We start from the raw sequence: 68,476 nt of genomic DNA, 5'->3' as shown, positions 1-68,476 counted from the left end.
ATAAGTCTGTTGTTTGTGTACAGAGGCAACAAGAAACCCCAGGGGCAGAGCTGTTTAAAATATAATCCCTTCAGAGTACTCGTGAATAAATATCCTGACGATGTAGGGGGAAATCAGATGCAAACACAGAGCCAAGCAAAGTGGCACCAACTATAATTCCGGTGCCAATCAAGATGCTGAGGCAGGGGATTGCCACAAGTTTGAGGCCAGTCTGGGCTATAAAAATAAGTTCTAGACCAGTATGAATTTTGTCTCAAAACAAAACCAAACCAGTAAGCAGCTGGAGAATTTCTGTATAGTCCCACACGCACCTTCAAAATACAAGCTGGCTATAGTGGCCCATGCCTTAATCCCAGCCCTAGGGAGACGGAGGAGGCAGATCTCCATAGTGAAAGGCCAGCCTGGTGTACACAAAGGCTACATAGTGAGTCCCTGTTACAGTTAATCAATCAATCATAGAAAATTCACTGAAGCATTTACGTTTGTATGTGTATGGGTATGTTTCCTGTGTGCATGTTTGTGTATGTGCCAGTGCACATGTATACACAGGCATGTATGGAGGTCAGAGGTCAGCCTAAGCTGTTGGCTATCAGGTGTTCTTGACCTTAGTTTTCAAGACAAGTCTCTCATTGTCCTGGAACTTGAGAAATGTGAGAGGCACAGAAGTCCTTGTGTTCACAGATGAGTACTGAGGGACCCAGGAATGTTAAACACACAAGGTTGTTCCTTCAGGTTGTCCCTGTCCCAACACAGGGTTGGGATATATAACCTGTGTTCTGCCTAGGATGCTGGGAGTAGATGTGGTAAATAGCCTGCTGACCTTTGCACTATCCATGTGGCTGAGACCACACTGGGTCTTCCCCCGAGACCCTCACTGTGGGCTTGTCAATCTATAGAACATGGGAGATATCACGTGTATTTTACAAAGAGTTTTGATGTAATTATATCTTAAGCTTTATTGTGCACGCAGGATTGAGTTAATTATCACTAGAAGAATTTTTCACCAAATTGTGCTGTGCTGAAATACATCTAAAATAAACTACTCATGGTCAGACTCTTGAAGTTTGAACCAACACCAGCTACTGAGCCTTGTTGTGTAGCAGGAATGGCAGGGCTGCCTCTATGTAAACGCTGGGGTCCCTGCACAGCCAGAAAGGCATCTCCTGCAGGAGGACCTAATTGAGGACTGCCTAAGAGAGCAAAGATTGCTAGTGCAAACAATGCCAGCCAATCAGAGACTGCTGTTTAGAAGAGATGCTTTCTTGGGACCAATGGGGATGCGGGTGGAGGGTATTAAGAAGTTTTCTCTAGCAGTGCTCAGATGAGCTTGCTACAGCATTTCTCACCAGGTCCTGGAGACTGTGTTATTGACTCTGCGCCAACTCACCCCTAACCCCCAAGGGCAGGTAGCTGTCCAAGGCACAGGCAACAGTGTTGAACCAAACTTCTTTCTTTCTTTTTTTTTTTTAAGATTTATTTACTTTATTTTATTATATATGAGTACACTGTAGCTGTCTTCAGATGCACCAGAAGAGGGCGTCAGATCTCATTACGGGTGGTTGTGAGCCACCATGTGGTTGCTGGGATTTGAACTCAGGACCTTCGGAAGAGCAGTCGGTGCTCTTAACCACTGAGCCATCTCTCCAGCCCCCAAACTCCTTTCTTGCTTCCCTCTGGATCATTACTCTGCAGGCCATCATGGTCACAGAGACCGCTATAAAGAAGTAGGCAAGGCTGGCTAATCAATAAGGTTCAGGGACCTCCCCAGAGTTAGGATTACAAGTGCCAGGCACCATGTGTTAGATGCATCTTTATTTATATGTGTGTATGTTTGTGTGACTGCACACCACGTGTGCTCAGGTGCTCTCAGAAGCCAGAAGAGGGCACTGGACCACCATGGAACTGGAGTGACAGGTGGTTGTGAGTCCCCTGACAAGGGTGCTGGGACTAATCTCAGGTCTCCTGGAAGAGCGTCAAGTGCTCTTAAGTTGCTAAGGTGTCTCCCCAGTCCTCACAGTTTGTTTGTTTTGTTGTTTTAATGTGGGTTCTTGGGGTTCAAACTCAGGCCTTGATGCTTTTGCAACCCGCACTGTACTAAGGGAGCTGATGCCTCACAGCTATGTACGGATACTGTGTAACACAGTGTGTGAGGAATACAGTGAGGAGCACAGGCTTTCGTCTAAGTGAGGAGGCAGAGGAGAAAGGGGGAGACTTGGCGCGACAGTAGTGATGCAGGGCTTTGAGCCCAGCACACAGGAGGTAGAGGCAGGAGGATCTCTGAGTTCAAGGCCAGTCTGGTCAACAGAGCTCATTCCAGGACAGCTAAGGCATTACAGAGATACCCTGTCTTGGAAAAAAAAAAAAAGGAAACAAACAAACTAACTAACTAACTAACTAACTTGACTACAGTGTATTATTTGGTTACTTTATTGGGTTCTTATATGTACCACCCTTCCAACCCCCAAGTACTAGGTAGGGAAGAGAGAAGGTTAGAGGGGGAAGCAGGTGTAACCTACTTCTTAGTGATTAGGGGCATTGAGTTCTGTATTGGCTGGTTTTGTGTCAACTTGACACAAGCTGGAGTTATCAGAGAGAAAGGAGCTTCGGTTGAGAAAACAGCTATAAGGCATTTTCTCAATTAGTAATCAAGTGGGGGTGGGGGTGGGGGTGCTAGCCCATTGTGTGTGTTGCCATCTCTGGTCTGGTAGTCTTGGGTTCTATAAGAAAGCAAGCTGAGCAAGCCAGAGGAAGCAAGCCAGTAAGAAACATCCCTCCACAGCCTCTGCATCAGCTCCTGCTTCCTGACCTGCTAAGTTCCACTCCTGACTTCCTTTGGTGATGAACAGCAATTTGGGAAGTGTGAGCTGAGTAAACCCTTTCTTCCCTGATTTGCATCTTGGTCATGATGTTTTGTGCAGGAATAGAAACCCTGACTAAGACAAGTTCCTTGGGGGCAAATCCAATCTTTGTCATTTGAATATCTTCAACCAGCAATGCAGCCATGCAGTTATCCAGTAAGCCAGTAGTCCAGCAACAGCCAAAGCAGCAGCAGAAGGAGCAGCAGCCACCACTCGCTCTCACATTTACACCCCCTCAAGAGGCCCCAGAATTCCAAAAGTAAACTATCTACAGCTGACAAAATTACATCCGTCCTAGAGCACAAGACAAATCATGGGTGCTGAGGACAATATGAAGCAGCCCCATATCTCACACCTGGGGTTAAAAGAAAAACAGATTCACGTGACTGTCTCTTTTTTTAATATTTTTATTAGGTATTTTCCTCATTTACATTTCCAATGCTATCCCAAAAGTCCCCCATACCCTCTCCCCCACTCCCCTACCCACCCACTCCCACTTTTTGGCCCTGGCGTTCCCCTGTACTGGGGCATATAAAGTTTGCAAGTCCAATGGGCCTCTCTTTCCAGTGATGGCCGACTATGCCATCTTTTGATACATATGCAGCTAGAGTCAAGAGCTCCGGGGTACTGGTTAGTTCATAATGTTGTTCCACCTACAGGGTTGCAGATCCCTTTAGCTCCTTGGGTACTTTCTCTAGCTCTTCCATTGGGGGCCCTGTGATCCATCCACTCACACATGGCTGAGTTTTTAAGAAACCAAAGTTCTCACTACTCTTGACTGTCCACCTTACTTTCTAGGGGGAAAGTGTTATTATTACTTTCTGAAACAGGCTCTCCATCTCTAGCTAGCTGTGGCTGGCTTAGTTCTTTGCTATGTAGACCAGGCTGACCTTGAACTCAAAGAGATCCACCTGCCTCTGCCTTCGGAGGGCTTCGAGTAAAGGTGAGAGTCCCCATGCCCTGCTTGGAAATGTCTTCTTCTTCTTCTTTTTGAGGTGAGGTATCATGTAGCCCAGCCTCAAATTCTCTATGTTACCAAGGATGACCCTGAACCCGTGATCCTTCCGCCTCTACCCCCACAATCCAACGCCACACTCAGTTTATTAATTGAACCCAGGAACTCCTGCACGTGAGCACTCTACTAGCCGGCTTTTAAAAGAAATTAGCTAGAGTGTGTGTGTGTGCGCGCGCGCGTTTATAGTCCCAGGTGAAATCTTTTTTGTTTGTTTTGTTTTTGTTTTTGTTTTTGTTTTTGAGACAGGGTTTTTCTGTGTAGCCCTGGCTGTACTGGAACTCACTCTGTAGACCAGGCTGGCCTCGAACTCAGAAATCCACCTGCCTCTGCCTCCCAAGTGCTGGGATTAAAGGTGTGCGCCACCACTGTCCGGCCCAGGTGAAATCTTATAAAAGTAGAAGTGAGTGCTGGGGAGTAGCTCAGTGGTACAATGCCTGACACACAAAGTAGAGGGTTCCACTCTCAGCAATGCAAAATCACCTCCTCCACCTCCTCCACCTCCTCCACCACCCCCATTTCCCCCACCTCCACCACCATCATCATCTCGCTTAAGAAAACAAACAGGCTTCTAAGAGATTAAAAAACAAACAAACAAACAGCACATTGAAAAGGACAAAACAAGCAAACAGAAGAAGAGAACCCAAGAAAAGGCACCAAAAACTGATATAGATGCAGAGACCCACTTGTTACACACTCTGGCATCCATTAAAACACTTAATCTTTTTTGGAGTACATGGTCAATTTTGAAGAAAGTCCCACAAGGTACTAAGGAGAAGGTATATTCTCTTGTGTTTGGGTGAAATGTTTTGAAAACATCTGTTAGGTCTGTTTCATTTATAAAGTCAGTTAGCACCAGCGTTTCTCTGTGAGTACTGGAGTCTCCCACTATCAGTATATGAGAGTGATTTAAGATGTTCTAGTGTTTCTTTTATGAAGTTGGGTGATGTTAAGAACTGCGGTGTTCTCTTGGTAGACTTCTCTTTTGGTGAGTATATAGTCTCCTTCCTTATCTCTTTCCTTAGTTAGGGTCTCACTGCTGTGAACAGACCCCATGACCAAAGCAACTCTTATAAGGACAACATTTGACTGGGGCTGGCTTACATGTTCCGAGGTTCGGTGGATTATCACCAAGGCAGGAACATGGCAGCATCCATGGTGCAGGAGGACCTGAGAGTTCTACATCTTCATCTGAAGGCTGCTAGCAGAATATGGGCAGCTAGGACTAGGGTATTAAAGCCCACACTCACAGCATCACACCTACTCCAACAGGGCCACACCTTCTGATAGTGCCACTCCCTGGACCAAGCATATACAAACCATCACAGCTCTTCTGATTGCTTTGGATCTGAAGTCTATTTTGTCAGATATTAAAATGGCTACACCAGCTTGCTTCTTAGATTCATTTGCTTGGAATGTTTTTTTTCCATCTTTTTACCCTGAGGTGATGTCTAACTTTGATGTTAACATTTGTTTCTTGGATGGAGAAGGATGGAGCCTGATTTCACATTCCTGTCTATGATTTTTAATTGGGGAATTGAGACCGCTGATGTTGAGAGTTGTTGATGAATATGTTGGTTATTTTGTTAGTTTTGTTTTGTGTGGTATGTATGTGTTTCCTTTCTTTTGATTTGCTGGTTTAGGATTATTTTTTGCTTGTTTTCTTGGGTGTGGTTAACCTCTTTAGGTTGGAATTTTCCTTCTAACGTCTTCTGTACGGTTGGATTTATAGATAGGTATTGCATAAACTTGGGTTTTTTTTAATGGAATACATTATTTCCCCCATCTATTGTGACTGAAAGTTTTGCTGGGTGTGGCAGTCTAGGCCATCATCTGTGGTCTCAAAGAGTCTGCAGTAAATGTGTCCAATCCAGGCCCTTCTAGCTTTTAGAATCTCCCTTGAAAAGTCAGGTGTTATTCTAATAGGTCTGTATATGTTGCTTGGTTTTGTTTGTTTTCCTTTTAGCTTTTAATATCTCTTCCTTTGTTCTGTATGTTTAGTGTTCTGATTATTTTGTGCCAAGGGAATTTCTTTTTCTGGCCCAGCCTATTCTGTATGCTCCTTGTACTTTGATAGGCATCTCTTCCTTTAAATTAGGAAACTTTTCTTCTGTGATTTTTGTTGATAATGTTTTCTGTGCCTTTGATTTGAGTTTCTTCTCCTTCCTCTGTTCCCATTATTCTTGATTTAGTCTTTTTATGGTGTCCCAGATTTCTTGGGCATTTTATGCCAGAATTTTTTTAGATTTAACATTTTATTTGACCAAGGTAATTATTTCTTCTTTCGTGTCTTCAGTGTCTGAGATATTCTCTTCACTCTCATATTCTGTTGGTGAGACTTACCTCTCAGGGTCCTACTTAAGTTCCTAAATTTACCATTTCTAGAATTCCCCCCGTTTGAGTCTTTCTTTATTGATTTTATCTCTGCTTTTAGGTCTTGAACAGGTTAATTAATTTCCTTCCACTGCTTGTGTTTTTGTAGGTTTCTTTAAGGGATTTACTCACTTCCTCTTTAAAGACCTCTATCATATTCATGAAGGATATTTTAAGGTCTTTTTCTTGTGATTCAGCTCTATTGCAATTCTCTGTGGTAGGGTTGCTGGCCTCTAATGGAGACATATTATCCTGGCTGTTATTCATTGTGTTTTTTACACTGGAGACTTGATATCTGGGTTTGGGATGGTTGTAAGTCCAAGTGCTGATATCTGCTCTTGTCTTTGTTGAGTGAGTGTTTTGTTCCTTGGTTTCTGTTGCCGTCTCTGATTCTTAGGAGGGTGTCTTAGTTGGGGTTTTATTGTTGTGAAGAGACACCATGACTACAGAAACTCTCTCATAGAGGACAATATTTCATTGAGGAAGGCTTACACTTTCAGTGGTTTATCATCATGGCAAGACTCATGGTGGCATGCAGGCAGACATGGTGCTGGAGAAGGAACTAAGAGTTCTACATCTTGGTCAGAAAGGCAGCAGAAGGAGACCGTGTGTGTGTGTGTGTGTGTGTGTGTGTGTGTGTATCACACTGGGGATAGCTTCAGCATATATAATCTTAAAGCCTGCCTCCACTGTGATGCACAACCTCCAACAAGGCCACACCTCCTCATAGTGCCACTCCCTATGGCCAAGCATTCCCATGGGTCTATAGGGAGCATAACCATTCCATTTGCATGTGGCCTGCTGGATCTGTTCACTGGGGGTCCTGGGTAAAATATGTTTCTATATATATTAGGAACTGATTCTTAGGAATGAGAATGGTCTAGGAGAGGAGGGGCTGAGGGGATGGGTCCACAGGAGGGAGGAAAGCAGGGTGTTTAGCCAGGATCTGCTTAGCCCCCTGGGATTGAGAGCCAAGAGTGAGGAGAGGCCACAACAGGTAGCCCACTACAGAGCTGCGGATGAGACTGTGGTAATGGATTTGAAGGAGAGGAGGGAGAGGCAAAGATCTACAATTAACCTTTCTATTTCCCTGGCAGTGGTCTGTGGGTTCCCAGGGAATCCTATGTTACATCCTATGTGGACTCTTCAGAACTATCTTCCAACTTAAAATTTTTTCTTTAACTAGATCTATAATACATTTATCAAATCTTTTAAGTATACTTAAACATTTTTATCAGCTAGTCATATATTTTCTTATTCAATATATGTATATGTGTGCAGCAGTGGGTTTTCTACTATGTGGACTGGGGCATCAAATTCAAGTTGTCAGGCTTGGTAGCATCTTTACTCACTGAGCTATCTTGCTGATATCTATGTCTATGTCTATGTCTATGTCTATGTCTATGTCTATGTCTATGTCTATCTAGCACATTTTCATGCAACTTATAGCTGTTTATATTTTACTTCTCTAAATCCATGCCATTTTCATATGTGTGTGTGTGTGTGTGTGTGTGTGTGTGTGTGTGTATGTTATAATTTCTTTGGGGCTGGGGATGTAGCTCAGTACACAGCATTTGTTTTGTTTGAACAAACACCTACAGTGTATCCCCAGGACCATAAAATGAGACAAAAATCAAGTAAAACAAAATCCACCATAGGTGTTTCTTGTTTGACAAATACTTTCTTCATTTATTTCTTCAAACATCCTTATTTTCAAGTCTTTGGGAGATGAGTCTACACACTGTTAGTCGGTTGGCTGTGTTTCTGTTTGTTTTTCCATTTTCTACTATTCGGTTCTTTCATGTCCTGGAATCTGGGTTCTGGGCTGGGCATTTTGGGTTTTGCGTTGTGCTTTTTTCTGTTTCCTTCCTTTTTTGTCTGGTGGTTTTAGTTTTCTGCTTGTCACAGATATATCCTAGCACAGAGCTTCCCTCGTGCCCTTTACTGACGCTGGAGGATTGCAGACCTAGTGACACAGCTGGAGAAAGGCTTGGGCCACTCTTGGTTAATGTCTTAGTTCCTTTTCTATTGTCGTGAAGAGACATTATGACCAAGGCAGCTTAGAGAAAAAACATTTTTATAAGATTAGAGTTCATGGGCTGGCGAGATGGCACAGTGGATAAGAGCACTGACTGCTCTTCCAAAGATTCCAGCAACCACATGGTGGCTCACAACCACCCGTAATGAGATCTGACGCCCTCTTCTGGTGTGTCTGAAGCCAGCTACAATGTACTTAATGTATAATAATAAATAAATCTTTGGGCCGGAGCAAGCAGGGACTGAGTGAGAAGAGTTGACCAGAGCCAGTGGGGCTAACTGGAACGAGCAGGGCTGACCGAAGCAAGCAGAAGTCCTAAAAATTCAATTCCCAACAATCACATGAAGGCTCACAACCATCTGTACAGCTACAGTGTACCTATATACATAAAATAAATAAATAAATAAATAAATAAATAAATCTCTAGAAGTAAAACTATTTACTAAAATATATAAAATGTAATGAAAATTGTTACCAAAAAAAAAAAAAAAAGATTAGAGTTCATGACCACATGTGGTGGTTTGAATAGGCTTGGCTCATAGGGAGTGGCACTGTTAGGTAGTATGGTGTAGAGGAAGTGTGTCATTGTAAGGTGGGCTTTGGATGCCTCATATGCTCAGGCTTTGTATGTACAGAAGAGACAGTATTCTCCTGGCTGTTTTTGAATCAAGATGTAGAACCCTCAAGTCATCCAGCACCATGTCTGCCTGCCTGCCGCCCTGATTCCCACTATCACAATAATGGACTGAACCTCTGAAACTGTAAGCCAGCCCCAATTACACGTTGTCCTTTGTGAAAGCTGCCTTGGTAATGGTGTCTCTTCACAGCAATAAAATGCTTAGTAGGATACCATTGTAGGGAGCATGGCAGGCAGGCAGGCATGTTGCTGGAACAGTAGCTGAGAGCTCACATCCTTAGCCACAAGCACCAGACCGGGGCTGGGGGGTGGAGAGAGAGAGAGAGAGAGAGAGAAAGAACTGGTAATGGGTCTGTTTTTGAAACCTCAAAGTCTACCCCCAGTGACACATCTCTAATGAAGCCATACCTCCTTATCCTTCCCAAACAGTTCACAAACTGTCTTCAGATATATGAACCCCTGAGAGCCATGCTCATTCAAAGCACCACAGTTAAGAAGATGTCTCTAGGGGACTGGAGAGATGGCTCAGTGGTTAAGAACACTGACTGTTCTTCCAGAGGTCCTGAGTTCAATTTCCAGCAACCACACGGTGGCTCACAATCATCTGTAATGGGGTCTGATGGCCCCTTATAGTGTGTCTGAAGACAGCTACAGTGTACTTATATACATTAAAAATAATTATATATATATATATATATATATATATATATATATATATATATATATATGATGTCTCTGTCCTCCAACATCCCTCTGCCCACAGTTTCTGCTGGATAGTTTTCCTTGTGTTCTGTGGTTAGCCTTCCTCCACAATAAATGGCCATATTACCAATCCCTTCACTCCGTTCCCTGGGTGACATTTTAGTTCCCATCAGCCCACAGGGTTTGGCTCTGCTCACCACTTTTCTCTCTAGTTCTTTATGTCTGTCCACCAGGTGTTTATCTAGTGATCTGCTTCACATTGTTTTTGTTTTCTGCTGGCATTCATACCTTGGAAACTTTATCTTCCAATGTTACTTGTTTAGTAGCATTAAGAGTGTTAGTCTTGCCGGGCAGTGGTGGTGCAGGACTTTAATCCCAGCATTTGGGAGGCAGAGGCAGGCAGATTTCTGAGTTTGAGGCCAGTCTGGACAGCCAGGGCTACACAGAGAAACCCTATCTCAAAAACAAAACAAAACAAAACAAAAACAAACAAACAAACAAACAAAAACAACAACAAAAAAGAAAGTGTTGATCTTCCTTGTCACTGTGAAGTTATTTAGAGTCATAAGGTAAACACAGCTCTGCATGTGTCGATGGAAGCATTTCCAGAAAGGTTTGACAAAGCAGGAGAGATCTACCCTGAATGTGGGTGGCACCATGCCAGAGGCTGGGATTCTAAACTGAATGAAATGGAGCCGACCACCAGTATTACCCGCTTTCTGCTTCCTGACTGGATGTAATGACAGCAGCTGTCTCAGCTCCTGCCACCACTCCTTCCTGCCAAGACAGTGTCCCTACAAACTGTAAGCAGCCCTTCCTCACTGAAGTTGCTTCTTGTCAGGTGGTTTATCACAGCAACAGGAAAAATAGCTGATACTGAGGGCATGTCAGAGTTATGAATCCCCAACTTTCCCCTCTTTAACAGTTAAGCCATTTTGAGACAAAGTTTCATTTTTTAACAATGGAAACATACTAGCGGGAAGAAGCTGGGGTTTGAAACATTTAAGGCCTGAGACTTCAACTCTGCTAGTCCCAGTAATGGACATGTATGGGCTTAGCAGGCTGCTCACTGAAGGAAATTCCCATGGGGGAACTTGTTATTACAGATCAGCTTCTTAGACTGACTTAATGGCAACAAAATGGCTTATAGGCACAGACTGTTCCACTCCAGTGTCCTGGTTACAGCTCTTGTCAACTGCATTTACCCACCAAAGGCAGCCTATTTGTTTGTTTGTTTATTTACTTATTTATAGATATGGTCTCACTCTGTAGTGCAAGCTGGTTTGGAACTCACTATACAGCCAAAGCTAGCCTTAAACTCACAGAAATTCCCCTGCTTCAGCTTCTGAGTGCTGCCATTACAGGCATGAGCCACTATATCTGGCCAGACAATTCAGAGAAGGACAATTCAGAGAAGGAGTGGAGGAGAGACAGAGGCAGGGAAAGATACATAGACACACAGGCACACAAACACAAAGACACACACACAGAGCAAGGGAGAGAGAGAGAGGAAGAGGGAGAGGGAGGGAGAGGGGGAGGGGGAGGGGGAGGGAGAGGGAGAGGAAGAGGGAGCGAGGATCAAACTGAAGACTAAAATGCCCTCATAGGCTCTCTGCTGACTAAAATGCCCTCATAGGCTCTCCACTGACTAAATGACAGACTAGAAGGAATGCCATCCTTTCACTTTTCAGAAGAGTGCAAACGAACTAACTGTGGAATAAAAACCTGAGGTGCAGTGGAGTGTTTGTATCTTCAACAGAAAAATACTCATCGGTTAAAGTGTTACCCCAGAAGAGAAGCACAAAATCCTGAACAGACAATAACCGGGACAGGATGATGGAAAGATTAGATCCCTACAGGGTGCCCAGACTAGGCGTTTTTGCTGGCAAGGGTTTACATCTACTTTAGGAATAGCAGTATCCATTGTTAAATGAGTTATTTCAAAAAGAATAGAAAGGAATGGGGTGAGAGTTGGGGGAGGGGGCGGGGGGGGGGCAGATAGCCCAGGGACAGAAACCGGAGAGTTAGAATGTGTGGTGCCCTGGGCTTAGCATCAGAACAAAGGGCCTGGGGTTGTAGCTTAGTTTATTTGATTGCTTGCCTACCATGCATGAAGAAGCTCCAGGCTCAGTTCCTAGCATCCCATGATCTGGGGGCAGTGGCACCTATTTGTGATCCCAGCATTCAGGAAGTAGAGGCAGGAGGATCAGCTCAAGGTCATTTTTGGCTACCTGGTGAGTTGTAGGCCAGCCTGGTCTGTTATCAGACACTTTCTTAAAAACCAATAAGCAGGACTGGTGAGGTAGCTCAGTGGGTAAAGCAGTGGTTCTCTACCTGTGGGATACAACCCCTTAGGGGTCGAATATCAGACATCCTGCATATCAGATATTTACATTATGATTTATAACAGCAGCAAAGTTACGGTTATGAAGTAGTAACAAAAATAATTTTATGGTGGTAGTGATGGGCGTGTCACCACACTATAAGGAGCTGTATTAAAGGGCCACAGCATTCGGAAGCTTGAGAATCACCAGATTAAAGGAACCTGCCACCAAGCCTGACGACCTGAGTTCTATCCCTGAGACCCATGGGGTGGAGGGAAAGAACCAACAGACACAACACACACAACAGACCGCCACTCGTACGGTGGGATGTGCATATACACCTACAAAATAAAACAGACAATGTAATGCAAAATTAATTTTAAGAAAGTAACAACAGAATATTCCTGCATTTGTATTGTAAATGGGTATAAGCCCATTTTTACAGCTACCGAGGATTAAAAACAGGAGGCCTGGGGTATAGCTAAGTGGTAGAGTACTTACATAGCATGCATAACTCCCTAGCATTTTTTTTAAAAACATTTATTTTTTCAAAAAGTGAGGTAGTCAGGCATGGCAGTTGATACTTGGAATCCAAGGCAAGAGGATGGAGGCAGGAGGATGGCAGCAAGTTCAGGGGTAAGCTGGATTACATAGTGAGCTCCAGGCTGACCTGCCTTATAGTGTAAAATTATCTCAAGTCCTGCTGAAGAAAGAAAGGAAGGAAGAAAACCATAGACCAGAGGAATAAAGTCAAGTGTCATTAAAAGCCAGCAAGTGACATGATGGGTGTCTCTGAGATGACTGGGAATGTGAAGGGACCGGAGAGTACCTCTTCTTTAGGAATTGAATCCCAGTGCCCTAAACCTTGTCGTGCAAACAAGACTCACAGGTCGCCAATCTGCAGCTTCTAGAACAGCTCCAGTATGATAAAGCCCTAGTTAGAATAAGCAGAGGCCAGGGCCAGTAGGGTGACTTGGCAGGGAAAGGACTTGCCACCAAGCTGAAGCCAGGGCCAGTGGGGTGACTTGGCAGGGAAAGGACTGGCCACCAAGCTGATGGCCTAAGTGCAAGCTCCAGACCACTCCCGAAGGGCGGCCTCTGACCTTCACGTGCATGCTCTGAATTAACAACTATAAAAAAAATAATCAAAATGCTTTAAAAACGCTCAAACCCAACTCAGCTTATACTACAATCAAAAGGAGCAGGAGCACGGTGCCTGTAATCCCAACAGCCAGAAGGGAAGCTGAGGCAGCACTCACCGGAGTGACAGGCAAGATATTCAGGCCCTGTTAGCAAAAGACATCGGGGCTGGGGAACCAGCTTTGGGGCAGACAATGTGCTTAGCCCGCTTGAGGCTTGAGTGAAATCCCCAGCACCAAAAATAATGAGTCATTTCATTATTATTATTTAGAATACAAAAGTAATACACAGCACCTTCATGCATGCTATCATACACTGCTCCCCTCCCCCATTACCACAAGAGGCAGAGAGCAGGGCAGCCAGAATACTGTCTACAGCCTTTAGACTGGACTTGAAAATCAAAATGCAATGGTTAATTTAAGGGAAAATAAAACTTAAATGGTCAAACTCTTAAAAGTGGCAAGAAAAAGGGCTGGGAATGTAGCTCAGTGGGCAGAACACGTGCCTAGCATGCGCAAAGCCCTGGGCTCCATCCCCGTACTGAATCTAGCTGGGCATGGTGAGGCACACCTTTGACTCCGTAAATTGAGAGACAGAGGCAGGAAGATCAAAAGTTCAAGGTCATCCTCCATATATGGTGAGTTTGAAGTCATCCTGGGACACATGACATCCTGTCTCCAAAAAAAAAAAAAAAAAAAAAAAAAAAAGCTAACTCAAGAAGACAATACAACAGGAATGAAGTAATTCCTAAAATAACCAGTTCCAAGAGGGGCAGAACCAATTAACCACAGTGTCCAGAAGAGAACTGTAAATTAAAAAAAACAATGAGCTCACTTCTCACCTACCAGCTGAAATTAAAAACAGAATAACCCCTGCTGCTGGAGGAGAGACGGGAAAAATATTACTCTCAGACACTGTTAAAATGTGAATGTCACTTCATTTTAGGTAAGCAATCTGGCAACATGTATCAAAACTTCAAATCTCTCTTTCCCTAGTGAAGTCACAATGAGTACAACAGAGAATCCTCACGCACTTCCATCCGCTCTCTCTCTTCCCCAAAGTGAGAACTATCACAGCTTGATTTTGTCATTAGCCAGGCCTGTCTGGTTTTGTGCTTTCTATAAGTGGAACCATAGTTTATGCATTTTCTCCAGGCTTCTTTGGCTTTGGATGAGACTAGCAGGGGCCTCTAGAGTGCTGGCAATGTTCTGTTTTATAACCTAAAGACTGGGCTGGCACGATGGCTCAGTGGGTAAGAGCACTGACTGCTCTTCCGAAGGTCCTGAGTTCAAATCCCAGTAACCACATGGTGGCTCACAACCACCGGTAATGAGATTTGCCGTGTCTGAGGACAGCTTCAGTGTACTTATGTATAATAATAAATAAATCTTAATAAATAAAATAAATAAATAGATAAATACCTAAAAACTGTTAGATGGATGCAGATGTGTTCACTTTATAATATTTATGAAGCTGTATGCTCATGATTTGTATAAAGTTCTACATGTATAACTATAGTTCAACAGAAGTGTTTTTACTGTCCTTTGTTTTTTGTTTTTTAATTCTATTTTTATTTTTTGTGTATGAGTGTTTTGCCTGTATGTGTGTACACCACATGTGTGCAGTGCTCAAGGAGGCCAGAAGAGGGCACCAGACCTCCTGGAGCTGGAGTGGCAGATGGTCTTAAACCATCCTGTGAGTTCTGGAAATGGAATACTGGCCCTCTGCAAGAGTAGCAAGTAGCCTTAACTACCAAACCATCTATCCAGTCCCTCAAAATATAAAGGCCAGTTTTTTTTTTTTTTCAGTCCTGGGAGATGAATCCCAGAGCCTTACATGTTCTAGATAAGTACTGTACCGCTCAGCTACATCCCAAGTCCACTAACAGAAATACTTAGGATTTTTTTTTTCCTGGTTTCTCAAGTAATCTCATTTCCAGGAAACTACAATAAAAGTAAAAGCATCCATCATAGGGACAGACCTGGAAACATGCTTATTACAGCCTTGTGGCACTGACAAGACCTGGGAACCTAAATAATGCCCTCCTCCTTCTCCTCCTCCTTCTTCTATCTAAAGATTATTTATTTATTTCATGTATGTGGGTACACTGTCGCTGTCTTCAGACACACCTGAAGAGGGCGTTGGATCCCCATTACAGATGGTTGTGAGCCACCATGTGGGTGCTGGGAATTGAACTGAGGGCTGAGGGCTGGAGAAATGGCTCAGCGGTTAAGAGCACTGCTGCTCTTCTAGAGGTTCTGAGTTCAATTCCCAGCAACCACATGGTGGCTCACAACCAACTGTAATGGGGATCCAATGCCCTCTTTGGGTGTGTCTGAAGACAGTGACAGTGTATTCACATACATTAAATAAATAAATAGTTATTTTTTAAAAGAGATGAATTAGTTAACCTATTCTACACAACTAGGGGGAATCTCTATGTATTTATGTTAAATAAAGAAGCAAAATGCAAAAAAAATGTTTATAATATGATAGCTTAAAAACACCCCCAACCCCCAATAAAATTATGATCCCTTCAAAGAGTAAAAATGAAACCTGTTTGTAAAATGGCACATTTGTAGTTCTGGCACTTGGGAGGTGGAGGCTGAAGAATCAAAAGTTCAACATATCCTGGGCTACATAGTTACAGGTCAGCCTGGGCTTCGTGAAACTTTGTTTCAGAGAAGATACAACAAAAACAAAGCCATGCGTGCAGGCTCACAGAGAGTCAGCATAGCATAATTTGAATGGTAATTACTCTCTGGGTTGCAAGTGATTCTTAGACAGTGAAAGCTCCTGTGACTACTGTTGCTATGATCAAGGGAAAGAAAGCTGTTTTCCTCGCTGGGGAAAAGTATCGGCAGGTAGCAGTCTCTAGGATCTGATTTAATGTACACACAGGTCGATATTTAATTAACATATCAATTGTTGGCATGTCAACTGATGTTTTTCCAAATCCTTGAAGGCTTAAATTCTCCTAAGTACCCAAAGTGTCATCTGAAACATTGTTTACAATTTCCCTTTTTAACAAGGCACAAACTGGGAGAGGCTTAGAGAAAGTTTACAGAGGTCCATCAAATGACTACACTGCTACATCATTTTCTTTGGTCTGCCCTTTAACCACTCTCCCTTTTGTCTTTAACTTCCTTGTTTATTTTTGTCTGTTTGTTTGTTTTGTTTTTGAGACAGGATTTCTCTGTTGTAGCCCCAGCTGTCCTGGAACTCACTTTGTAAGCCAGCCTTGGCTCAAACTCAGAGTTCCTCCTGCCTCTGCCTCCTAAGTGCTGGGTTATATTAAAGGCACTCACCATCATGCCGTGCTTGTTTCTAAAATTTTTGGACTTTCCTTTTCTTTGGATATAATCTCTTTTCCTAGACCTATTGATTGTGTTTTTTAAATTTTTTTCAATTTAATTTATATGATTTTTTTTCATGTATGTGTGTGTGGAGGTGGGGTCTTATGTGCAGCTGTGCATGCATATCAGAGGTCTGTTTCTCAGAGGCCACCTACTTTGTGATTTTAAGATGAACTCCAGGCTGGCTGGCCAGCCAGCCTCAAAGATACACCTATCTATCTCCCCAGTGCTGGATTTACAATAAAATACTACCACTCCAGGCTTTTTATGTAGGTGCTGGGGACTGAACTTGGGTCCTCACTGAGCCATCTCTTACAGTGGTTCCAAAATCTTCTTTATAACCTTATCACCCTTCCATTCCACGGATGTATAAATTCTTTATGATGCCTTGGGCCTGTTATCCTAGCACTCTGGAAGTGGAGGCGGGTAGATCAGAAGTTCAAGGTCAACCTCAGCTGTATTTTGCTGGCCTGGGATACACGAGACACTATCTCAGACAAACGAAGACAAACTTCTGTTTTGCACTTGGGAGGTAATGATGGGAGAGTCAAGAATTAAAAGCTACTGTAGACAATAAATACTTTACCAAGTTGGTGAGAGTCCTAGTGTAAGGCAGATCAGGCCAGGTAGCACAGCAAGGCAACTGGATCAAATAGCTCGCTTGTTTGTTTACTTAAAATGTGAAGCGTTTCTGCTGTGGGTTTTGTTGCCTCTAGTCACCTTGCTCTGGCAGGCACCTTCTTACCTCCTTCCACTGCCCACCGTGGTCTGCTGGGATCAGGTGAGGCCCCGGGTGTGTTTAGTCCTTACTGGACACGGCTCTTGAACACGCCAGAAAGCAGTATGGTCAACCAGGTGGGTTCTCTCAGCTCCCTACTCTCCTAACATTTACTGAGCTTTAAAGCTGAGGGCCAAGGCTTCAATGGCGAACGAGGCACGTTCGCAGAGAAATTACCACCAGATGCTTAAATTGTGCTAGCGAGGCACAAGCCAAGATGTCACTGATGGGGTGGAGCGAAAACAGCATATGCTAAGGTCTGGTGGGTCTCCAAGCGTGATCCCAGAGCAGCAGCAGCAGCGGAACTTGTTGAAAAATTTAATTCTCGGAGGTTCTAAACTCCAGGAGTGAGAACTGGCGCTGTTTTTTAAATCATCTTCCAGGAGATTCTGACGTAAGCTAGAAGTTGAGAGCCACAACACCAGCAGAGGCCTGAGGATGCTTGGGATGAGAGGTTGCAGAGTGGCAAGTCAATTTCGTGAAGAGCCTCAGAAGTCAGTCAAGGGCCTATGCTTTGTCTTCAGGGATGCGGCCTTCAGATTTTAGGCAGGGCAGGTGGTACTCACACGTCTTGAGAGTGCCAGCATTTCCCAGGGGTGGGGGCCAGCTGACTCCCCCTCCCCCCATGCCCTGCGACACCAGAGCGGTCAGGCCGCAGATCCTCCGCACTCCGGGACAATGCTTTTGCGGTCAGGAAATGATTCTTCCACAGGCAGACACTCATAGAGATGTGGAAAAGACCCCAAGCACAAGACTCAAACCTTGGAGACAGAAACGAGCGGACCGCCTACTGCCCCACGCCCAGCCCACGAGAGGGTGGGGCCTCGGGCCCCGCCCTTTGCCCGCCCATCTGGGCGGAGTGAGGAGGGACTCCGGGGCCCCGCGCCTGTGCGCACGCCCGCGGCCGGTTTGCAGGGCCGGACGCGCGCCCCGCGTCCCGGGCAGGAAGATGGTGGCGAGCGCGCGGGTGCAGAAGCTGGTGCGGCGCTACAAGCTGGCGATCGCCACCGCACTGGCCATCCTGCTGCTGCAGGGCCTGGTGGTGTGGAGCTTCAGCGGCCTGGAGGAGGACGAGCCGGGCGAGGTGCTCCGACGGCCGTGCGGGCGGGCAGGCCGGGCGCGGGGGCGCGCGGGGTCCTGGCGGGGCTGCGGGCGGCCCCGGCCAGGCAAGTGGGGCACGGGCCGCGTGCGAGCAAGGCGCAGGCAGCCTGCTGGAGCCCAGCCTCCGGTCCCCAACGCTCCCTTTACTGGAGGGCCTGGCTGGCTGCGTGAGGGAGCGGTGCGTGACTCGGAGGTCGAGGCGGCCGGCGAACTGGGGGGCGCGAAGGGATGAGCGGGACATGGTGGGATGGTCTCCGTCCCGGGGAACGATGAAGGTCAGGCTCGGGGATCTGGGCTGGGAGGAGCGACTGGGCCCCAGCCTGCTCGGAGGTGGGGAGCCTCAGGCCAAACTTTCTGAAGTTGGGAGGGGGCGGTGGTGTACGTGCTGTGGGCGGAAGAGTGGGGGCCAAGGGACCCTGGGCATTCGTGTTGAGCTGCGCCTGAGAAGCAGCGACTGGTGGTGAAGTGGAGCTCAGGGGGTGGAATTATGGCCTGTGACAAAGTGTATACACGGGAATAGAGTGAACAGGAGTCACCCCAAGGGAAAAAAAATACTGAAGTGTTCTCAAGGCGTGGCTTTCTCAGCCAGGGAAGAACCCTGGTGGATCTTCAGGAGGGGATGGGAATGGAAGGTGAACTGTTGAGTTGGCCTCAGGACATCAAAGGAGGAAAGAGGCATCTCTGGCTCTGGGGTAATGGAGGAGCAGCTGTGAGCTCCAGACCCTGACCCCAGGGATCTGCTTTCTCTTCACTGGTGCTTTTAGTTGCAGACTCAGACACACCCTCCTGGTTGTGTGGTTAGGAGGGGTCCAGTGGGGTCTAGGTCCGTTCTGGAAAGGTGGGGAGGGTCAGTCAAATCAAAGCCCTAAACTGTGGACAGAGATTAGGGGTTCTTGCTTCTGCCCCCCGCCCCCTTGTCCCTGTGTCTCCAAGGCTTCGGGACAGAGGCTCTCTTGTCACATCCTTTTGGGCTTTACCTGGTAGGGTGAAGAAGGCATGGAGCCTAGAAGCCTTCCCTTCCTGCACCTGGTCAGTCCCAAAGACCTGGTGTGGAGACTGGGAGAAGAGCTGCTCTTCCAGTTTTGGGGAGAATCAAGATGCTGAGGGGGTGAGGAGAGGAGGAACTTGGGACCGTCAGCGACTCCAGAAGGCGCCGAAGCCCGTCCTGGGGAAGCTGGCTGTGACTTGTGTAGGAAGAGCTTGTTCTTTGGGCAACTGGGACATCTCTGATGGTGTGGGCCGCAGAAGAGCCCTCTGACCCTCATCTATGTGAGGGGTCAGGCTGATGAGGACTCTGGGGAAGGGCATGTCAGAGAGTCTTCTCCTAAGTACATGGCCCATTGTGGCTGGTGGTTTGAGTCAATGAATGGGCTGAGCCCCTGCTGCTCTGCCCACAGCCAGGGGTGGAGAACCAGAGAGAGGTGAGGGAATTTAGAGTCTTTCCCACCCATCTGGCTGAAGAGAGGGAAGAGAATTTGGAATCTTCCTTCACTCAACACACATACAGACACACACACACATACACCACACCTGGCTGAAGCTGAGAAAGGAATCCTAGACCGGAATGGAGATAGGTCCCTAGCGGCCAAAATGTGGCGTTCTGGCAGCCACCCCAACAGATTGGAGTTGTGAAGCAGGATAGTGTAGTGCTTGTGGAGGTTAGCATGCAAATGAGACCGCTCTCTATGAGGCCTTGTCCTGGCTCTGCTATCAAGCTGACCACCTCCTGTCACTCTCCCTTTTGGGGTAGTAGTAGCACTGATTTTGTCAGATGAAACAGTACCTGTGAACACGTGCAGGACTTCTCCATACCCGCTGAGCTGTCAGGACATAACACATTGTCTTGGCCGTGTACCCTGGGACATACATTCATTCAGTCCATCGGGCAGCACACGGCTAAGTTCTCGACTATCAGGCATGGAACTCAGACTGGGAATACAGAAATCAAGAATGGATGAGGTCCTGGCCTGCAGGGCAGACTGTCTACAGGGAGAGACAGACAGAGAAGGGAAGCCTGAATAACAAGGGGGCTGGCTCAGAGCAGGAGGCTGGGAAAGGCTTCCTTCAGGAAGAGGTGGGCAGGAGAGTTTGAGCAGAAGGTTCTCAGGAGAGTGGGCTGAGCTGCGGATCCTCGGGGGAATGGATAGAGGGTGAGGCACTTTCCCCAGCCATGGCTCCATCCTGTATGGCCAAGAGACCACAGTGAGGGACTTGAGTGGGTTTTATTGTAAGTGCAGTGGGAAAGCCCCCCAGTAGGAGCCAATGAGCATTTAAGGAAAGCACTCTGTGGCCTGTGGAGGGGTGAGAGTGGATACCTGGGATGATCACTAACCCCCAAAGAGACACTTGATGGTATTCAAAGCTTTCCCGCATAGCCTTTCACCGCTTGTTTTAAATGCAATCTAAAAAGTCAGAGGTGGGGGTGGTGAGGGGAGGTGTGTTTATGTGTGTGTGTGTGTGTGTGTGTGTGTGTGTGTGGGCGCGCATTTCTTGTGTTCCCTGTCTTCATGGCTCAGTGAGGACTCAAGGATTCTCAGAGTCAGAAAGTGGCAGAGGACTTTATATGCCTCCTTGCCAGGGAGGAGGGGGCCTCTGAGGCTAGAATTTATCCAGCCAGAGGACCACCCTGATCTCAGAGGTGTTGAAGGCAGCCTGTCAAGAGGCACAGCCCGAGGCTCTGGGATCTTCCTGAAAGGGGTTTGTGGGGAGGGGGCTGGCTGCCCATCAGGGCCTTTCTGTTTCCTCATTGCTGCCCTTTGGTCCCTGCCTCCTCTGGGATTGTCCTTCTCAGGGTCAGCCAGCTCCCTGCTGCAGTGCAGGGCACCAACGTGGCTATTTCCTCCTACATCCTGGGCCCCACCACAGAGCCTGGCTCTGTGCCCTCTTGCCCTATACTCCTGACCAGCTTCCAGATGCATGGGTATGGGCTTTGAGTCCTAGAACTTACACCTCTTTGCCATCACTGCCCTCCTCGTCTTGGGAATGTCTTCCTGTGCTTGCTGTGTGACTGGGTCAGATGCCACTGCTCTGTAGGTTGGCCAGCCCAGGGCACCCTCCCCAACATGGGCATGGGCATGAGTCTCCTGACTACTCTCCAGTGTCTTGGATAAGGAAGGATACCCCTACTCTTATTGGGTACCCTCTAAAGACATCAGAGAGCCATCTGGGTGCTGAACAAGGAGCCTGGGTACAATGGAGTAGGATAAGACAGTTGACTGAAGGTGACTCCCAGATTCCTCCCAGGTTCCTACAGAAGAAGGCAAGGGGAGCCTAATGCTGGACCTCACTGGGAGTCTACCATGTTTGACAGCCAGAGTCTTGGCCTAACGTTGACTGTTTCTGTCTCAGTTCCTTGGAATAATGAAAAGGATGGCAGCCTTTGTGAACACCATGGCTACACCAAGACCTTCAAAGTCATTCCTTTGAACATTAGTTAACGGAGTGTTTATTTGTGACACACATTCTTCTGGACTCCAGTAATATTCCTATGAACAAACAAGCCAAACTCCACCCCATTAGTGTTTACACACATGTCAGGAACAGACTGTACATGTACGTGTGTGGGTGTACTTGTGCCTTGGCATGCAGATGGAGGTCAGAGGGTAGTTTGTGGGAGTTATTTCTCTCCTTCCATGGGAACCGCAGAGATCAAACGCTGGCTGTCAGACTTGGCCATAGGTGGATTTACCTGTTGAGCCTTCTTGTTGGCCCAAGAGCATCATATTTCTGTGGGGAAAGTAAGGCAGAGGATGGGGGAGGGCCAGAGTTTTCAGGGCAGGCCTTGTTGAGAAATACCACCTGAGAAAGACTTGAAAAGACCAGGGATGAGCTGTGAGGTATCCTGGTAGGGTACCCGGACTGAAAGCATAGCCAATACAGAACTTGAGCCAGGCACGCTGGATGGAGTGGAAAGACACTGTGTAGGTCATGGGGACACAGTGAGGATGAGGCAGAGGGATCCGTGGGGGGGGTGGAGAAGTGGGGCTAAGAGGAGAGCCCACTGGCCAGGTCTGGTCATGGGGATGTAAGTTCTAAAAGGAGGGGTTAGAGAGATGGCTCAGCAATTAAGAACACCTGGTTGCTCTTCCAGAGGTCCCGAGTTCAATTCCCAGCACCCACAATGGCAGCTCACATCTGTGTGTGTGTGTCTCCAGTCCCAGGCGAATCTGATGTCCGGCCTCGGCTATACATTGTACATATGTGGTGCACAGTCATACATGCAGGCAAACCACCCATGCACATAAAAATAACAATAAACAAGATGTTTAAAAGTTCTGAAAGGAACTCTGGTGGCTGTGCTAAGAGACAGGAAGGGACAAGAGCATAAGCCAGGACGTTGGGGATCCAGGATGAGGGCAGTGGGGAGATAGTGGAACTCTGTATTTCCACACATTTATGATGGCTTAGATGTGGAGTATAAGGGAAAGTTAGGGCTGGGGCTCAGTGGTGGAGCTCTTCACCTCATTTTCAGTGCTGCCTGTCTCCTCTGAAGGAAAAATCAGAATCCCAGTGTATTTGGTTTGAGTCCCAAAATGTTGTCATTTACTGAGACGTGAAGACTGACGGAGTGGTAGGGGAGGGTAGTGGTAGGCGCTTGCAGTTGGGGTTCTGAGGTCTTTAAGGTCCCAAGGGAGATGGCAAGCAGGCTGCTTGTTCCATGCCTGAAGCCTCAAGGGAGCTTTCCAGACCAGCCATGTAAATCTGGGATGTGGATCGCAGAAGGATGGTGTGCGTTAATCGAGAGACTGGATGAGCTTGCCGGGAGGCAAAGGCTGGAGTCTGAGGCAGGGGGCTGATGAGTGGCAGCAGATGGGGGGTGGGGGGACCCAGGTACCTTCTGCAAACCACGCAAGAAGGGTGGCTATAGAGGGGTAGTGCTCGCTCGAGCAAGGTGTGCATCTGTTGGTGTCGGCAGGAAGAACAAGAGCACAGAGCACTAGCACAGAGGCAGGGGACTGACCGAGGATGGTGAAAGGAAGGGGGCAGCCAGGGCGATGGCCTCTCCAGTCTCCCAGTCGATGTCCCATTTGAGGCTCGCTCTCACAGCTGAGGGGCTGTGCGCGGTGAGGGGCTGCTGGTGAGATAGCAGAGCTGGCATGAGCACTCACAGAACACCCCTTGCTGCTGTCCCTTCGCACTCACGGGCATCAACCACATGTCCCTCATGTGCCAGCTGCTGTGCCATCAGATCCTGAGGAGGTGGTCTGACGTGGCTTCTCAGTTCACTGCCTTCTACAGGAACATCCAGAGTCTCAGAGCTCGGGGTACCCTGCTCTGGGGCAAACGAAATGGCTGTCTACCTGGGAACGCGAGCTGATCTTGAAGGATGGGTGGGCTGAGTGAGGAAGAGAAGTAGGGAACACGGAAGAGCATAAGGAGCTGGACAGGCCATTTGGGACAGCAGGCAGCATGGAGGGTTTCTGAGTTCCCTTGAGAGATGCTGTCACACATGCAGAGGGTGGCAGCCTCCAGCTGTGGACCTACAGCTAGACTCCAGGTTTCTAGCCAGGGATCAATTGCTATGGTGATTGCTGCCACAGGCAGTCCTCATGTAGGAGAGCCCATTGAGCTGACCACATCTCAGAGCTGCTTTGGGGGGGCAGGGGTTGGCTATGGAGTGTCTTGCCCCCTCTTTGAGCTTGCCTGTCAGATTTTCTTTCTGCCAGCTCCTGCCTAGGTCCCCTTATTATTCACAAGGTACCTTCAGCAAAGCACCTTGCCTCAGCTTCCTGGGAGACCGATCCAGTATTAGGGTCTCAGGCTTCATTTCTTTTTTTTTCTTTTTTCTTTTCTTTTCTTTTCTTTTCTTTTCTTTTTTTTTTTTTTTCGAGACAGGGTTTCTTTGTGTAGCCCTGGCTGTCCTGGAACTCACTCTGCAGCCCATGCTGGCCTCGAACTTAGAAATTGCCTGCCTCTGCCTCCCAAGTGCTGGGATTAAAGGTGTGCACCACCACTGCCCGGCTCAGGCTTTCTATCCCTCCCTCCTGAGCCACTCCTCTGTTGTAGGCTGAGTTTTCTTACATGAAAGGCAAACAATGCTTTGGATGCAGGTGGAGGTTAATGCTATGCCTTCCCAGCCAGCCCCTTCTAGGAGGCCTGGGTCTCATCGGGTGCTCTCCCCCGGGTCCGCTGCAGGCTCCATCCTCTCTTCTCTTCACGAAAGCACAGCCCTGTATTTAAAATATGCTGAAAGAGAAAGTGGTCTGAGCCCAGAGCAGGGAAAGGAAGTACATACAGGGCCATGTATCTGAAGTCTGGAGGGGCACGTGAGGTGCCATGGGGTGAGATGGATAAGTGTAGGAGCTGGCATGTCACTGTGCAGTTACGGAGTGAGCCGGACGTTGTTAGGTAAAAGTAGAGAGGAGCTTCGAGAGTTCAAGGCAACCTCAGCCAAGATGGAACTTGAGGGAGCGAAAGAGGTAAGTGACTAACCCTGATCTGCTTGTCTTTTACAGAAAGGGAGGCAGAGGAAGCCACGGCCACTAGACCCTGGGGAGGGCTCTAAGGACACAGACAGCTCTGCGGGGCGTAGGGGCAGCGCTGGGAGAAGGCACGGACGCTGGCGGGGCCGCGCTGAGAGCCCAGGTGTGCCCGTGGCCAAGGTGGTGCGGGCAGTAACCAGTCGGCAGAGGGCCAGCCGACGGGTGCCCCCGGCCCCACCTCCGGAGGCACCAGGCCGCCAGAACCTGAGCGGAGCGGCGGCCGGGGAAGCACTGATAGGGGCCCCAGGCTTCCCACAGCATGGAGACACAGGGAGTGTGGAGGGTGCCCCCCAGCCCACGGACAACACCTTCACTCCGAAGTGTGAGATTGTGGGCAAGGACGCACTGTCAGCACTGGCCCGGGCCAGCACCAAGCAGTGTCAACAGGAGATCGCTAATGTAGTGTGCCTGCACCAAGCTGGGAACCTAATGCCCAAGTCTGTGCCCCGGCACTGCCAGCTGGCTGGTAAGGGACTAGGGTACCCTGGCCCTTTCCAGAAATGGACGGGAGGTGATGTGGCCCAGATCTTCATGCTTCTTTCCCAGAAGGCCCTCCTTGTCCGCAGTCGTGCTATATGTACCGATTGGCAGAGGGGGAGCTGGGACTAGGGCTCTGAGTCTAGGCTTCTGTTAGGAGGCAAGCAGGCAGCCTTTTCTTCATCTCACTAATGTCCCTGTCCTTTCCACGCAGGCAAGATGAGCCCTGGCGTCCAATGGGAAGAGATCCGGGCCCAGCAGCCTGTTGGTGGCCCTCCAGTACGCATCGCCTACATGCTGGTGGTTCACGGCCGTGCTATCCGCCAGCTGAAGCGTCTTCTGAAGGCCGTCTACCATGAGCAACACTTCTTTTATATACATGTGGACAAGGTACTGTGAACTGGGAAGACCCAGAGGCTCTGGCTGAACAGAGCAGAGACTCTAAAGGTTGTAGACAGGTAGCCTAGATTGTTGTTGGCTAGATACCAAGAGCAAGGCAGGTTGAGGTCCAGCATGGTCAAGCATAAGGTGGCATGGCTTGTCAGGAGCTGGAGTCCTGCCACTCGCTCTCTCCCTTCTGTCCTCACATGGGGAAGGGGAAGGCAATAACTGTGGTGCCCAGCTCCATCTACAGAGTATCCTTTCTCCCTTAGCGTTCCAACTACCTGTACCGGGAGGTAGTGGAACTGGCCCAGCACTACGAGAATGTGCGGGTGACACCTTGGCGCATGGTCACCATCTGGGGCGGGGCCAGCCTTCTGAGGATGTATCTGAGGAGCATGAAGGACCTTCTGGAAATTCCTGGCTGGACCTGGGACTTCTTCATCAACCTGAGTGCCACTGACTATCCAACGAGGTGTGAGGATGGGCGGGAATGGAGTCCCATCTGCGGTGTCAGGGTTGGTGGGTCCATTCTGCCTGCTAAGTGCCATTCTAAGGTCTCCATAGCCCAGATAGGGTCCCTTGGCCTCAGGCCTGAGTTGGGCTGTGAGGCTGGTAAAAGGTGGTCTGATGACTGGGTATAAGAAATGGGGCGGGAAACGGGGTAATGGGGGTGGGGACGGGGGCGCTGGAGAGATGGTTCAGTGGTTAAGAGCACTGACTGCTCTTCCAGAGGACCTGGGTTCAATTCCTAGCACCCACATATTTCACAACTATCTGTAACTCTACTTCCAGGGAGTCTGACACCCTCACACAGACAGACATGCAGGCCAAATACCAATGCACATACAATAAAAATAAATAAAAACAATAACAACAAAAAAGAAAGATGAGGAAGAGCCAGAGGAGTACTAGGTCAGATAGCAAAGGTGGAGGAAGGATGCCTCTTTGGGCCCCTCAGGTACCGTCCCCCAAGAGCATCAGACCAGGGCCAGGCACGTGGTCAGAGCATTTCTGTAAGAAAGGAAGGTCTAAGAAGTGGAGGTCATTCATGCTAGAGGGCCTCTGCTCTGGGACACCTGCTGGACACATTACCTTCCCTCACCAGGACGAATGAGGAGCTGGTAGCATTCTTATCCAAGAACCGGGACAAGAATTTCCTCAAGTCACATGGGCGAGACAATTCCAGGTGAGAGGTGGGGAACCAGGCCCTGGTATCTCACACAGTGCCTCCCACAGAAGGGTACCCGGTGGCCCCAGCCCTGGGTTGTAAAGCCCTTAAACCAATCATAGGTGAGGGCATGCTGGTTGCCAGGTGGAAAGAAGGCTGGGCTCCATTTTGTGGGACCTTTGGTCACGGCCTTTCTCTATCAGGTTCATTAAGAAGCAAGGCCTGGACCGGCTTTTCCATGAGTGTGATTCCCACATGTGGCGCCTGGGTGAACGGCAGATCCCGGCAGGCATTGTGGTGGATGGTGGCTCTGACTGGTTTGTGCTGACACGCAGCTTTGTGGAATATGTGGTGTATACAGATGACCCCCTCGTGGCCCAGCTTCGCCAGTTCTATACATACACATTGCTTCCGGCTGAGGTAGGCGAGCAGGTAGGCGCAGAGGCCGGGGAGGGCACTGGTTGACGAGCCCATGGTTCACCCTTCGCCCTCTCCTGCCACCTGCAGTCATTCTTCCACACAGTGCTGGAGAACAGCCCGGCCTGTGCGAGCCTGGTGGACAACAACCTGCGGGTCACCAACTGGAACCGCAAGCTGGGCTGCAAATGCCAGTACAAGCACATCGTGGACTGGTGCGGCTGCTCCCCCAACGACTTCAAGCCACAGGACTTCCTGAGGCTTCAGGTGCTCTCTCTTGGCCCCCAAGAAACCCTCACCCAGCTGTTCCCCCGTAAACTTTCAGGGTCAGAGAGGCAGGGTGGGTTTCTGCCTGGAGCAGCCCCTTGGATCTGGGCAGCGGTGGGTGGAAAGGACAAGACCAACCAGTCTGAGAGGAGCAGCCCTTGCTGTGTTCTGGGCTCTGCAGTGCCCTTTAGCTTCTTCACCTCTTCCGCCCCAGCAAGTCTCCAGACCCACCTTCTTTGCCCGGAAGTTCGAGTCGACTGTGAACCAGGAAGTCCTGGAAATTTTGGACTTCCATCTATATGGCAGCTACCCACCCAGCACACCAGCCCTCAAAGCCTACTGGGAGAACATCTACGACGTGGCCGATGGCCCTGGCGGACTCAGCGACGTCCTACTCACAGCCTACACAGCCTTTGCCCGTCTCAGCCTGCGTCATGCTGCCACTGCTGTATCCCCACTGGCCACTGCAGTCTGCAGGTAAGACTACCCGCCTCTCCTGACATATAGTAGGCTCTTAGAGTATGGCGCTCTCATGAGGGGGAGCAAGTCAGAGACAGTCTCTGCCCAGAGTGAGTACCCAGTCTAAGCCAGGAAGAAAAAATTAAGGGGTGGGGGGTGGTAAAGAAGGCTAGAGCCAGCACCATGTGGGGTATGAGGTTTGGGCCCACAGAAATGCCTGGGGCTCCCCAGTGCCCCTTCCTGGGACTCCAAGTGGTAGTGGGTGCGCTGACGGCATCTCCCTTTCTCCCTGCCAAAACCTTCCTAGGTTTGAGCCCAGGGGGTTGCCGTCCAGCGTGCACCTGTATTTCTATGACGACCATTTCCAGGGCTACCTGGTGACGCAGGCGGTGCAGCCCTCAGCCCAGGGGCCAGCAGAGACACTTGAGATGTGGCTGATGCCCCAGAGGTCGCTGAAGCTGTTGGGGCACAGTGACCAGGCCAGCCGGCTCCAGAGTCTGGAGGTGGGACAGGTCCTCCCCCCTTGCTTTCTCCTGACCCCCAGCAAGACGCAGGGAGTGGGAAGAGAGGGACAGACACCAAGGGAGGGGTAAGGACTCCATCAGACCTTTATGGGCTGGGCTCTCTGGGCTCTGCTTTGCCAATAACAGCAACTTTGGCGATGTCGCACACATAGGCCTTTGCTACCCTTGAGGGCACACACTGAGGGGCCCTTTCAGATGATACAGGGAGTAGGGATGGAGCTGTCAGTTCTAATGTAAAGTACAAAGCTTCCTGGGGCTTGGATAGTCCAGCTGAGCTTTGGGTATCCTTCCTAAGGCTCTGGCATTGTGGGGGGTGGTCTGCCTTTATGGGCCCCACCGTTACAGAACAGTTCAGGTGGCAGCCTGGAATAAACCTCAGAGCTGAGAGAGATGTTTCAGTTCTAGACCTACCCCTTCAATTTGAAGATAGGGAAACTGAGGCCCTGAAAGAAGCAGTGACTGACCTGAGGTTACACCATGAGGCGGCATCAGAGCAGATAGAAGGACTTCTCCCAGGCATCTGCCCAGCTGCCTCCCTCCCTACAGGTTGGTACTGAGTGGGACCCCAAAGAACGTCTCTTCCGGAACTTTGGGGGCCTGCTGGGACCACTGGATGAGCCCGTAGCCATGCAGCGCTGGGCCCGGGGCCCCAACCTCACAGCCACTGTGGTCTGGATTGACCCCACCTATGTTGTGGCCACATCGTATGACATCACGGTAGATGCGGATACCGAAGTCACGCAGTACAAGCCTCCACTGAGCCTGCCACTGCGGCCGGGAGCCTGGACTGTCCGCTTGCTTCAGTTCTGGGAACCCCTGGGTGAGACCCGCTTCCTCGTGCTGCCGTTGACGTTCAACCGCAAACTACCTCTCAGGAAAGGTAAGGAAGTGGTGCCCAAATGATGCCCAGGACCTGGCTAGGGCAGGGCTGTCAGGGTGCTGACCCCAGGGGGGAAGGGAAGCCTGGGAGTGAGGCAGACTAGTTTGAAATGTGGCTCTGCCATTATAACTCAGCCTTTGCACTCGTCAGGTCAGGACAGCATAACCGGGACAAAAGTCACTCAAGCTCAAATCAGCAAAACCGGAAAAGGCCTCAGGTCTCACTGGGGACCAGGGACGCTGTACCCTTATAAGGCATCTTGTCTCATATCCTGTTCTGTCTCCACACATACGCTCTCAGTGCAACAGAGCAAACTGGAGCCTCGAGACCCTCAGGTCCCATGTAGCTTGAGATGGCTAGATTCACATGGCCCTCTGGTGATCTGGCTGAGGTTAAGGGGACCAGCTGGCCATGGGCAGACTCCTACAGGGGTTACCTCGCTGGGATAAGCGCTGGCTAAGAGTGGCGATGAGGTGTCCCTTGGATGGCTGTCCCCTTTCCTCATGCATGGTAGGGGAAGAAGATAGGGAAGACCAAGAGGTAAGGATGAGGAGCTGCGCAGATGCAGGGCGGGCGAGCCACTTCCCCATCCGGTGACAGGTGACAGAAACAGCAGGCTAAGCAGTCAGCCCTGCAGGCAGGCCTGGGCTAGACCACAGAGGGCAAAGGTAGAGCATACTCGAAGCCAAGGGACAAAGTTGGCACATTTCTGCAAGGATAGAGTGGAACTGGCCAGCCCAATCTAGAGAAAAGGCTGCCAAGAGATCTGGGAGCTGCCAAGAGGTCAAGGGATGTGGGTGGCACAGCCAGAGGGTACCTTACTTTCTAAAGTACCTTGTTTGTCACGATTCTAAGGTTGGGGGGCTGGGGATTTAGCCTAGGTTCTGACCTCAGCTTTTAAAAAAAACAAAACAAAAAACCCATAAAGTTGGGAATTTCGGAATTACACTTTCTAATTTTGCTTACTTATTTACTGAGTCTCTGTCTTACCATGGAGCCCAGGCTAGCCACCTGGAACTCACTGTATAGCCCATTCTGGCTTTGAACTCTCAGCACTCCTCTTGCCGTTGTCTCCCGTTTGTTAGAGCTACAGCTGTGAGTCACTATGCCAGCCACCACTTGGGCTTTATAACAGCTGGTGATTCTACAGGCACAGAAAATCCCTCGGATTGTAATGTAAGGTTAGGGTGGGAACAACTGTGTTCAGCCCTGACTCCCATGGGACTGCGGGACTACTGGTCCCCATGGGACCGCGGGACCTGCTTAACTGCTTGTTCTGTACCCCCAGATGATGCCAGCTGGCTGCATGCGGGACCACCCCACAACGAATACATGGAGCAGAGTTTCCAGGGCCTAAGTGGCATCCTGAATCTGCCTCAGGCAGAGGCCCTGGAGGAGGCTGCCCGGAGGCACACAGAGCTCACGGGTTCTGCACTTGAGGCCTGGACAGATGGGGAACTGAGCAATTTCTGGTCTGTGGCAGGATTGTGTGCCATAGGACCTTCTGCTTGTCCCTCCCTGGAGCTCTGCAGACTGACCAGCTGGAGCTCTCTGTCTCCTGACCCCAAGTCAGAGCTGGGGCCTGTCAAAGCTGACGGGCGACTCAGGTAGCAGGACCCCAGCCAGCACAACCCGGAGGAGCCGGGGAATTGCACCTTACAGACAACGGAGGGACATCTCTCCCACAGACAAGAACCAGAGGCCCAGGCAGTTTGCCCATTTGAGCCAACAGGAACCTACACTGAGGGCAGGGAAGGTGGGTGCAGTACTCCCTACTGCTAACGGCCCTGCAAGAGACCAGCGGTCCACTGGAGCCATGAGGAGGATCTTCCTCTGCTCCTCGTTAGTTTATACTTTTTTAATAATTAAAATGAGTGGCAGAGGGAGGACGATGTGCAATAGGGCTCAGAGCAGCCCCAGGATATGGGCCATGGCCATGGGGAGCACCACAGAGCATATCGGTTTCTGCTCTGGGGAGGCATGGGCTGCCTCCCTCTCCAGAGCCTCCATCCCCAGCCTGCATCTGAACTGCGCACTGCTGAGGCTCTGAGGCCCGGAGGACAGGTGATCTGTGGGGGCTACTGTGGAGTTGGACTTTAGTGAGCAGGCCTCTCCTCTGGGAGCCAGGGAGCCCTAGAGCAGAGCTGGGGCCGGCTCTCGGGCTTCCCTAGGAAATGCGCGCCATCAGGGCCTGCTGAGATCCATGAAGTTTCCCTACTGGAGGAGGAAGCCCACTGGCGGCACAGGAAGGCTGTCTGTCAGAGCTCTCACAAGAGTCGAGTTGTGCCTGAAGCTCAGTGCGAAGTCTGAAATATGCAACAGAGGAAATATATCTCTATCTCTCCAAGCTCAATGTCCTTGTTTGCTTCCTGCTGCTATGACAAAGACCATGACCAAAGGCACGTGCACGGAAGGGTTTGCTTCGTCTTACAGCCTATAGTCCATCATAAGGAGAAGCCAGGGCAGGGACTCGGGAGGCACTAAACACAGGCCATAGCTAATGCTTTTTGGCTTGCTCCCCGGGCTCATGTTGTGGGACCCTCCCACAACAGTCGTTAATGGAGGCATTTTCTCCACTGAGGTACCTTCCCAGATGATCCCGGCTTGTATCAAGTTGACAAACCAGGTGGCAAACTGAGGGCTCGTGTTTTCCACTGTAGGTGAGGGAGCGGTGGCTGACCCCTGGATTTCTAGAAGTTCTGATAGGCTTGAAATAGTAACAGTCCCTGTAGCAGGAACTGTTGAAAAATCCAACCAGAAGCCAGACAGCTTTGCAGTGGAGGCTTCTTTCTGCAGGGAAAATGGGGCCTGGGAGGCTTAAAATCCTCGTTGCTACCCAGCAGGCCAGCATTAGCTGTGGGTCTAAAAAGCCCCACCTGGCCCTCCACTGCTGCCACTGGGCCAGACTGCAGTAAATGATAGCTTAGGGGCCTTCGGCATCACCGAGGCCCCTCCCCAAGGCTACATACATCTTTCTCGCTACCTAAGTCTTGCCTTTGTAGCCTGCTCAGGAGAGGCTCTTGTGGTTATGGCCTACTGGTTAGTTCTGTAGGCTTCCCTTTATGGCCCTAGGACCTGAGTGAATGGTGCCTAAGTTCCTGCTGCCTTCCCATCTGATTCTCTTCTTGTTGTAAGGAAGGGCTCAGCATTAGTTCTTCATGCCTCACATAATGTGGGAGTAGGGATGGAGGTTTCTGGACCTCTAAGATCATGTCATCAGCTGCCACACTGGGCAAGGCTCAGTTTAGCTCAGGGAGTACAGTACGTTAGCTGATGGCTGCGCGAGGTGTAGCGATCTCCCAGTTGCCAGGAGGGCGCTCCTGACCACCAACAAACAGCACTAGGGTGGGTGGTTTTGCAGGTTGGGACTGCCAGTCTTCAGGTAGCAAGTCCCGACTGAGAGCTGGAAAATGAGCCCTAGGGTCAGAGCCCCTGATGCTCTTCGGAAGGGGTGGAGGCCTCCAGGGCCATTCTGTAGCTGCACTCTGCAGTTCTCACAGGGTGTGGCTGGCCAGTCAGGAAGTGCTAAGGGAAGGAGCACACAAGGTGTTTTGTCCAGAGAAGATGCTTGCTTTCTGTCACCCACTTTAATGAACATTTGATGCTAGCTCTCCAGGTGGTTAGGGTGGGTGGCTCCTCCCCCCCAACCCCCTTCTTATTTATTTGTTCTGGTAGGTTTTTTGGTGGTGGTGGTGGTGGTGGTGGGTTTTTTGTTTTTGTTGTTTTGTTTGAGACACGGTTTCTCTGTGTAGCCCTGGCTGTCCTGGAACTCGCTCTGTAGACCAGGTTGACCTCGAACTTAGAGCTCTATCTGCCTCTGCCCCCCCCCAAGTGCTGGGATTAAAGGCGTGTGCCACCACTGGCGCTTTGTTTTAATTTACCAATATCAACTCTTATGTCAGGTACAGAAACTTACCAGCTGGATTCAGCAGATGAGCTACAGGCGGTAAACCATGATAGACTGCATCGGAGACTGCATTGTAGCGGCCACACCCGGGCCCACTTAAGCAGCCCACAGCACAGTAGTTCTGAGTACTGGGTTTTGTTTTTTTTTTTTTTGTTTTTTTTAAACAAACAGATTTATTTATTTATTTATTTTATGTAAGTACACTGTAGCTGTCTTCAGACACTCCAGAAGAGGGAGTCAGATCACATTACAGATGGTTGTGAGCCACCATGTGGTTGCTGGGATTTGAACTCCGGACCTTCAGAAGAGCAGTCGGGTGCTCTTACCCACTGAGCCATCTCACCAGCCCCGGGTTTTGTTTTTTAATGTACACACTTAATGTATGTGCTGGGGGAGTGCACACACCAATGTGCACACATGCAGAGGCCAGAGGACAATGCCAGGATCCCACTCTATCAGTTTCTGCCTTATCCTTTGAGACCAGATCTCTTATTGAAGCTACAGCTTGGAGTCTTTTAGCTGGGCTGACCAGCCTGAAAACCTCAGGGAGCCTGTCTCTGGCTCCCAGCATTGGGCTACAGCTGCTCTTGGTTTTTTGTTCATAGGTGCTGACCAAACGGCCCCATCTTCTGGCCTAACAGAAGCAACTGTTCCTTAGGGAAGGGGCCTTTGAGATAGCCCAGGTTCCCTCTAGCTCAGAGCTGCAGTAGGAAATGTTTGCAGCATCCTGGCCAGGCCCCTCCCTTACATTGGTAAACAAACTGCTGGAGAACCCTCCTTGAAGACAAAGGTCTCTTCCTAGCTCTCCAGCCCCAGGGAGGAAAGCCAGAGCAGGTTTCTATGGACTGGAGGGGGCAACTCCAGCACTGCTAGGCCTCTCCTGAGGGACAGGGACAGGGCATCACACAGCAGATATGCAGGAAGCAAAAATAAAGTTGAGCTGCAGCCCTAGACTCTCAACTCCCAACTCTGAGCACCAGACAGAGGATGGAGGGTGAGGACAGAAAATGCTGTTCAGACTGACCGTCCAAAGGCCATCAGAGCTGTGGGGAGCAGATGGAGCCAATGGCCAGAAAGGAACACACTCTCTTCCTCACCTAAGTGCTTCCCAGACATGCTGAGGGCTGTTAGAAGAAACAGGAGTGAGCAGATGGGTACTGGGGTGAAGTGATAGGACTCTGCTCCCCTAGAGGCTAAGCCTGTATCCCAGGCTTGCATTGGATCCTAAGACTGAGCTCCTCCCTATCTCGACCAATGGGCCACCTACACAGGTTCATCCAGGGAAATGAGCAGACATGTAAATGAGGATCCTTGCACTGCTGTCTCTAAGTGGGGGATGAAGTATGTGTTAGCATCCTGCAGCCAGGCAAGGGGTCTGATGTGGCTAGAAGGCAGTGGAGGGAGAGATGTCAGAAGCTTGTAGAAGCAGGAGCAAGGTAGGTTGGGCCACAGACCCATCAGTAGGAGCAAAGGAAGCTGGGTAGCAGTGGTGCAAGACTTCCTTGCTCTGCTTTTCTTGGTCATAACGGTGTCCCCAGAGAGGTAGCCTGTATGAGGCTGCCCAGGACCCACCAGTAAACCCTGTGGCAGTAGGCTTGTGTGCCCAACTGTTGGACAAAACCACTGGGGCAGATTTCCCCAGCTGACTGTGTAGTGCTGTGTAGAGTGTGGGGCCCTCTAAGCCTTGGGTGCCCTGCAGAACTCAGCTTTTCCCATATAACTTTTTTTGTTTTTGTTTTGTTTTTTTTCGAGACAGGGTTTCTCTGTGTAGCCCTGGCTGTCCTGGAACTCACTTTGTAGACCAGGCTGGCCTCGAACTCAGAAATCCGCCTGCCTCTGCCTCCCGAGTGCTGGGATTAAAAGCGTGCGCCACCACGCCTGGCAACCCCATATAACTCTTATATGGTGTCTGTTAGTGCCCTTGGGCAGGACAAGGAAAAGGCTACAAAGCCCTTAGGTACTTTTGCCTCTGTGGATAGACCCCAGACCAGGAAAGCCTTCGAGGGACCGGCAATGGGTGACCCTGAAGAGCAGTGTGAAGGGTATGTGTACATGGGGATGGGGAGAGGGCTAAAACCTTTGCCTTCTAATTCCTTCAACTGCCACCAAGCTATGAGCCCTCAAGGACACTGCTGCACTTCTATCCAACGGTTGCTTGCCTACCCCTCAGGAAGCAGCCACCTGTCCTGTCCCTTTCCATCTCTCTTTTTTAAAATATTTATTTATTTTGTTTATACGCATACATTGTTGCTGTCTTCAGACACACAAGAAGAGATTATAGATGGTTGTGAGCCACCATGTGGTTGTTGGGAATTGAACTCAGGACCTCTGGAAGAGCAGTCAGTGCTCTTAACTGCTGAGCCATCTCTCCAGCCTCTTCTGTGGAGATTTTGTTCTCACCCAGACCCTTGACTTCCATCATCACTGTTCCTGTGACCTGGGCTCCAGGCTCCATCCAATGGTCTCAACAGGACTTCAAAGCATGTCCACTAGTTTGAAGGTTCCCTCAGGTTTGGCAGGAACCACGTGGACAAAAGTCTTGTAGAGCACAGCACCCTTGGGCAGACTAGTGACCAGATCCACAGCCTCCGTGTTTTTGGGATTGGGCACGTAGACATCTTTCGTGTAGCGGACTATCCCCTCCTCCAGGGCATACAGGCACTTGTTCCTCCCAAGCCCCACCTGCAACACACAGACCTCGTCAGCTGGAAGAAGACAAGTGGCCTGTCCTTACGTCAGACTTCTCCTTCAGAGTAGAGCCTGGGGCAGAAGGGCGGGCTCGAGAGGCCCCTCTATGGTCTCTCTTCTCCACTGCTTGGCACTTCCCTCACCAACTCCCTGAGAGAGCAGGGAGAAGAAAACAATCCTAACAAGAAGAAAACTGCTAACAGCAGTAACCGCAGCACAGCTGCTCAGAAGCTACAGTGGGCAGATCCCCAAGCCAGGCTCCCACAAAGGTGCCACAGACCGCTGCTCCCGACAGACAGACCGCTGCTCCCGACAGCCGGCTTTGCTTACACTTACAAAGTTTAAATTCTATAGAAAATACAGATCAAGAGTGTATGGGCACTAGCATATGTACGCACATGCTGGTGAAACAATCATGATGTCCAGGTTGCTGACACACAGGGCACAGCTTACACAGAGAACTCATTTCTCTGTGCATTAGACAAATATATTTCCTGCCCTAGTTCTTGGTGATAATAGAGTTAAGTATTTTAATAAATAGTTTATTTAGTATAGATTTTAGAATTGCTTATCTTTTTTTTTTTTCTTTTACAACTTGAAATTAGATGTATGGCAAAACTTGAGGGCCTGGAGAGATGATTCAATGGCTAGAAAAACTTGCTGCTTTTCTACAGGATTCAAATCGGGTTTCCAGCACCCACACAGCAGCTCACAAATGCCGATAACTCCAGGTCTGAACAATCCAACACTCTTTTTTTAAAGGAAAAATAAAAAAGGAGAAATCTATGCATTTCTATGCTGTATTCTAAAGCTATGCATGATGGCACATGCCTGTAATGTTTGCCAAACTCAGAAAGGGGATCGCTGCACTGTTAAGACCAGTTTGGGATACATGGAAAGTTCCAGGCCAGCCAGAGGTACATAGCAAGACCTTGTCTCAAAAACAAACAAACAAACGATATGTGGCAATCTTACACAACCAGTCCCATACTGTTTGGTGTCTCTCTGATTAAAAGTATGAGTCTAAAGCCAGCAGTGGTGGCACACTGCTGTGCTCCCAGCATTCAGGAGGCTGTGGCAGGAGGATGAAGCATTCAAGGCCAGCAAGAGGAACAAAATGAAACTTTCCACTGCTAAATGCCCTGTGATTTAGGTGAGTTACTTTCTTGTGTCTACAGATTGGGAATAAACTCAGGACTTCACAGGGTCATCTAAAGGATCATGAAGAACTTGGAGCATACTTAGCTCAAACCAGCTTCTACTGTCATTATTTTAGTAAAGAATTCACATCCAATGCCCCCCCCCCCACCGTGGTGGGCAAGGAGGTGTAGAGGGGGTGTCTCACTATGTAGTTCTGGCTGGCCTGAAACTCAGTATGTTGAGTCGGCTGGTCTTGAACTCGGAGAACTGCCTGCCTCTGACTTCTGAGTGCTGGGTTGAAAGGCATGCACTATGCTTGTCTTTGATGTTTACGATTTTAATTTTATGTACATAGGTGTTTTGCCTGAATTCATGTTTGTGTACCACGTGCATGTCTGCTACTATCAAAGACAGAAGAGGGTGCCAGATCCCTGGAGTTGGAGTTACAGGTGGTTGTGAATCAGTGTGGGTGCTAGGAATTGAACCCAAGTGCTCTTAACTGCTGAGCTGCCTCTGAGCTCCTTTGATTTCTTTCCTTTTTTCCTTCCTTCATTTTTTCCTTCCTTCATTTTTTCCTTCCTTCCTTCCTTCCTTCCTTCCTTCCTTCCTTCCTTCCTTCCTTCCTTCCTTTTGGTCTTTTGAGACAGTGTTTCTCTGTATAGCCCTGGCTATCCTGAAACTTGCTCTGTAGACCAGGTTGTCCTTGAACTCACATAGCTCTGCCTCCCCAGTGTTGGGAGTAAAGGTGTGCGCCACCAAGACTATTTGATGTTTGTTGTTTGTTTGTCTGTTTGTTTGTTTTTTGAGAAAGGGTTTCTCTGTATAGCCATGGCTGTCCTGGAACTCACTTTGTAGACCAGGCCGGCCTCAAACTCAGAAATCCCCCTGCCTCTGCCTCCCGAGTGCTGGGATTAAAGGCGTGTGCCACCACGCCCAGCCATTTGATGTTTTTAAGGGAAGGAAAAGTATTCATTGAATCTGATTCTGGCTGAATAAAAATATTTCTTCCTTTGGAGTCATAAAAGAGGAAATGTCTATTAAAATTATAAATTGATTTTAAAAAAACCCCAAAGACACACGTATCTGTAAGGGTACAGCACTTTCAGAAGATAACTGCATTTAAACCATATTATTTCTAGGTCTTCAGGCAGCTGAAGAGCTCATACATCATTTTATTTAACTGTCTTTCATTTCTATGGAAGAGAAAGATGAGACCCCAGGCATGCTATGATCTGATGGTAGGCAATCTGGGCTTTAACTAGGGTTCCACTACTCTCTGAGCCTCCGGCATTTCAACCATAAAACAGAGAGGACATCTACCTCATAGGGACAGGCTGAGGACACAAGACATTTGCATGAAAAGGTTGCCCTAGGAAAGACAAGAAAGGGGGAGGGGGCAGAGAGCAACTCACATGGGCTCCCGGGTGCCATCTAAACTGACGCTGAGTGCCAAGGATGTTGCCAGCGTGAACGTAGTGACCTGAAAGAGAAGTCCACAGTGAGCCGACTCTGTGCCAGTGTTCACAGAAGCCCAGCAAAATGCTGACAAGTCATGGCAGCCCAAGGGTCCCCATCAAACCCCAAGCCTGCTCCTGGATAGACCACTAAGATGGCCCTACATAAACAGCACCTGACCCCAATCCAGCAGACTCTTTTTTGACTGCATGGCTAAGAAACTGCAACTCCCTGGGGTCCCTGCTCCTCCCATGTGGAGATGAGTGCCACAGTGAACTGCAGAGAGACAGGAGAGTGAGGCCCCTGAGTAGCATTTCTGCTCTTCTGAGAAAGGGCAGGGCAGCACTGTGGGCTGTGGCTTGAAAACAGTAAGGAAGGCACGCCCTCACCTTCCATTTTCTTGATGCCGTAGTGTTTGCCTCGTGATTTCCCACCAAGGTTCTTAGAGCTGCCACCTGTCTTCTTGGATGCATGTCTGACAGCGAGTGCTGTGGGTGCTGTGGGGCTCAGCAGGGCTGTCACTGCAGAGAAAGCGAAACCCTGCTCAGAGAGGCTCCCGAATGCAGTGCGCTTTCTTGTCTCTGTGGACCATTTGCCAAGCTGAGAAGCAGCGAGGGAGATGAGGAAAAATGAGAGATGTGTGAAAGGAACAGAGATGCTAAGTGTGTGGTGTTCAGGGAATGCCTGGGCAGGGAGCAATTCATCCCTGGAATTGGCCCAGAGGTAACCATGGTATGGCGGGTGGGTGGTGGTGGTGGTGGTCTGTGTATTAGGGAGAGCAGGCAGTGAGCATCACGGGGGGGGGGGGGGGGAGAGAACAGTCTATGCTCTGGCTCCTGACACATCCAGTCCAGCTGAGCAGAAACAAACAGCACAGAAACAGATGAAATGGACACCAGACAGCTGCCTGCTTAGAAGATTCAGTTTCCTGGCCAAGGGAAGGGCAGCGTACAAGATGTGCAAGGCTTGCCTCTGATTCCGCCTCCCTTACCACTGCCTTAGCTATCCACTCACCCATGCACATCAGACACTTGCCACTGTCTTAGCTATCCACTCACCCACTACACATCAGACACTTGCACCAGAAGGGCAGCCCGTCCGTCAGAGGGTGGCTCCCGCAGGCAACTGGCCATTACAGAAAGGTCTTTTTTTCCCAGAGTCCATAAGCAGATGTCCAACCAAGACTGGCATTAATCTGGGCCTCTCCACCCATTATCCCAAAGGACTCAACACCATTTTCTTTAAAGGGGGAAATTATGAGGGAGGCGTTGAAGGGGATAGAGATGATCAAAATACATTGTATGCATGAACAAAATTCTCAAAGATTAAATGAAAATGCTTTTAAAAGAAGATTATCTAAAATGCATGCTAATGGGGCCAGAGAGAGATGGCTCAGAGGTTAGCAGCAGCGACTGCTCTTGCAGAGGTCCTCTGTTCAGTTTCTAGCACTTTTGTAGTGGTCCACAGTCATCTGTAACTCCTGTTTCAGGGGATCCAATGGCCTTTTCTTACCTCTGCTGGTACCAAGTATACCGTGTGGTATGCATATATACACATAGGCAAAACATTCATACACAAAAATAAAATCCAGGCTGTCTGTTTTAGGTCTCTAGGCATAGTATAGGATCTTAGGATCTAGTATCAGCCCATTTAGAGTTGCTTTATGGGTGTTTGGGGGCATAGCACTGGTTATCTAGGTTTCTCAAATTCCCATAAGAACAGAAAGTTGCTGGGATACAAGACTAGCTCTCAGAGAGCAGGCTGGGCATGGTGGCACAGGCAAGCTTTTGATGCTAGCACTTGGGAGGCAGAGGCAGGCAGATCTCTGTGACAACAGGACCAGTTTGGTCTAGAGACTGAGTTCTAGGACAGCCAGGGCTTCATAGTGATACAGTGTCTCCAAACAAACAAACATCACAAAAAAAGAACTTAGGAGACATCTTCAATGTCCAGCAATGGAATGGAATCCCCTCCCCCCTCTCCTGTAGCCCATGAAGACCTTGAACTTGCAATCCTCAGGCCTTTACTTCACATATAACCGAGGTTACAGGCATGCACTTCCTGGCTTCACCCACTCACTTACTGGTGATTGGTGTTTTGCTTTTGCCTACATTGTTTCACTCATATGTCTCTGCTCTTGTGAAAAACAAGACTTTACAGATGACTCTCTTCCCTCATTTTACAGAGCAGTAAGACTTGTGGAATCTATATCTTCAGAACAGACAGATGTCATATTCACCCACTACCCTCCAGCTTCTCTACCAACACCACTAATATCTGGGCCAAATGATCTATCCTATAGCAAGTCTTGCAGATGGTTTTCTGTGTAGGTTATTTTATTTTATTTTATTTTATGTTATTTTATTTATTTATAGCTTTTGAGTCTGTGACCCAGGCTGGCCTTGGATCTGATGAAATCTTCCTGCCCCAGGCTCCTAAGTGCAGGGATTATAGGCACTACTATTCCTGGTCCCACTTGGTTTCATTTTCATTTATTTATTTGCACCCAGTCTGCCTCCTCTTAATTGGCTCCTCAAAACTGTAAAACCGAGTCAAGTCATTTTCTTGCCTTCTGTCTACACAGGTTTGGTTGGGTCTGTCTCTTTTAGGTCTAAATTGCTATCCCTTCAAGAGACTTCCTTGGTCCCCTAATCTAAGACTCTTCACAATACTATTCGAGATTACAACTAAGTTACTCACGTGTTTACTGGCTGAACTCACAAGGCGTTAGAAACCATGTTTATGCTGGTACTCTGAGCAGTGTCTCACCAGACCTAAGCGTTGGTCATGGTCATAGACATCTGAAATACCAGCTCTAAGACGGCAAACTACACAGTGGGAACCTACCTCAAAAGCGAGGAAAGGAAAAAAGCTAAGTCTTGAATATCAATTAAATGTTTTGAACTTAGTCTTCTTCAAATCCGGAGGGATCCACATAAACCCAGAGGGGACAGAGCTTCTGGAGTAACTATCCAACGGGCTTTCATTCTGCACTCCCACCCTCCGCAAGCACCGCCCACAACGTGTCACGTGACCGGAGACAGTCGCCCTCCAAAGGTCCGGAGCCCCTCACTTCTTCCCCGTATCTAGGTTCACCATGGGCTCCAGTTTCCATCTCCCAGCCTCCCTGCTGTCTCGCCTCGCAATAGCCACAGTGCTGAGCTACCTGCTGCCCGCGTCCTCAGCGTAAGCGCCGCCGCCGCCATATTTGCTTCACGTTCACTTCCAGGCTGGGAAGTCTGCTTCCGCTACCGGGATAGATCTACTTCCGGGTCTTGCGGACAATTCAAAGAGTGGCGGGAGCAGTAGCAGGTGAGCCCAGATCTCTTGGGGTTTATGGCCGGGACCTCCGGCGACTTCTGCAGTGGACCGTGGGCCCCAGAGACAAGGAGTGTGGCCAGCACGGACGTTTGTCCCACTCCAGGAACCACACGAAGGTCCCTAGGGAGGGACCAGGGTGAGGCTCAGCTAGATTCTGTGCTAGACTGGTTGTAGATGCACAATTTCATTTAATTCCTTACAAACCTAAGTTACTGGTATTATGTTAAATTGAGATCCAGGAAGACTGCAAAGATTATCAGTCACTAATTATTGTTGAAAGAATGATTCTTGCGTGTAACCCAGCAGTTCCAGGCAGACTTAAGTGTACGCACAAGAGAACTGTGAAAACATACTCGTTCAAAATATTTGTACGTGAATGTCTGTAGCAACATTATCCGTAACAGCCAAGAAAGGGGAGCAGGCTAACCGTCCATCAAGCAATAAATGCGTAAACAAAATGTGACATAGCCACACAGTGGAATATTATTCAGCTATAAAAAATGAGGCAGTACTGGTGCATAGTATGGCCACAGAAGGACCCTGAAAGCATGACTGCGAAAGACACCAGTCACCAAAGGCACATACGGTGTGCTTTTATGAAATATACAGAACCTGTAAATCCATAGAGACAATGGATCTTATTTTATTTTTAGATGCTGGGAGAGAGAAAGAACTTGTTTTTTTGTGTGTGGGGGCTTTTTTTTTTTTTCTTAATTTTTAAATAAATAAATAAATGCCAGGTGGTGGTGGCGCATGCCTTTAATCCCAGCACTTGGGAGGCAGAGGCAGGCGGATTTCTGAGTTCTCAGCCAGTCTGGTCTACAAAGTGAGTTCCAGGACAGCCAGGGCTATCTATACAGAGAAACCCTGTCTCAGAAAAAAAAAAAAAAAAAAAATGGTTATAGAAATACCCTTGCTTTTGAGAAGTCTCACTGTATCAAGTAGGCTGGCCTTGAACTCAAAATATCCCCCTCTGTAGCCTCCCAATAGGTGGGATTGCAGTTGTGTGCCAGCATGCCCAGTTTGTAGGATTTCTCTTTGTGATGATGGAGACATTCGGGAGTAAGAGGAGGGTAATGCTGACACAGCACAGACATACGGAGCCCCATCAGTCTGAGTGAATGATTTCTTTATCTGTTAACTGTACTAAGGCTGGGGCCTAACGTTCATGTAGGGCTCTCTATGTGCTAAGCAAGCACTCTACCGCTGCTACTCCAACACCTAAAGGATAGTTTTGAGTACTATACACTATGTGAATTGTAAGGGGAGTTTTTTCCTGTGTGTGGACATGAGCGTACATGGGTGTGTGCATAGGCATGCTTTCCACTGTGTGTAGGTTCTAGGAACTGAAATCCAACTAGGTGACATATGTTTTTGCTCACCGAGCCATCTGATTTACTTGCTTTTATTTGTCTATTTTAAATTTTCATTTCTTTTTATTTTATATGGATGTGGAGGCCAGAAGAGGGCATTGGATCTCCTGGAACTGGGATGACAGGCGGTTGTGAGAAGTGTCCAGTGTGGATGGTTGGCCTCGAACTCAGAAATCCGCCTGCCTCTGCCTCCCAAGTGCTGGGATTACATTGTTTCTTATTTTTGTTTTTGTTTTAGAAAGATCTCCATGTTAGGGGGGCCAGTGAGATATGACTCAACTGGTAAAGGTGCTTGCTGACAAGCCTGATGACCTGGGTTCAATCCCCGGGACTCACACTGTGGAAGGAGGGGACAAACTCCCTGAAAGTAATCCTCAGATTGCCACATATGGGCTGGGGCATGTATGAGCCCACGCACATATGCAAATATTTTAATATTTATTTTAAAAATGATCACCCTGAGCCAGGCGTGGTGGTGCACACCTTTAATCCCAGCACTCGTTGGGAGGCAGAGGCAGGTGGATTTCTGAGTTCGAGGCCAGCCTGGTCTACAGAGTGAGTTCCAGGACAGCCAGGGCTATACAGAGAAACCCTGTCTCAAAAAACCAAAAAGAGGGGCTGGTGAGATGGCTCAGTGGGTAAGAGCACCCGACTGCTCTTCCGAAGGTCCGGAGTTCAAATCCCAGCAACCACATGGTGGCTCACAACCATCTGTAACAAGATCCGACGCCCTCTTCTGGAGTGTCTGAAGACAGCTACAGTGTACTTACATATAATAAATAAATAAATAAATCTAAAAAAAAAAAAAAAAAAAAAAAAAACCAAAAAGAAAAAAAAAGATCACCCTGTTAAATCAAGAACTATTGTGCACACTTGTGATCCCAGCACGTGTCAGTGCAAGGCAAAGAGAGATCTGGAGCTCACACTCGTTCTCAGCTGCATGAGTTCAAAGCCAGCCTGAGAGACACAAGAGACGGTCTCAGAAAGACAAAATAGAAAGCGCTATCAAATGCAGGCCTCTTCAAGGTGAGAGTATTGAGCTTTCGTTGGTATCCCCATTAAAGTTTTCCAACCCTATTTTGATAACTCTCTGTGACCTCGAAAGGTTTTGAAGCAGAGATCGTGGTAGTGTATCCTTGTGGCCATTTCGAGTTCCAGATTGAATGTGCTGAGGGCATGTCCTGTTTCTCTGATTCTCTGAACACATTTATCTTCACAAGGCTTGGCCTCATGAGCACGTCCAGTGGAGCAGCTTCAGTGACCTCACGTGTGTCTCATCTCTCCTCGTAGGCAGTTCATTTGAGAGCTCTAATGGGTTGATGGCTCTAAGAAGGTTATCCCTGTCTCGCCTCTCCACGGAGAGTGATTCTGAGGACCTGCCCACATTTGCCTTTTTGAAGAAGGAACCATCTTCAACCAACAGGAAGCCACCTCAGAGGGCGAAGAACATAGTGGTTGTCACCTCAGATTCTGAAGCCTCCTGTCCTCCATCACCAGGCCTCAAAGGTCCACCATGTGTCCCCAGTGCAGCTGGAGCTCCCCCACAAGCAGGGCCAGTCAGAGTGCTAAGCAGTAGCAGTGAGGACGAAGATGTATTTGTCCCCCTAGCTGAGAGGATCACATGTAAGCTTTTGACGAGCAAGCAGCTGTGCCCTGAGCTCTCTAGCTCCTCACTTAAAACAGGTTTGGATGGCCAAAATAATGCCAGCGCACCATGTGACTGGAAAAGGCAACCATGGCCAAAGATTCCCGATGTTCCCCTCCACGGTGCCTTAGAGAAGAGTGCTGCAAATGATGAGGACTCTCTCTTAGACGATCAGTGTCGTCAGCTTCCAACCTACCAGGCTACCTGCAGGGAGCTGGCAGTCTCCAAAACAAATTCCGACCGACCTCTACCCAAGAAGAGAACCAAGCATATTCAGACGGTCCAGAGCGGAGGCTCTCAGGGATGCTGGCGACCGGGACAGGCAAGCAGGAAGGAAAACACCCCGAGGCAGCATGAAAGAAAAAAGAAGGCAGAGATGATCAAGAGGCTCAAAGCCCAGAGGCCAGAGGAATGCCTGAAGCACATCGTGGTGGTGCTGGATCCAGGTCCTCCCAGATGCCAGCTTCCCCTGAGCCCAGATGTCTGTGTCCTAGACTCCTCCATGACCAATCCTTTCCTATCTATTGCAGTGCTTTTACAGATGGAAGGTGGGGGCCAGCTCCTGGGAGCGCTGCAGGCCATGGAGTGCAGCTGTGTGATTGAAGTCCAGGCCATACCTCGAAGCATCACTTGGAGGAGGAGGAGGACAGAGCTGGTAGAGGTAGAGCTTCTGGCTGGAGGGTCTTCTTCCCCTTAACCCGTTAGCCCTGCAGGATAAACTGCTGCATTGCCCCTGGCTGACACTCAGTGGCATAGCCGTTACTGTCCCGCAAGTCTGGAGGGATGCGGAGAGGAGGTGGTTAGCAGAACCCAGAAGAAGAATAGAGAGGAGGGTCAACTTCAGAGACACTTTGGGCTGTCCTAGAGTGGTGTAGGTATAGTGAACACCAGACGACTCTGTTATGGGGAATCCTGGGAAATACAAGCACTCGGAGTTCATTTTCTTTCCCTCCAGTTTACCACGCAGGTTCCTAGCTGAGAGCCCCAGGGTCTAAGGGATCAAGTAACATCTAGACATAGCTTAAGCGGAATGGGACAGGAAGAGGATGTATATGAAGTCCCTAGTTCTCTTGACTGGGCTTTGGGATGTCCTGGCCCCGAGGCTTGACTGCTGGACTCTGCAAGTTATCATGTGTCTTTGTGCTTTAGTTGCCTGTTGCAGAGAGAGGAGCAACTGGTAGCATCCCTTTCCCCTGCCTGAATGAGGTAATCTGACACCAGCGTTTAGTAGTCTGACCATCTCCAGCCTGAGCTCCCCTCCCCACATTACTATACTAACTGTTCCTACCATTCCTCCTCCTGTGAATCCAGCCACTCTACCGCTCGAGTTTAGAAATGAAACATTGAGATGTTTTCTGGCCCTCATAACTTCTCAGTAACAGGACAGTCACTGACACATTTAACCTGTGTTATTAGAAAAACTATATTCATAGCTGAGCATAGTGGCACATGCCTTTACTCCCAGCACTCAGCAGGCAGAAGCAGGTGGATCTCTGTGAGTCTATAGAAACCAGGCTGGTTTACATAGGGGGAATCAGACTAGTGATCTCACTACATAGTAAAACCCTGTCTCAAAAACAAACAACAAAACCCCTTGTATTAATAGAACAGTTGATCTTTGAAGACACCACACGATCTGTCATGTTCTTCCTCCTCTTCTTTCTTTCTTTCTTTCTTTCTTTCTTTCTTTCTTTCTTCTTCTTCTTCTTCTTCTTCTTCTTCTTCTTCTTCTTCTTCTTCTTCTTCTTCTTCTTCTTCTTCTTCTTCTTCTTCTTCTTTCTCCTCCTCCTCTTCTTCCTCCTTCTCTTCCTCCTCTTCCTCCTCCTACAGGGTCTCTCTATGTAGCCCTGGCTAGCTTCAAACTCAAAACCACCTGCCTCTGCATCCCTAGTGTCTGTCAATCCTTTCTTGTTCATATTTTTAATTTGATTGATTGGTTGACTGATTGATTCATTCATTAAGAGAGACAGGGTTCCTTCTATGTAGCTCTGGCTTCCCCGGAACTCTCTAGGCAAGGCTGGCCTTGACCTTACAGAGGTCTCCCTCCCTATGCCTCCTAAAAGCTGGAATTAAAGGCGTGTGCCATGACTCCCAGCTTTAAAAAAAAAAAAAAAAAGTATCACAGTTGTGTATAGATCAGTGGACAAGTCTATGGTATCACATTTCTCCTTCTACCTTTATGTTGTATTGATCCTGGTGTTGAACCCTGATCACCAGTTTTATGTGGCAAGGACATTTAGCCACTGATTATATTGCCCATCCTGTTTCTAGTCTGACTTTGAGATGCAGTGAGCCAGTTGAGTGGGGAGGGCTAGGATCACAGGTGCCACCATGACTTTCCAAGGCTATTCCATAGAGCCATTCATCCAGAAGATGCAGCCCGCCCACAGGAATCACGCCTGCTGACCTCCTTGCTGTGCTGTGCTCTGGTCTTGACAGGATGGAGATGACTGGATGGAAGAGCCAACAATCCTGGTGTTGGTCCTGGCAGAGGTCTTCATGTCCATGGCCTACAACTTAAAGCAGGTAGGTGGGGTCAGGCATGGAATGGTGCCAGCCTCTACCCGAGGAGCCAGTGTCAATGCCCTTTCTGCCTCTTCATGCAGGCAAGTCCTAGCAGCACCGAGAAAGGGAAGGAGACCCTTCGGAGCTTTGTAACTGATGTCACAGCAAAGACGGGGAAAGCATTGTCACTGGTGATTGTGGACCAGGAGAAATGCTTCAGGTATGGATATGCACTGAAGATAGAGGCCTTAAAGGGACAGCTCACGGGTTATCAAGGGGAGATCATTCACCCTGGCTACAAGTCGTTCTGCAAGATGGTGTCCCTGACCAGCTGTGGGATGTGCTGGTCAATTGTCCTGCAACATTTCTGCCTGGGCTCAGGTTGGGGCTATTCTGATTTCCCACTCTGCTCCAGGCCTCAGAATCCCCCGAGGAGAAGGAAATCAGGAATGGCAAATAAACAGGCCAAAGCGAAGCATCAGCAGAGGCAAGAGTCTAGCACGGGACTCATGGTGTCCAGGGCAGACATGGAGAAGGTAAGGGCTTTCTGTAGTCTGCGCAGGTGAGTGCTCACGGGTTCTAAGTAGGTCTCCAACAGACTGAATAAAAGGCTCAGCAGCACTGCTGCCTGCCTTGAACTGAGTAAGAAAGCAGGATAAATGGAGCCCAGAGGTTGAGTGTAGCTTCAGGGAACATCGAGATGACTTCCAAACAGTGCCTCCACTCTCCCAGTCCATTGTTGCCTTCGGGTTTCTAGGCACTGGTGGATCTGCAGCTTTATACAGAAGCCCAGGCGTGGATGGTGCAGAGCTGGAAGGAGCTGGCGGACTTCACCTGTGCATTTACAAAGGCTGTGGCTGAAGCACCCTTCAAGTGAGTGACCCTCCAAGTGCCCCCTGCACAGCAGGTCTTGCTTTTCCCTTGGTTCTTGCTGCCAGAGAAAATGTGCCTTTCTCCTAAACTCTGCCACCAGCCCAGTGTGTCTTTTGAGGCAGACGCCAATCTGATGCTGGAGATTCAGAGCAAGAGCCTCACATCTCGGAGGCTGGAGAGATGGCTCAGTGGTTAAGAACACGCGTTGTTCTTGCACAGGACTCAGACTGTTCCTAGCACCCACGTGGTAGTTCACAACTGTCTGGGACTCCATTTTTAAGGGATTTAACACCCTCTGCTGGCCTGTGAGGTCAAAAGTGATGCACACATATATGTGAAGGCAAACACTCATATACGGAACATTAAAATGAAAATAAATCTTAAAAACAAAGGCTTCAATTCCAGCCTTTATAGAAATATTCTCTAAGTTGATGCTGTTACCAGGATTCACTCAGGTCAAATTTTCAGTGAACCTAGTCAGAGGAAACCTGTTTTATTTTATTTTGAGATTGAGTTGCTTTAAGCTCCCAGCAAGTGAGAACCTGAACTAGATTCCAAATTGCCCAATACCCAGTCCCCATGCCTGCTCCTTGGCAGTACCACCCCATCTTAACAGTGACACACACACACTCAACACACATGCATACACGCATACACACGCACACACGATGATGTCCATACAAGGGACTAGATGAAGGGGTTGTTTTCTAACCTTTTTGTGTGTGTATGCACATCCATCCTTACCAGAGGATGCAGGAACTCCTTTGCCACTGCCTGTGTAGGAATTATTGGCCTGTGCGTCAAGGAATTCAGTCTCCACATCCCATCTCACTGTAAGCTCGTGTTATAGATGCACCAAGCACTTTACCCACTCAATTATGCCCTCAGGCCCCAGATTCAATTTTACTTTCTTTTCATCTGTTTAGGTGTTTTGCCTGCATGTGTCTGTGCACAATGTGTGTGTAGTGCCTGAGGGCAGAAGAGGGCATGGGATCCCCTGGAAAGGGAGTCAGGTGGTAATTAGTGCTGGAATCAAATCTGGTACTCTAGAAGAGCAGTCAGGGCTCTTAATTGCTGAGCCATCATCTCTCCAGCTCCACTAAAATGCAATTTTTAAAGGAACCTGCAACCAAAACTATGCATGAGAACAAAAAGAGACTCAAACTGGCCCAATGTAACATTAAGTCTACACCCAGGTTACTGGAGAAGGTTTTAGGGTTTAGTTCAGTTAAAGGGACAAATAAGTAGGGGAGAGGAACTCAAGTCTCCAGTGGTGCCCTTGCAGGAAGCTCCGGGATCAAGTCACCTTTTCCTTCTTCCTGGAGAAAGACTGGGCTGGAGGGATGAAAGTGGACCAGTCCGGCAGGGGACTGGCACTGATCTGGAGGCGGCAGATCCAGCAGCTGAACCGAGTCAGCTCGGAGATGGCCAGTGCTATTGTGGACGCCTATCCCTCACCACAGCTCCTGGTGCAGGTATGCTATGGGTGCAGGTATGCTATGGGTGACCTTGCTCTCCAAACATCGAGAGGCCAGGAATGTAGGTCAGCAGTGTGGACTGTGAGCCTGAGAAAGGCCAGGTTCTCCTGCCTGAACTTGCCCTTTCTAACCTCCTAACCAGGGGATGGTCATGGACGGGTGGTACGATGAGTGGCATGGTGTTAAGAGGTCACTTATCATTTCCAGGCTTATCAGCGGTGTTTCTCTGAGCAAGAACGTCAGAATTTGCTGGCTGACATACAAGTGCGACGTGGGGAAGGTGTGACAGCCACCTCCCGCCGTGTTGGGCCAGAATTATCCAGGCGGATCTACCTTCAAATGACCACAGCGCAACCAGATCTCATCTTAGACAGTGTTGACTGATATCCCACCTTGGCTATTGACAGTAGACAGGCCAGAAGTACCTCCTTGGTACAGTTAGGGAGCAAGTCTCTCATCTCTGGGAACAGAGAAGGCTGAGTCACTTGAATCTACCTCCACCATAGCACTCATGTTCCTCTCCCGGCAAGCGAGATGCCATGGACAGCCATCCCACCCCATCCCAGTTGACCCTCACAGCACAAAGGAGAAAGGCAGACCACTCAGACATGGATTTAATAATTGTAGAAATCCAAGAAATAAGCATCAAATCTCGAAGTCAGAGTGAACTCTTGCCTGCGGGTTGGCTTGACTACGCCCAGCCACTGAGCTGCCTCAACCAGCTAGGGAGCTATGATGAGGCTGACTCCTGTTTTCATGATGTCACCATATGTATGTAGTATGTATTTTGTCTCAATAAAGCCTTTGTACCAATGGCTGTGGAGCTTGGAGGAAGACTAAAGGAGCGTGTAGTGATGCTGAGGAGGTGATGCTGAGGAGGTGTGGGCCTACATGGCAGAACTGTCTGGGGAGGAAAAATCCAAGGCCTTTCTTCCAGTGTCAGGACAGTTTTGAATGGCAGACCTATCCAGATGGGCCACTAGGGCTACACTGCTGAACTATGACAGGTCCTTGCTCCTCTAGGGAGCTTGCAAATGGGAGTTTTTAGCAAGTAAGCACCGAGACACAGTTGTTTCTGATCCCTTCATGCAGCTGTTGTGAAGAGACTGGGAAAGGGGAGAATGCTTTCTTGTAGCAGCAGGGAGGTGGGCGGCTCTGCCCTGGTTGTGCTAATGTTTAGTTATGTATCACTCTGCAGCGCCACCATGTGACTTTGTTTCCCTTTGACTCCCACTGTTCTCTTCCTTCCTTCCCTTCTGTTACAGGTCCAGAATCAACTCTAAACCTGCTTCCATGAAGTCAAGTTTCTAGGTTGCCTTTGAGGTATTTCATCACACCGAGTGCTAGTGGAGCAGCCACAGTACGGCTTTGCAGAGTTCCCTCTGCTTCCAGGCCATTCGGGAGTTAATGCTCTAAAACTGAGGCAAGGAACCCGGCCTGCTGCCATTTTGTGGAAGCCATTTAAAAGTTGAGGCAAAATTCCACAGGAGTTAAGTTTCCCAGGACCCTGATGATATGAGATCTATTTGTGGGTGGTAAGACTGTTATGAAAGATTCGCTTTAGCTGAGACAACTCTGGTGTGAGTTCATCCTCTTGGGTATTATATAGGAGGTCGAATGACATAAAGGGAAGGAGGAAAACTGGAATGAGAGCCTGGTTGTGCCTCAGACTAGCCTGAACACTGCTGGCAAGTCATGGATGAGACGGCACCTCCTGCCTCAACATGTGACACTGGACCAAACAGCCAGACATTTTGGATATTGCTAAACTGCTTGACTGACTGAATCTTTAAAGAAACGTATTACGTCACCTTCCCAGCTTAGGCTGGGTTACCCAGTATTGCTAGTCCTCTAATCCCAGTAACACACTGCCCTCCGATTGTCCTGGTTACCCAGGGAGGAATGAAAGAAAGGGTTTATGACATACAAAAGTATAAATGTAGTGACAGCTGACCATTTAGTAGAAAGGAACCTTGCCTTACACAGCTTTGTATAACTAGAAAAGCCTATGCCTTCTCTCTCCCCACCCCTAAGCCTACTCCTTTAGGCATGCAGGTAACTCTTCCTCCCCCCTCTCCATTTCTCCTCATTCCACCAGGGAACCCTGACTATGGAACAGAAGTCCTACAAAGGGGAGATCTCAAGTACCACCAGCAGCCATGTGATGATGGCAGGTAGGTCTGACGCTAAAAAGAGGTTGTGTCCAGCAGAACCCAATTCCATAGGAATCCAAGCTCCAAGGCTGGGAGGCAGCGGGTGCTGAGGGTGAGCTCACTGCTGGGAGTCGGTTTGCAGGACCCACTGGAGGATCTCATGATGACGCAGGCCCTGGACCGCATTGTCGTAGATGGTGTTCACGCTGGTGCAGAGGGGCTGCTGGTGCAGCCCTGTCACCCGGCATACAACCAGCCCTCCTGCTACACACAGCAGCAGGAGCAACAGCAACACCTTCAGCACAGCCCAGGAGCGAGTGTGTTTTCGGGGTGGTGGCTTGCGAGGACGAGAGCCAGACTTCGATTCTGGAGGGACAGAATACGTGAATTTGTGGAGAGCAGCTCTACAGTCAGTCCACGCAGAGCCACTTCCTTCTCAAGCCCTGAGCAGACAGTTTAGGATCATCGAAATGAGAGCTAGATCCCCTCCCACTCAGGTAGAAACAGTCTTCCCCATGGTCTCTAAGGACTACATTTAAAAATGGCATTCTAAGGAGTTACAGAGACAAAGTTTGGAGCTGAGACGAAAGAATGGACCATCTAGAGACTGCCGCACCTAGGGATCCATCCCATAATCAGCCTCCAAACCCAGACACTATTGCATACGCCAGCAAGATTTTGCTGAAAGGACCCTGATATAGCTGTCCTTTGTGAGGCTATGCCGGTGCCTGGCAAACACAGAAGTGGATGCTTACAGTCAGCTATTGAATGGAACACAGGGCCCCAATGGAGGAGCTAGAGAAAGCACCCAAGGAACTAAAGGGAACTGCAACCCTATAGGTGGAACAACAATATGAACTAACCAGTACACTCAGAGCTCAGTGTCTCTAGCTGCATATGTAGCAGAAGATGGCATAGTGAGCCATCATTGGGAAGAGAGGCCCCTTAGTCTTGCAAACTTTATATGCCTTAGTAGAAGGGAACACCAGGGCCAAGAAGTGGGAGTGGGTAGGGGAGTAGGGGGGGGGAGGGTATGGGGGACTTTAGGGATAGCATTTGAAATGTAAATGAAGAAAATACCTAATAAAAAATGGGGGGGGGGAGGCATTCTAGGGCTGATGAGATGGCTCAGCAGTTTAAGAGCCCTGACTCAGGTCCTGAGTTTAATTCCCAGCAACCACAGGGTGGCTCACAACCATCCACGCCCTCTTCTAGTGTGTCTAAAGACAACTACAGTGTACTTACATATAATAATAAATAAAACTTAAAAAAAGAAAGAAAGTGGGACTCTAGCTGGGCGGTAGTGGTGGCATAGGCACAAGCCTTTAATCCCAGCACTTGGGAAACAAAGGTAAGTAGATTTCTGAGTTCAAGGCCAGCCTGGTCTACAGAGTGAGTTCTAGGACAGCCAGGGATATATAAAGAAACCCTGTTTAGATAAACCAAAAAAATAGGAGGGTTGGGGTGGGGACCCCATTCTCCTTTCATCCTGTATCTCAGGCCTCAGGGTCTTCCATTCTCTCTGGTAACAGGGAGATGATTTGAGGTCTTGAGAATCACAGGAAGTGTTCATCGGGTGTCCAAAAGGGATACATTGCCACCCACTTGGCAAAGCTAGCCTAGGCCTGTTCTCAAAAACAAACTCAGATAAAGGCATACACATTATAAACACAACTACTACCGATGACAAGGATAATAATAGGTGATAGGTGACTGCTGTTTTCTAAGAGTGCACGCGTGCGCGCTCGCTCTCTCCCTCCCTCCCTCTCCCTCTCCCTCCTGTGATGAACATTTCCCTTTTCTCTTTTTTTTTTTCTTTTGGAGCCACTGCAGCCCAGAGCCTGCCCTCAAATTTATCCCTCCTGCCTCTACTTCAAGGTTACAGATATGTCAACATGCCCAGCTTCCCACATTACATTTATAATGAAAAAAAAAGCTTGACATTTTTAGGTTGAAAAAGGCAAAGAGAATTGGGTTTTGTTTGTTTTAGAAACAGGGTGTTACTATGTCTCTCCAGCTGTCCTGCAATCTGACATGTAGAGCAAGCTGGCCTTGAATGCAGTGGTCTTCCTGCCTCCACCTCACAGTACTACCATGCCCACTTTAGGCAAGAGCTATGAGAGTTTTCTTATTTATTCTTCACTGCTGCCAAACAGATCTAACTCCCACCCTCAACAAACAAGCAGCAGTGACACTAGTCACTCACTCAGGGCAAGGACGAATAGGCACACCCCCGCTGCACCCTGAAAATGGAAAGCAGACTTACTCGGGGCCTGGTTTGCCTCTTTCTTAGGCTTCTTCTCTTGCTCCCGCTTGGACGCCTTCTGAGCGTCATACTCCTTCCGCCGGCGCTCCTTCTCCTCCGCCTTCTCCCGCTTCCGCAGCTCGCGCTCCTTCGCTTCCTTAGCTTGCTGCTTGGCCTCACGCTTCTTCTCTGCCTCTACAACATAATATGCACAATTTGACTCCTCTCACACACACCCCAGCAGACTGACTGCCTGAGTGGTTAAGGGATGGGTTCATCCGCCTTCTTTACACCACGGATCACATAGAAACGGTAGGATTTAGGTACTGCAGCAAGGTCTATAATCCTAGCACTTAGGATGGAAGAGTTGCTGATCGTGTGTGTAGAATTATGAGTTTTAGGCTACTTTGGGCTATATAAGGAATATCTGTATGAAAAATATACTCCCAGCACTCAGGAAGCTGAGGCAGAGGCCACCCTCAGCTACACAGTATTTGGCCAGCTTAGGCCAAATAAGTTTCCCTTAAAAACAATGCTTCTCAGCCGGGCATGGTGGTGCTCGCCTTTAATCCCAGCAGAGGCAGAGGCAGATGGATTTCTGAGTTCGAGGCCAGCCTGGTCTACAAAGTGAGTTCCAGGACAGCCAAGGCTATACAAAGAAACCGTCTTGAAAAGTCAAAAAAAGAAAAAGAAAAAAGAAAGATATGGGTGGGCTGTCAAGATGGCTAAGTGGGGAAAGGCGCCTGCCCTCAAGCCTGGTGACCTAAGTCTTACCCATAGGTCCCATACAGAGGGGACAGCCTCCACACGCTGTCCTCTTACCTCCCCACATGTGCACTCTTGTTACACAGTTACTAATTAGAAGGCTGACGGTAGGGGATCATTATATAAGCCTTGGAGTTAGAGACAAGAGAACATCTCATGTTCCCCGCAAAATGAACAGTACACAGAAGGCAGAATCTTCCAGAACTTAGTCATAAAGGAAGATGCAGCAGAGGTACTGATAACATGGGATGAACATGGAACAGGAGGAGGATGGTGAGGTGAGCGCATGTCAGGTTTCGGTCGGTGCAGTGTCTTCCTAAACCAACTTAAGTCAGGAAGACTCTACTCAACACTAGACTTGCTAGGCTTGGCTTTACAGCTCACGTGTGTTTACATGACGTATCCAACTGCCAAATTATTGGGTTCTAAAAGTGCATCTTCAAATCAGTCATTTTCAAATCAGTCTGAAAAACATGTTGGCAAAGTCCGAATCGCACAAAATGGTGGTTAAATGCCCATTTAAGGCCTGAGAGCTTGGGGAATCCGCGTGGAGCTGAAAAGAAGCACAATCAAAACAGAAGCTGCCCGCTGCCCCTTTCTGAGCAGACAGCCTGGTCTCCAGGGGCCTGGTGCTGGCCAGGAGTACACACAACAGGAGTCAGCCGTCCTGCCACTGCAGCCATGAACCTACCAAAGAGAGCTGTATCTCAGGCCTGCTGAGCTCAGGGGCTGCCTGGAGTCAATACTGGGCGTGTCCTTTCTACCACAGCTTAGAAAGAAGCCAGCCAGTCTCTCATGATTACTGAGTGCCAAGATGCAGAAGGAAGAAGGCAGAGCCAATTCTAATGGTTGCATTGTTTGCTTGCTTGCTTACTTTTTTTTTTTTTTGGTTTTTCAAGACAGGGTTTCTCTGTGTAGCCATGGCAGTCCTGGAACTCACTTTGTAGACCAGGCTGGCCTCGAACTCAGAAAACCGCCTGCCTCTGCCTCCCAAGTGCTGGGATTAAAGGCATGCGCCACCACGCCCAGCCAGGGCTACATCTTAATACATAAATAATTTTTATTAATTCTTTGATCATATTCATCCCAATCCCTCTTAACATCTCCCAGGTCTGCTTTCACCTTCTAACCCCTACCCCAACTTCATGGCCTTTATGTTGTTGCTGTTGGAGTTGGGTTCTTTGGGATTGGGATTGGGTTTGGGTTTGGTTTGGTTTTTTGAGACAGGGTTTCTCTACACAGCCCTACAACTGTAATGTGTGTCCCAGCAAAGCATTGCTGCCAAAGGAAGTATGTACATGGCTAATTTAATGTCATGCTTGCCCGTGACTGGCCTTGGTCACAGTAGGCCCGCTGGCCACCTCACGACCTTGGGGTGCCATTCTAATGTCAATGGAAAGCCAAGAAAGAATTTTAAACATACTGAGAGGAGGAAGGCAGCTCTCTAGCAATGTGTAACTGAGGACGAGACAGGGATGAATACTCACACCGAGGACTACCTCACAGACTAAGAACAGCAGAAAAAAATCACGGGCAGCTGTTCTACCTCAGGCTTGAAAACTCCAGGGATGGTACTTTCCTACTATAGGGAAGGCTTCCTACTGAGGAGGTCGAAGGGGGGATGGGTCTTTAGTGATTTATTTTGTTTGTGAAGGGTATTTGGGTTTTCCATTGGTTGGTTCTTGGTTTATTTTGATTCTTGTTTTCTGAGATGAGGGTCTTGTTTATAGCCCAGGCTACCCTTAAATTCAGTGATCTTCCTGCTCAGCCAAGTACTGGGACTATAGGTCTATGCCCATGTCTGCCTCCAGCCATGTCGAAGGTACCTTTTTTACTATCAGAAGATGGACACCCCAGAGCAGAGACATGAAAATCAGTTGCTTGTCTGTGGAGCCCTGTGGAGAAGCCTGGATGGAGAATGGGGGGCAGGGGGCACCACTCTACTGCCTGTGCCCCACAACCCTGCCTCTCCAGCACTCTGCTATAGATCCTGCTCCTGCAGGCTGATTAAGGACAGGGAAGACAACTAGGAAGAGGGCCACCCACCTCGCTCCACTTCCAGCCGGCGCTGCCGCTCTCGTTCCTGATCTGCCTGCACGGCCTTCATGTGCTGTAACACCTGCAGGAGGAAAGAGGCTCTGAGCTACTCAGGTAGCAGGCTTCACAGCTCATGCTTGTTCAGGTCTCATTTCAGGACTCTAGACTACCACAGGCCCCGAAGGTGGGACAGAGCCGATGGAGATAATCCGTATCTGAAATGGCAATCTTCCTTGGAGAGTCACGTGGGTCCAGTTCATTAAGACTGTCAGAAAACGGCTTCCTATAAACCACCACCAACTAGAACCTGAAAATGTCTGTCACTCACATCAGCCATACAGGGATAATGTCACAGAATCTACCCAGTAGCTCCCTCATCCCCAGGAGACAGGAGCACACCTTCCAACACGCTCTCCTGACCTTCTCCTTGGCGGCCATAGGCCCTTCTTCCACTCCTGTTCTCACACTGTAAATTCCCTCTGGTCTGTAGTTGGTTTGGGTTTCTTATAAATCATGATCAGTATCCAAGGCTGGCCAATTGTGACGGTCCAGACAGGCATGAGCCAGCACAGGCTGCAAGCCATTGTAATTCCATGCTACCTTTCTGTCATAAGTTCCTTCAAAAGCAGGAACTGTTGAGACTGGTTGGAGGCACTGACCAGGTTTCTACTTCAAAAGGAGGGAAATCAAGACAGACTGTTGTGCCCAGGACACACAGCAGAAAGCAGCACAAATGAGACCTGAGGAGAGGCCCTCTGAGCAGAAGACAGGTCAAAGAGAAAGGCCCAAACACTACCTGCTGTAGTCAGCACCCAGTGCCCCAAATTCTCAGGCTAAACTCATGAATGACCTTTAACCAAAAGTCACAAATACTCTCACTGTGGACGCAGAGGAGCCAGAATCCTTTTATCTTTTCTGTTTGTTTTCACAGAGCTTCTACATGTTAAACACACACTTAGAAGCTGGTGTTCCATGGATCTAACTCAGAGCCCCTGGCAATCCAAACTCTATGACACTGTGGGATCTCTGCAAGCCATTCAACTCTCCCAAGCCAATTTTTGGATCTGAAAGCCAGGGACAACACATGCTTCTCTGGCCACTCAGCATAGTCAGCAGCATGGCAGACACTCAATAAACACTGCCGCTGAGTCCACCATCTTCACTGCATGAAGGCACAGGGACCTGACCCTCAGGACAGGACTCAAGCATAACTCATGTCTCAGAAACTTCAAGCAGACCCTCAGCAGCCAGCCAACAAAACCCTTGCTTGCCCACAGCTTGGTTTGAAGGCACTAACTACTAACCCAGGACTTGAAGCTGCCAGTACCTCTCAAGGGAATCCAACTGATAAGTATGGCTACCTGACCAGAAACTGTGGGCACTGGAGGACGGGAGGACATAATGGTGAGGAGAGCCCAAAACATTGCAGAGCTCCGGCTTCACTCCACACTGGATACCAAACACAACTGGGCTCAGTGGACTGGCCCAAGGTAAGCTAGGGGCTTGCTGTTTAGAAACCTCTGACCTTATTCTGACTCATCCAAGCCACTCCTCTACAATGCCTGGAGGTGTGCTGCAGCTCCAGGCAGTTGTGCCAGGGCTGTGGCTTCAGTTACCACATCTGCAATGTGCGCTGCTATCTGGAACATGTCTGGAAAAGATGCATGATCAGAAGGGACCTCTGCACTAAATACAAACTATCTCTGTAGCCATAAGCTATGAAATATCACTGGGTATCAGTGGAACACATTGTGGTTCAAAGAAGCCAAGAGTGGCTTTGAACTACTGATCCTTCTGCCTCATTGTCAGTGCTGGGATTGTGGCCTTGGTTTTATGCTATCCTGGAGATCTCAAACCCAGAGCTTCATGCACATTAGACAAGTCCTACACTAGGGTCCCCTCTGGACAGATCTGCTGAATGGAGAGATAATGATGCACGCACACAGACTTCACAGGCTGGAGAAAGGAAACCACCCACTTCCCAGGGTCATGGGAAGCAGAGGAAGTAGAGGCCACTATCAACCTTCAAAATCGCTCATCAATGCCAAGTTTTCACACAGGATCTCGTGGGCCATGCAATCCTTGGCTTCCTATGTTGCCTTGCCTGGTTGGTCATGTTACCTTTAGCTTGGTGTCTTCTAACAAAAAGCACCAGTGATAGTGAGATTATATAAGCTCTGAGAAGATGAGGAGAGAGGGGGAAAGGCTTTTGCCTCACAGAGGAGACCTCTCACACACATTTAGCTTACACTAACTGTAGTAAAGCGAAGTCTGCCTTATTCCCACTGCCCTGAGACAGTACAGTCTAGTAAGCCACTTGGTGCTTAGCTGAAGCAGCAATCTGTCCCAGTGCTAGGGTGGGAGCTCCTGAGGTCACAGTGCTGCTCTTAACCAACAAGGGAAGGCATCATCAAGGCAGCCGGGCACCAGTGAGGTCTCTGTCTGCCATAAATGCCTTTAGCTCCTCTCACTTGTCAGGATGTCTGTCAATACTATAAACTTTTAACCCTTAGCCCCTTTGAAAGAGATGTAACTGTGTGTACATTCGTGTGAGTGTACATGCGTGTGAGTGTTCATGCCTGAGGAGACCACGCATAGCAATCCTCCCTTGAGCAGCCAATGTGGGTGCTGACAAATCAAACTTGGGTATCCTGAGAAAACAGCGTTTACCCTAACTACTCAGCAGCTCAGTCCTTCTCTAGCCACTTAACCCGGTTTAAAAAGGTTTGTTTCTTTTTGTGAGGGGAGGAGAGGAGATGGGAATGGGCCATGTCGGTGTGCATGTGGAGGTCAGCAGACAACTCCAGGGAGTCAGGTCATCAGGCATGATGGTAAGTGACTTTATCCACTGATCCACCTTGCAGGCCTTCAACCTTAACATATTTACTGACCAAATTGCTGCATCACAAGGTCACAGCTTTTAACCCTCTTGTCCTAGTAAAACAACCCATAGGGTTGAGGGAAGGTTGATAGGTAAAAGAGCTTGCCTATAAGCATGTGGGCCTGAGTTCAATCCCCAGCACTTATGTAAAGTCGCTGGACATGGTGGCAGACACTGCAATCCCAATGCTACCGAGGTGGGAACAAGATCTCTGGGTCTCACTGGCCAGCCAACCTAGCCCAACTGGCCGATGACAGACCCTCTCTCAAAATGTGAATAACATCTCTCAGGATGCAACCAATGTTGTCCTCTAGCCACACACACATGCATAAATTTAAATTTTAGTTAATAAGAGAGATGGCTCAGCAGTTAAGAGCACTTGCTGCTCTTACAGAGGAGCTGGGTTCAGTTCCCAGCACCCACATGAAGCAGCTCACAGCTGCTTGTAACTCTAGGTCCAGGGAATCCAATGCCCTCCTATAGCCTGTGTGAGTACCAACGTGTATGGTACATATAAACTCATGCAGACACACATACACAAATCTTTTTAAATAGTAATAAATACTAAGTAACCACAGCAACACAGACCTCTCCATCAGGCTCAGCTCGCTGGGATCTGGAGCTGTGGGTACCCTGGGAGAATAAACAAGAAGAGGGAGGAGAGGCAAGTCCCAGGGGAGAATGTGAACGAGACCCCTGGGAGTTGCACACTTACCTTGTTTGCACACTGCTTACATTGCTTCTCATCCAAGCAATCACCTGCCACCTTGGCCAGGACAGGGTCCAGGGGATTGTCCTTCAGATCCAGCCACTTCAGATTCTGCAGGGATGGAAGAAAGAGGCTGGCTAAGCCTGAGTTTACACAGTCCCTCAAGACAGAACAGATCGTGCTACAAGAACACTGTGTTTCCCCAAGAAGAGCTGAGGCAAGACCAACAAGGTGGTGTTTCTGGGGTTCCCCTTCCCTGTGCTCCCACAGTTCCTAAGCCCTTGACCACACTTGGCTGTGCATCCCGGGGGAATCCTACCTTGAGCTGGGCAAAGCTGACAGGCAGGGTGACCAGCCTGTTGTTGAGGAGATCCAAATGCTGAAGGTTAACCAGGCGGCCAAAGTCTGCGGGTAGCTGCTGCAGCTTGTTCTTGCTGAGGTCCAGCTTTACCAGGTGTGTGAGGCCACAGAAATCCGACTAGGAGCCAGAGAAAGGAGACTTAGGCCCAGGGCTCACACACTTTGGTATAAAGGTGTAGAAACCCTCAAGTAAAGAGTACCTGTACATCCCAACCGCACTTCCTGCCAGCTACTTCTCTTCATATGACAATGAAGAGAACACTTGCTATTCCTGGTGGCATTTACCAAGACAAGCTTGTAAAACAGCTCAGCAGAAAATCATCATGAGAAATGCATACAACCCACTCAGGAGGCAGAGGCAGACAGATCTCTATGAGTTCTAGGTCAGTCTGGTCTACAGAGGGAGTTCCCTCTGTAGGAGTCAGGGCTGTTACATTCAAACAAACAAACAAACAAACTCTGTCTACACAGCAGTCGTGTCCTGCCTTCCTCTTGTCAGAACTGAAGCTCATGTCCCACACTGCTACAGCAGTGATGCAGGGCCCTTCCTGTCCTCTCACAGTGCCTGCCTTCATCTTTTCCAAGATTTCTCACTGGACGTAGTGGTTTAAACTTGTACTCCTAGCTACTTGGGAGGCTGGTGCAGTTAGAAGCTAGCCTGGGCAGAATAGCCTCAAACAATAAGGGACAGGTGTGGCTCAGGGGTGGGGTGGCTGCCCGGCATGCACAGAGCCCAGAGTTCAATTCCTAGCTCCATACACACAAAAGCTGTGCGTGAAGCGCTAGGTTCAAGTTCTACCCCCAATATCCCTGCAAAAGAAAAGAAAAATACATATATCCTTTTTTATAAAAAGGGCCAGTACATGAGTACAAAGTCTTAGTCTTTGTTTTCTGTAACACTTAGTACAGTACTTTGCACAGGTGCTTAATGAGTCTTAGGCTAAGTACTAAATGCCTAGGACCTATCTGCTCCAACAGGCTCATTCTGGGCACAGAACAAAACATCCCTGACACTAACCTTTGCTAAGCACCCATCTGACAGTGCCAATACCACTCAGCTAGTGAGGCTCTGTTCGTGTCCTGTGGGGACCATAAACCCCAGTGGGCCTGTGCTGCACAGTGAAGGAGGAAAGCTGCGGGGACAGATTCAGACTGAGAAGTGCACGTTAGGCACTGCGTGACTGCTGCACCGTGGACAGCAGGTGTGGAGCTGCAAGAGCTACTACCCTTCCTTAATTAGACACACAATACCTCCCGGAACAGAAACCACTTTTAATGAGCTGTGGGAAGACGATGCTGTTGACAATAAGAGAAGCCCAGGAGAACCCTGAGAGGGATGGACTAATGAGCCAATGAAGAAACTGCTAACTTCTGAACTCCACCCGAGACTGAGCCCAACAGGAAGCTACCCTGGAGTCCAGCAAGGCAAGGCTGTCCATAGTACAGAGCAAGAGGCACACTGATAGCACCAAAAGGCCTGATAGCGAGGTGGCCTTTGCTCAGGAGAGGACCAGGGGCTGAAGGAATCCAATGCCCTCACAGGTGCTTAACACGCCCATAACCTAACCGTGCACTCAGGAGGCCGAGGCCAGCCTCGGGCACACAGTGAAACCTTGTCCTCAGAGAAAACGAGCTGAGAGAAGTTCTGCTAGAAGATGGATTGGGGTGTAGGGGGGCGTGTGGGGGGGAGGTAGCATATGACCAGGATAGAATTATATGTTATAATGACACATTATTTTCTATACTGAAGAAAGAAGAAATTCCAAAACAACAAAAGGACTTGATATACATTAGGTATACTCCAAAACAAGGAAAAATCTCAAGTAATTCTAGTCCTTGTTTAGGGCAATAAAGGCAGGATAGTCCCATCAAACCACAGTCTTTCTTGTTCCTCATTGAAAGATATGTGGGAACCAACGTGGTGACTCAGGCCTGAAATCCCAGCTCTTGGGAAGCTAACACAAGAGGACTGTCTGGGCCACAGTTTATGTGATTTCAAAGCAAAAACAAAACAAACAAAAAAACAAAAACAAAAACACATGCCAGGCATGGCAGGACACACCTACAGTCCCAACACTTGAGAGGTTGAAGCAGAAAAATCAAGGCCAGCCTGGGCTACCTAAGACCTCTTTTCTGACGAAAACAACAAGCAAGAGATGGGGGATCACTTTCCCACAGAATGTAGAGCAAACTGACACAATGGTCTCTATCCCCCTTATGCAAGAGAAGTAAACTACTTTTCTCAAAAGATTAAAAGAAAAAAGAAAAAAAAAAAAACCAGGCGCCCAGCAAGTGATTCAGCCAGCTTGTGCTGGCTTCACTTGTCTATGGCCTGATTCTCCTGCTGTTCTAAAGAATGTACCTCTGAGCAAGTCACCCTCCTCTACCTGTCCCCACCGATAGCCTCAGATTCAGCTGGACCCTGTAGACCTATCCTGAAATTACACCTTATGCCCAGCCTCGCCCTGGCCACAGGAAGGCTGTTCAGGGCTCCAGGACCCAGTGCAATGTGCAAGTCTTACCGGAAGAGTACTCAGTTTATTGCAGGACAGATCCAATACCGTAGCCTTGGGAAGTGCAGCCTAGAGAGAGAGATGAGAAAAACATGTCAAACCAACACCTGGAATGATTCCGTGACATCTGCTAATGAAGCATTTTCCAGAGAATGTTCCCACAATTACCACAATTAGCAAAGGCCTTTAAAAACAATAAGGGGGGGGGGGCAGGGTGGCACATGCTGTGACCCTAGTTTTCAGAAGACAAGAGGATACCATATCTAACTTCTGCTTCACAATAACGCCCTGAGGAGGAAGAAAGGCACGAAAGTATAATGTTCTTGGGTTTAAGAAAAAAGCCAGTCAACAAAGATATAGGGAAGACTGGGAAGGGGGGTTGGGGGGTGGGGGTGAGGAGCTTGACTATAGAGTGTCCAAGGAAACCCAACCTTCTCAAGCTCCTTGGGCACTTCACGTTTTCTCTAGTGCCCCGTTATTTGGTTTCAGGGCAGGAACTGGGTCTAGTAAAGCACTGGGGTTTAATTTACTCATTTGTTCAGGTCTCTGACCACCAACATGTGTTGGTACTGAGTACCTGCTCTGGGGAGGGCCCTGGCTACAGAACAAGAGAGAAGGCCCTCATAGCCCGTCTCTAGTTCTCAGTGGTGTCCAGGACTAGAGAGGCTCTGCAGAACCGACCCTTTCTTCACCCCAAGGACAGCACTATAATGACCACATGCCTGTGGTGAAGGGGTTCCAGATAGCTTTCCTCGGGCCAGGCTCAAGTACATGTGGCCGTCTTCTGGAGAAGGACGGTGGACATGCAGTCAAGGGTCCCAGGTCCAAATCTCAGAGGTACGTCTGACCACTTTACGTGTAAAGAAGTTCCGGGTACCAGAGCAGGGAAAACACCAGCTACCTTCCAATTCTTTGTCTTATGATTTTTTTTTTTTTTTTTTTTTGGTTTTTCTAGACAGGGTTTCTCTGTATAGCCCTGGCTGTCCTGGAACTCACTCTGTAGACCAGGCTGGCCTCAAACTCAGAAATCCACCTGCCTCTGCCTCCCGAGCTCTGGGATTAAAGGCGTCCCCACCAGGCCCGGCTTGTCTTATGATTTTAACCCCCCTAAGTGTACGAGACCAGAACCATTAACACCATCTTACAAATGAGGAAATCTAGACACAAAGGTTGGCTGGTTAGCTTGCCAAGGACATCGAGCTATTGAGCAACGGGAGCTGGGAAGTGAACTGGGCATGCCATTCAAACCACCATACTACACAGCCACAAAGGGGGTGGGGGTGGGGATTCGGCCAATTGCCAAGGCCAAGTATAATCCCTTAATGGCAATAAGAAAAGTGTAGGTCATCCAAAGTGAAGCTAACATGAGACGTTAGAGCTAGGGAGCGCAGAGCTGGGTAAGCACTGATCGAGGATGTTGCTCTATGTTGGCAGCAAATTAAGTGTGTGCTGTCCCTAGGGCCTCAGGCTTCCAAATGGGATTGGGAGTGGAGGGAGATGGAGGGTGTGGCGCCATTCCGGACAGTTTCAGAGCAGCTGGGATGAGAACCTTTGCCAGTCCTGCAAAGAGATTTCACTTTCTTCAAGGAGAGCCGCCCCCAAGCTGCGAAAGCCAGCTGGGATTGCAGGCTTCTCAGGAAAAAGCTGGGTTCGGCGCCACACCCAGGTCTATCTGGAGGCCTACTTCCCGGGACCCGGTCATTCATTCATCCTCGAAACACATCCAGCAACCCTTCCCGCGGCTTTCCACTCTAAGGCCCAGCACGAAGCCGGACCTTGTTGAGAGCTCCCCAAAACCAGGACAAATTCATTACTGGCCCCGAAAAAGCCCAGGATCGGGTAGCTAGAGCGACCCTATCTCCTGGAACTGTGCCAAAGTGACACGTGTGCACCGCAATAAGAATACTGGGACCGACCGCAGCCTCCCAGGAGACCTAGTTTTTTAAAGAACGGGAAACTGAGGCTTAAGAGAGGGGCCTGCCCGCGTGGGGCCGGCGTCAGGAGTAGGTGGGCTCCCGAGGCTCGTGGGGTCGTACTGACCAGCTCCTTGACGGGGACTTCATTCAGGTCGCTGAGGCTCAGGTCCAGCTCATTGCCGTCCAGCTTGTCGCGGAGGTTCCCGCCCTTGCTACCGGCCTTGGTCATGATGACGCCGGCTAAGCGGGTCCCTGGCTCCCGGTTTCCGACGGGCAGGAGAGAGGGATGAGGGGCCGCTCGTGGGCTCGGCGGACTCACACCCAACGGACCACGCCTGCGCCTTAAGCCGCCGTCGCCTCCGCCGCCGCTGCGAGGCCTCCGCCGCCCGTCCGCTCGCCCGCCGCACTCCCAGCCCAGGGCCCCGCTCCCACCGGTGCCGCCGCGACGACGACCACTTCCGTGTCCACGTCACCTTCCGCGGCCACTGAGATGGGCTGGGCCAGAGAGGCCCGAGCGTGTACCGGCGCGCCCTCTGCCGTCCAGGCTGGCAAACTGCATCTGCGGGGCGCCACCTCCGCCGGGAGGAGCTGAGTTGCTAGACGTGGCAGTCCGGAGGCATCTGGAGCCCGAAAGGACAGAAACTGCACTTTCCATGACCTGTGTTTGCATCCCTCATAAGATCATCCCTATACTCTGAAATAGGAGCCAACTCTGAGGGTATCCTCCAAAATTTCTCCTAGCTTTCTTCCGAATTTACGGTTACTGTAAACTTCCTCTTCCTTTTCGGCTTCAGTCTTCAGCCCTCTTCTCTCCAGCCCTTTAATCTCAGCACATGAAAGATCCCTACCAATTAGAGGCCTGCCTGGTCTACATAACAAGTTCCAGGCCATGCAGGGCTACATAGCAAGAACCTGTCTGTAGTGGCTATTCCTGGTTGTCAACTTGACAATATTTGGAATGAACTACAATCCGGAATTGGAAGGCTCACCAGTGACCCTTATCTGGAGGCTTGGAGATCCTTATCTGGATCTTGGTTTGAAGATCTTGAGCCATAGTGGCTATGGATTCCAGAAGATTGAATCTCCGAGTTAAGGAACACACCTTTAATCTGGGCTATGCCTTTCATCTGGGATTAAAGGTGTGGTGGAACACACCTTTAATCTGGGCTACACCTTTTGCTGGAGACAATATAAGGACATTGGAAGAAGGGAGTCTAGCTCTTGCTCTTGCTCCTTTGCCTGCTTGCTGCGTGAGACTGAGTAACTGCTAGATCCTTGGACTTCCATTCACAGCTGCGACTGAACAATTGTTGGGAATTCGGCTGCCGACTGTAAGTCATCAATAAATTCCTTTACTATTTAGAGATTATCCATAAGTTCTGTGACTCTAGAGAACCCTGACTAATACAGAAGTTGGTACCAGGAGTGGTTCTAGAGTAACAGAAGTACAAGGATGAATCTTTTAAAATACTGGAATTGGCTTGTTGATCCACCAGCACTTTCAAATATTGAAACCTCTCCAGATTCTCTCCCTCCTGGGAGCTCAGAGAATTTTGAAGACCCATGGTTGAAACTATATTCCGAACTTAAAGAAGCTAATGCCCTTGATTTTCTTAATGAATTAGGTGATTCAGTGCACAAAGCTTTCTACAAGATGGGGAAAAAATCGAAAAATGATTTTACTGGCTGGCTGCTCTTAGTATCTGTGGAAAAAATGATGAATGAAAGGAAGGAGTTGTGTGATAAAATCGAAAGGCTCCAGACACAAGTAAACGATCTAAAAGTTGCTAAGTGTGTCCTTGAGGAGAATCTTCTCTCTTGTAGCAATAGAGCTCAAGTTGCAGAAAATCAAACAGAAACTCTCATTGTAAGGTTGGCTGAACTACAGAGAAAATTCAAGTCTCAGCCTCAGAGTGTGTCGACAGTTAAAGTAAGGGCTCTAATTGGCAAAGAATGGGATCCTACAACATGGGACGGGGATGTGTGGGAAGACCATGTTGAAGCTGAGAATTTTGAATCCTCAGATTCTCAAGGGTTTGCCCCACCTGAGGAAGTAGTACCCTCAGCCCCACCTCTTGAAATAATGCCTTCCCCACATGAGGAAATTAATTTTGCAGAGTCTGCTCACGGCCCACCAATAGTTTCTTCTAGACCTGTAACCAGACTCAAAGCAAAACAGGCTCCTAGAGGGGAGGTAGAAAGTATAGTCCATGAGGAAATTCGCTACACTACTAAGGAGCTTAATGAGTTTGCTAATTCATTCAAGCAGAAACCTGGTGAATATGTGTGGGAATGGATTTTAAGGGTGTGGGATAAGGGTGGAAGGAACATAAAACTAGAGCAGGCTGAGTTTATTGACATGGGTCCTCTGAGTAGAGATTCTAGGTTTAATACGGAAGCTCGCATAGTTAAAAAAGGTGTCAAAAGTTTGTTTGAATGGTTGGCTGAGGTGTTTATCAAAAGATGGCCTACTGGAAATGACTTGGAGATGCCTGATATTCCGTGGCTTAGTGTTGATGAAGGGATTTTAAGACTTAGGGAAATTGCAATGCTAGAGTGGATATATTGTGTAAAGCATAATTGTCCACAATGGGAAGGTCCAGAAGATATGCCTTTCACCAGCTCTATAAGACGCAAATTGGTGAGAGGGGCACCAGCACATTTGAAGGGTTTTGTTCTTTCCCTTTTCCTTGTGCCAGATCTTAGCATTGGAGATGCTTCTGCTCAATTAGATGAATTAAATTCACTGGGTTTAGTTGGATCCCGAGGTAACAAGGGCCAGGTGGCAGCATTGAATCGCCGGAGACAAGGTGATTCTAGTTATTATAATGGACAGCGTAGACAAAAGAATGTTTATAATAACATACCCAGTAATGGTCAGCACAGGAGAGGTGAAATTTATAATGGCATGACTCGCTTGGACCTTTGGTACTGGCTAATCAATCATGGTGTTTCCAGGAATGAAATACATAGGAAGCCTACTGCATATTTGTTTGATCTGTATAAGCAGAAAAATTCTCAAACAAATGAAAGAAAGGCTACATTAGATCGTGGTAAACAGCAATCTCGGCCAGTGAATCAATTTCCAGACTTGAGACAGTTTGCAGATCCGGAACCCCTTGAATGAAGGGGTGG

At 48.8% G+C, this 68,476-nt stretch overlaps 5 protein-coding genes across 15 annotated transcripts in view; 3 read left to right on the top strand and 2 right to left on the bottom strand.

Moving 5' to 3' along the window:
• The window catches only part of Gm11541 (predicted gene 11541), a 10,002-nt gene extending 8,925 nt beyond the window's left edge, over positions 1-1,077 (top strand). The window contains exon 2 of the mRNA NM_001007584.2: positions 1-1,077. This exon is cut by the window's left edge and continues 186 nt beyond it. The gene's annotated coding sequence lies outside the window, so the exon portion shown is untranslated.
• A 16,979-nt stretch (positions 1,078-18,056) lies between these two features.
• Positions 18,057-31,730, top strand: Xylt2 (xylosyltransferase II). 6 transcript variants are annotated; one of them, XR_003949394.1, is made up of 12 exons: positions 18,059-18,302; positions 24,775-25,267; positions 25,493-25,668; positions 25,932-26,134; positions 26,768-26,848; positions 27,034-27,250; positions 27,338-27,514; positions 27,729-27,991; positions 28,281-28,562; positions 28,897-29,043; positions 29,219-29,377; positions 30,666-31,730. XR_003949394.1 is itself a non-coding variant. In NM_145828.3 (11 exons), exons 1-11 carry the CDS (start codon positions 18,168-18,170, stop codon positions 30,986-30,988), a joined length of 2,598 nt encoding a protein of 865 aa, NP_665827.2. In that variant the 5' UTR covers positions 18,082-18,167; the 3' UTR covers positions 30,989-31,728. The 6 variants fall into 6 exon arrangements, 1 of the variants encoding a protein (NP_665827.2); XR_879601.3 differs by lacking the exon at positions 28,897-29,043 and having other exon boundaries at positions 18,057-18,302; positions 27,354-27,514; positions 28,281-28,476; positions 29,044-29,377; XR_388412.4 differs by lacking the exon at positions 28,897-29,043 and having other exon boundaries at positions 29,044-29,377.
• A 1,912-nt stretch (positions 31,731-33,642) lies between these two features.
• Positions 33,643-41,805, bottom strand: Mrpl27 (mitochondrial ribosomal protein L27). 2 transcript variants are annotated; one of them, NM_053161.2, is made up of 4 exons: positions 41,734-41,784; positions 38,957-39,088; positions 38,525-38,592; positions 35,488-35,966 (listed from the first exon to the last, which is right to left on the bottom strand). In NM_053161.2, the coding sequence occupies exons 1-4, from the start codon at positions 41,771-41,773 to the stop codon at positions 35,760-35,762; spliced, it is 447 nt and encodes a 148-aa protein (NP_444391.1). In that variant the 5' UTR covers positions 41,774-41,784; the 3' UTR covers positions 35,488-35,759. The 2 variants fall into 2 exon arrangements, with proteins under 2 accessions (XP_006534630.1, NP_444391.1); XM_006534567.2 differs by lacking the exon at positions 38,957-39,088 and having other exon boundaries at positions 33,643-35,966; positions 41,734-41,805.
• Positions 41,739-50,603, top strand: Eme1 (essential meiotic structure-specific endonuclease 1). Of its 5 annotated transcripts, NM_001379688.1 has the most exons (10): positions 41,832-41,879; positions 44,552-45,352; positions 45,437-45,567; positions 46,056-46,112; positions 47,346-47,432; positions 47,513-47,631; positions 47,827-47,947; positions 48,169-48,284; positions 49,570-49,759; positions 49,970-50,579. In NM_001379688.1, exons 2-10 carry the CDS (start codon positions 44,581-44,583, stop codon positions 50,144-50,146), a joined length of 1,770 nt encoding a protein of 589 aa, NP_001366617.1. In that variant the 5' UTR covers positions 41,832-41,879; positions 44,552-44,580; the 3' UTR covers positions 50,147-50,579. The 5 variants fall into 5 exon arrangements, with proteins under 5 accessions (XP_030101897.1, XP_030101896.1, XP_011247347.1 ...); XM_011249045.1 differs by lacking the exon at positions 44,552-45,352 and having other exon boundaries at positions 41,790-41,879; positions 49,970-50,577; NM_177752.5 differs by lacking the exon at positions 46,056-46,112 and having other exon boundaries at positions 49,970-50,603.
• Positions 50,352-65,798, bottom strand: Lrrc59 (leucine rich repeat containing 59). The gene is made up of 7 exons (NM_133807.2): positions 65,466-65,798; positions 63,435-63,494; positions 60,872-61,030; positions 60,559-60,663; positions 56,972-57,044; positions 54,182-54,355; positions 50,352-52,281 (listed from the first exon to the last, which is right to left on the bottom strand). Exons 1-7 carry the CDS (start codon positions 65,568-65,570, stop codon positions 52,034-52,036), a joined length of 924 nt encoding a protein of 307 aa, NP_598568.1. The 5' UTR covers positions 65,571-65,798; the 3' UTR covers positions 50,352-52,033.
• Between the last annotated feature and the right edge of the window lie 2,678 nt (positions 65,799-68,476).

The sequence above is a fragment of the Mus musculus genome, chromosome 11 (assembly GCF_000001635.26).
Source record: "Mus musculus strain C57BL/6J chromosome 11, GRCm38.p6 C57BL/6J".
In the NCBI taxonomy this organism is placed as follows: Eukaryota; Metazoa; Chordata; class Mammalia; order Rodentia; family Muridae; genus Mus; species Mus musculus.
Note: the sequence above shows the minus strand (reverse complement) of the source record. Positions and strands in the feature narration are given on the sequence as shown.

Excerpts from the sequence above, each read along its gene's own strand:
- Xylt2 (NM_145828.3), top strand. The coding sequence starts at position 18,168 with ATGGTGGCGAGCGCGCGGGTGCAGAAGCTGGTGCGGCGCTACAAGCTG. Across the intron at positions 18,303-24,774 it reads AGGAGGACGAGCCGGGCGAG|AAAGGGAGGCAGAGGAAGCC; the intron begins GTGCTCCGACGG and ends TGTCTTTTACAG. Across the intron at positions 25,268-25,492 it reads CCGGCACTGCCAGCTGGCTG|GCAAGATGAGCCCTGGCGTC; the intron begins GTAAGGGACTAG and ends CTTTCCACGCAG.
- Mrpl27 (NM_053161.2), bottom strand. The coding sequence starts at position 41,773 with ATGGCGGCGGCGGCGCTTACGCTGAGGACGCGGGCAGCAG. Across the intron at positions 39,089-41,733 it reads GCTGAGGACGCGGGCAGCAG|TGACAGCCCTGCTGAGCCCC; the intron begins GTAGCTCAGCAC and ends CTTTCTCTGCAG. Across the intron at positions 38,593-38,956 it reads CGGCATCAAGAAAATGGAAG|GTCACTACGTTCACGCTGGC; the intron begins GTGAGGGCGTGC and ends CTTCTCTTTCAG.
- Eme1 (NM_001379688.1), top strand. The coding sequence starts at position 44,581 with ATGGCTCTAAGAAGGTTATCCCTGTCTCGCCTCTCCACGGAGAGTGAT. Across the intron at positions 47,433-47,512 it reads TGGCCTACAACTTAAAGCAG|GCAAGTCCTAGCAGCACCGA; the intron begins GTAGGTGGGGTC and ends CTCTTCATGCAG. Across the intron at positions 47,948-48,168 it reads CCAGGGCAGACATGGAGAAG|GCACTGGTGGATCTGCAGCT; the intron begins GTAAGGGCTTTC and ends TCGGGTTTCTAG.
- Lrrc59 (NM_133807.2), bottom strand. The coding sequence starts at position 65,570 with ATGACCAAGGCCGGTAGCAAGGGCGGGAACCTCCGCGACAAGCTGGAC. Across the intron at positions 61,031-63,434 it reads ATAAACTGAGTACTCTTCCG|TCGGATTTCTGTGGCCTCAC; the intron begins GTAAGACTTGCA and ends TCTGGCTCCTAG. Across the intron at positions 60,664-60,871 it reads TCAGCTTTGCCCAGCTCAAG|AATCTGAAGTGGCTGGATCT; the intron begins GTAGGATTCCCC and ends CCATCCCTGCAG.